The sequence below is a fragment of the Nicotiana sylvestris genome, chromosome 3 (genome assembly GCF_000393655.2).
Source record: "Nicotiana sylvestris chromosome 3, ASM39365v2, whole genome shotgun sequence".
Classification (NCBI taxonomy): domain Eukaryota; kingdom Viridiplantae; phylum Streptophyta; class Magnoliopsida; order Solanales; family Solanaceae; genus Nicotiana; species Nicotiana sylvestris.
This window is the reverse complement of record NC_091059.1, coordinates 161369967-161442055: the sequence shown is the minus strand read 5'-3', so window position 1 is coordinate 161442055 and position 72089 is coordinate 161369967. Positions and strand designations below refer to the sequence as shown.

General features: G+C 39.0%; 1 protein-coding gene across 1 annotated transcript; it reads left to right on the top strand.

Moving 5' to 3' along the window:
- Window positions 1-39559: 39559 nt before the first annotated feature.
- Window positions 39560-44017, top strand: LOC104250053 (dihydropyrimidine dehydrogenase (NADP(+)), chloroplastic). The gene is made up of 7 exons (XM_009806586.2): window positions 39560-40213; window positions 41049-41312; window positions 41426-41596; window positions 42482-42594; window positions 42687-42873; window positions 43162-43271; window positions 43691-44017. The coding sequence occupies exons 1-7, from the start codon at window positions 39926-39928 to the stop codon at window positions 43845-43847; spliced, it is 1290 nt and encodes a 429-aa protein (XP_009804888.1). The 5' UTR covers window positions 39560-39925; the 3' UTR covers window positions 43848-44017.
- The last annotated feature ends 28072 nt before the right edge of the window (window positions 44018-72089 follow it).

Here is a 72089-nt window from a genome sequence, read left to right as displayed (position 1 = left end):
GCCGCACGTTTTTTTAGCTTGATGTTATTTTAATCAAAGCATGGGGAACATTTGTGGAATCCAAGAAGCCTTGGAAATCCACTATGTCTCCCACGCTTCATTTTTGGGAAAAGCACATGGGGAACATTTGCGGAACCCAAGAAATCTTGAAATTCCTTATGTCCCCCATGCCACATTTTTTTGAAAATATAATAAATAAAATATATATATATATATATATATATATATATATATATATATATATATATATATATATGTGTGTGTGTGTGTGTGTATATATATATATATAAATAAATAAAAACATTGAAAAATTCAAAAAAAAAAGATTTTGTATGTTTTCATCATCATCCACAGGTTAGAAATAGTGGAAAAGAGGAAAAAATACAGTTTATAAATGTGAAAAAAAAAACAAATGTCCAAGTAGTGTAGAAACTCTGCGGAATTTTTGAGAAAATAAGAAAAATATATGTCTTATTAGTTAGTTTTATTAACAACAAAGGAAAAGTAGAAAAAATCATCATTGTTTTGTTTTGTTTTTCAAAAAAAATAGTTTGTCTTGCCATAAAAAAAAAAAGTAAAAAAGGGTCTTGTTTTTAAAAATATGTTTATTTATTTGTTTATGAAAATGCTGAAATTATAATAATCCAAAAATATTTTCCATTATTGATTTCTTTAGAAATTCTTTCTAATTGTTTTAAAAAAACATGTATATATAATAAAAAAAATCCGAAAATATTTTGATTCTTTTTCAAAATTGAAAAGAAAATTCAAAATCCAAAAAAAAACATTTTGAGAAGCATTCCTTTTATTAAAAGCAAAATTCCGAAAAATATTTTCTTCTTCTTTAGAATAAAGAAAAAAAAGAGCAAATGAAAATTCAAAATATATCTTAGAATTGTTTCTTTCAAAAAGAAAATCAATCAAAAAAAATAATAATACTTCCTTTCTTATTTTGAAGTAGTTCTTTCACAAATCTCAATTAAAAAAAAAGAATGTGTTAGTTCATTTACTTATTCATGATCTGGACCGAACTACGCGGGTTTGATTCTCACCGGATGTGAGATACGTAGGCAACCCTCATCGGGTCCAACCCCCACCTTCTCAAAAAGAAGGAATGTTTTATGTTTTTCGTTAATTCGTTTGTTTGTTATAAATGAAAAATAATAGAATAATAGTCTATTTGATTGTTGTGGGAAAAATAATAAAAACAAAAAATATAGAAAATGGAAAAGGGTCCTCTCAAAAATAGTTTATTCGCCCGAACTACGCGGGTTTGATTCTCACCGGATGTGAGATACGTAGGCAACCCTCATCGGGTCCAACCCCACCTTTTGCTAAAAAGCCAAAAACAAACAAATAATGAAAAACAGGTCGAATTTTAAAAGAGTCGTAAATAAGTCAGGTAATGTTGTTTTGTCATAAATAGCCGAATGTTCCCGAAAGGGACGCCGAAAGGCTGACTTTGCATAAACAGCCACCTTTGGGTCATTTTTTAATACTTGGTCCAGTTGACCCCCACAGCCTAAAAATCTTCGTCCCCGAGACGTTGAAGGGCCGTGTTTGCAATATTGACTTTTCTAATTCAAAAAACGATAAAAAGAGTCATAAATAAGTCAGGTGATGTTGTTTTGTCATAAATAGCCGAATGTTCTCGAAAGGGACGCCGGAAAGCTGACTTTGCATAAATAGCCACCTCCGGGTCATTTTGAGTTGACCCACACAGCCTAAAAAAAACTTCGTCCCCGAGACGCTGAAGGGTCGTGTTTTGCAATACCAAGTTTTTATTATAATTTCAAAAAAAAAAAAAAGTCGACGGTCAGGTGAATACCGTTTGAATTTTGTCATAATAAGCCGAGCCAGCTTCGGCCGCGTCTTAAACCGTTCTTGCCGAAATAGCCTTAGAGTATCTGTCAGTTGTCGAAAGGTTATTTTCGTAAAAGAACGGACAAGTTTGTAAAAGTGTCATAAAATAATCCTCCCCGGCCTCAAAATTCATGTGAAATTTGGAAGGGGCCACATTGGCAAAAATAACCATTTGGTTGCATTTGTCGAACAGAGAAAGGGAGTTAGCCTTTTGTTTTTGAGTTTATAAATCTTTGATTAAAATAGGCGGGTTGTTTGATTTTCAAGTTGGTAGGTCATCTTTAAACCTTTGAAACCCAGTTTATTTTAATATGAAAAGTGAAAAGAAAAAAATGTTCATTATTGTTTATCTTTTATTGGCACGAACTACGCAAGGTCTGATTCATGCGGGGTCATGATACGTAGGCAATCTCCATAAGATTCGACCACAACAAAAAAAAATGAAAAAAAATGAAAAAGAGAAAAAAAAAAGAAAAAAGGAAAAACAAAGGTAATAAATATATATATATATATATATATATATATATATATATATATATATATATATATATTGATAATAATAAGGACCGACTGAGTCCATTCTAACATATTTGGTTTTGAATTGTGAAGAAAGTTGAGGTGGTTGGTTTGTGCCTCAAAGAAAAATGACAACTAACGTCGAAGCTGCTACAAGTGCTCCAGAGACTCAGAGTGGGAAGGTTCCTCGTCATGAGTCACAATTTGCGACACAACAAGAGCAGTACCACTCTCCTGAGTATCACTCGTACTCGTTTGATCTTGCTGCAAAAGCTGAGAAGCCTGCCCGAAAGATGGTACAGGAAGAAATGACCCAACGAGTGAAAAGCTTAGAACAATGGTTGGAAAACATGCAAGGGCTAGCAGGCCAAAAGAGTGTTGCCTTCAAAGATCTATGTATGTTCCCCGATGTCCACTTGCCGCCTGGTTTCAAGACCCCCAAATTTGAAAAGTACGATGGACATGGAGATCCCATAGCCCACCTGAAAAGGTATTGCAATCAACTGAGAGGGGCAGGAAGAAATGAAAAATTGTTGATGGCTTATTTTGTGGAAAGCCTTACGGGAGTAGCCTCCGAATGGTTTATGGATCAAGACACGTCTCGCTGGTATGTCTGGGATGACATGGCACAGGCCTTTGTCAGACAGTTCCAATACAACATCGACATTCCCCCAGACCGCATGTCCCTTTCAAACCTGAAGAAGAAACCAAGTGAAAGTTTCAGGGAATATGCCATAAAATGGAGAGAGCAAGCAGCTCGAGTTAAGCCACCCATGGATGACCACGAGCTAATTACTGTCTTCCTTCAAGCGCAAGAGCCAGATTACTTTCAAAACATGGTGTCCGCAGTTGGCAAAACCTTCTCGGAAGCAATCAAAATTGGAGAAATGGTAGAGAATGGTCTTGAGACAGGCAAAATTATAAGTCAAGCTGTTCTTAAGGCCGCAACTCAGGCTGTCCGGGTTGAGTCAGATAATCTTAGCGGCACAAATGAGGAGATTGAAGAAATCATGATGACATCAGGGTCTAGAAGAGGTCCCAGGAGAACATCTCGAGGGTATGAGCAGCCTCCTCAAATTTTCTATGGCTCCCCTGAGCAGTATTATCCACCTCAGGACGCTCAATACTCTGTCGCTCCACCTCAGTATGTTGTCCAGCCACCAAAACACCCCAGGAGGCGAGCACGAGCATCACAAAATCTCCAGAAGTCTCCACAAAATTTTCAGGTGCCCTATAACCCACAGCCAAGCCAGTGGTATAAAGGGGAACAAAGGTTGAAAGATAATTTTACACCAATAGGAGAGTCCTATGAAAGCTTATTTGAGAAATTAAAGAATCATAACATGATTGCACATATTCCTCCAAATCGTGTAGACCCACGTGCAAGAAGCTTTGACCCTTCTAAAAGGTGTGAATACCATTCCGATGCCCAGGGGCACAATGTTGAAAGCTGTCGGGATTTGAAAAGAGAAATAGAAAGAATGATCCAAGAAGGGCGGATTGTGATCAATAACAGGGACATGGAGCACTCGAACCCTATCGAGAACTTTTTGACAGAGGGTGACGATGTTGAAGCGGGTAATGGTCTTGGCAGTATTGATGCAAAGCTCAGTGGCTAAGATGCCATTTTTAGCCACTTCGTTCCTTGGTCGGCAAGAGAGAAGTTTGTGGTGGCTTATTTTGTGGTCATTTCTGTTAGTTCGGATTGTTAGGGTTATAATTCAGATTTTGTCCTGTGTCAAACTTTCTTATCTTTCCATTTTTTTTATAGTGGTTGTTTAAATTTTGTCCAGTTTGTTTCAGGATTTTGTTCTGGTTTATTTTTGTTTGTTTTGTTATTCAAACCATTTCACCAGTCTAATGCAAAATCCGGTCTTATATTATATCCGGTCATCTTTTGTTTAGTCCTTTTGTCATTTTGTTCAGTGCCGATTCTAGTGACATGACATGCGCACACACTTTGGGCTTAGTCTTTAAAGTTAATCACCAAACCCTGGAGAGGTGATCAGAACAGTTAAGAAAAATAAGAACGGTTAAGATCATACAGAGCTCGAGTCATGTGGAACTGGGGCAAGTAAAACACAAAGAAAACCGTTTAAAAGCAAGATTCGCTAAATTGGCATGAGGGTCGTTCATAATAATGAGAATGAGAGTGTCACCCAACGGTGCTTTAGAAGTGAGAAATGAACAAACAGACGTTTAACATAATTGTCAAGTCCAGCACCATCAGAAGGGACTACAAGTTTAAATTGTGTTGTTTGCGCTTGGCATGTTTTGAAGACTGGAATGACGAAGGCATTTTGTTCTGCTACCCAAACACTTTATCCTTCGTTACCCCTTTTGAGCCTTATTTATTTTCTTCCATACCCCTCATTCGGAATCAGTAGCAATGAAAAAAAGAAAAGAGAGAAAAAAAAACGACAAAAGAAAATGAGAAAAGAAAAAGAGAAAAGAAAAATGATAACAAAAAGCAAAAAAGGGAAAGTTAAATGAAAAAGAGGAATTGGGAACTACGTTTGACCTGATTCCTCAAAGAGGATACGTAGGCGCTTCACGGCTCGGTCATAGTTTTGAAAAATGAAAAAAATCAATTAAAATATCCCCAAGCAAGAAACTGGGGCAAAAGTTGCGTTTGATGTAAATAAATCTAATTCCGAAGGTTGTAATTAATAACCCAAAATTAATGCATTTTTGAGCCTTTAATACCCTTTCTTTCTAGCCCTATCCAAAACCCACATTACGGTCCAAAGAAAGACCTTCTGACCAGTCTTCAAAAGATGCCAAGTCAGACAAATAAGATTCTTACCGGCGAACATAACATTCTGTTTCCACAACAGAAAGGACTCTAATCTCCAACAGAAAGAGTCATACCAGCAACACTCCAAATCCCCAGCTGGAGAGAGATATAAAACGAGAGAGTCTTATTGGTGAAAACCTTCACAGGCACCATAAGGCGATGAAAGCTGAGAGAAGAACCCAAAAATGAGAGAGACTTGATAGTGAAAACCCTTCGGGCACTACAAGTCGAATAAGATTGAGAATCAGAGGGGGAATCGCCAATTGAAGATCTTAAAAGATGATTGACGGCAGAGGATAGGCCACATACGCATGTCATGGCCATTAGAGTCGGTATCTGCGTTTGATAGATTTTTATTTATAGTTTCTTTTGTAAAAGAGTCATTCGTTTCCTTTGTCTTTTATTTTGTTTCTTTTATCTTTCTCCTTTCATAAAAAATTTCCCCAATAGAGTCTGTCCGGTCAGAACAAGTATGAAATGACTTCAAAATATGCCATCAGCTTTCCAAGATGAGATCTGACTAGTATATCCAAATGGTATAGTCAGCAAGGAACAAGCGCGAGGCCAGTGTCAAAAAAGATATCCCCAGCAAAGGGAATTGACAGAAGGATTGACAAGCGTCAAGAGGGATACCATTGCCTTAATCAAAAGTTATAAGCCTCAAGGCCAAGGCCCATGAACAAAGCAAGGAAAGCAGTGAGCATGATTGGGCGAAATCCATACTAGACTAAAAGGTTGGGAAAATGCCAGTTTCCGAGCTATGCCACAAAAGAAGAGGGATATCCCCAGCAGGAAGGGATTATCCCCAGCACATAATATCATCCCCAACAAGTTGTTGAACGCAGAGCAAGGAAGGAGAAAGGGAAAGCCATCCCAATAGGAGTATCACAACCAACCACCATGTTTTAAACTAACAATTTTGTTTGATTTGAAACAGGTAAAGGAAATGGCATTGATGCCAGAATTGCATGCCACAAGGGATATTATCAAACTGGGGCAGAAAATTTTCCTTCCATTTAGAAAATTTTCTGGAAGTCAGGTACCCTCAGCTGATAACATTTTACCCCCAACAGGTAAGTAAATAATTCCCCAACAGTATTATCCCTAGCAGTTGCGAGGAGTCCAACACAAGGTTGGAAAGTCGGTATCCTCAGCGGTTCCTTTCGGGGAAAGGCAAAATGACTCTCAAGGGAGGTAGTCTTCGAAGGAAGAAGCTATGAATAGTATTAAAAAAAAAGAATAAAAAATAATAATAATAAAAAATGGGAAAGGAAGAAAAGGAAAAGTTCATCCCAATCCCCAGCAAGTATGCGAGGTAAGACATTTTCAAGTCTTAAAGATATTTTGGGTTCATCCGCCCTCAAATAGGATCTGTCGGGTTCATCCGCCCTCAAATAGGATCTGTCGGGTTCATCCGCCCTCAAATAGGATATGTTGGGTTCATCCGCCCTCAAATAGGATCTGTCGGGTTCATCCGCCCTCAAATAGGATCTGTCGGGTTCATCCGCCCTCAAATAGGATATGTTGGGTTCATCCGCCCTCAAATAGGATCTGTCGGGTTCATCCGCCCTCAAATAGGATATGTTGGGTTCATCCGCCCTCAAATAGGATCTGTCGGGTTCATCCGCCCTCAAATAGGATCTGTCGGGTTCATCCGCCCTCAAATAGGATATGTTGGGTTCATCCGCCCTCAAATAGGATCTGTCGGGTTCATCCGCCCTCAAATAGGATATGTTGGGTTCATCCGCCCTCAAATAGGATATGTCGGGTTCATCCGCCCTCAAATAGGATATGTTGGGTTCATCCGCCCTCAAATAGGATATGTCGGGTTCATCCGCCCTCAAATAGGATATGTTGGGTTCATCCGCCCTCAAATAGGATCTGTCGGGTTCATCCGCCCTCAAATAGGATATGTTGGGTTCATCCGCCCTCAAATAGGATATGTTGGGTTCATCCGCCCTCAAATAGGATCTGTCGGGTTCATCCGCCCTCAAATAGGATATGTTGGGTTCATCCGCCCTCAAATAGGATATGTTGGGTTCATCCGCCCTCAAATAGGATATGTTGGTTTCAGTCTTTACATTTCTTGACAGGCGCCCACCTGAATAACGAGAGGAATACATTTTCTGTCTTTTCATTTCTGTTCAAGGTCACCCACCAGTATAATGCGGGCATATCATTTTTCATGTCTTTACCAGGCGCCCACCTGTATAACGAGAGGAATACTTTTATGTCTTAGTTTAAACAGGCGCCCACCTGAATAACGGGAGGAATACTTTTGTCTGTGCATTTCATATTCTAGGCACCCACTTGTATAACAAGGGAATACATTTTGTGTCTTTACCATTAGGCGCCCACCTGTATAATAAGGGAATACATTCCACGTCTTTACCCATAGGAGATGCATTTCCTCCTAAGTTTGTTTTAGTTTCATCCATAGGAGATGCATTTCCTCCTAAGTTTGTTTGAGTCTTACCCATAGGAGATGCATTTCCTCCTAAGTTTAGTTTTACCCATAGGAGACGCATTTCCTCCTAAGTTTGTTTGAGTCTTACCCATAGGAGATGCATTTCCTCCTAAGTTAGTGTTACCCATAGGAGACGCATTTCCTCCTAAGTTTATGTTTTACCCATAGGAGACGCATTTCCTCCTAATTTCAGTTTCACCCATAGGAGACGCACTTCCTCCTAGGTTTGTTTCAGTTTCACCCATAGGAGATGCATTTCCTCCTAAGTTCAGTTCTACCAATAGGAGACGCACTTCCTAAGTTTATTGCACCCAATAGGAGACGCACTTCCTAAGCAATGCTTTTACCAGTAGGAGACGCACTTCCTAAGAATAGTTCACCAATAGGAGACGCACTTCCTAAAGTTTAGTTTCACCCAGTAGGAGACGCACTTCCTAAAAAACAGTTATCCCCAATAGGAGACGCACTTCCTAAGTTTATTGTACCCACAGGAGACGCACTTCTTCAAAGTTAAGTTTTACCCATAGGAGATGCATTTCCTCCTAAGTTGTTTGAAAAAAAAAATTGACCTAGTCTGATGAACCTTCTCCTAGGGTCAAAATCTTAGTCTGATGAATCTTTCTCCTAAGATACCAAAAACAAAAATGACCTAGTCCGATGAACTTTCTCCTAGGATCAAAATCTTAGTCTGACGAATTTTTCTCCTAAGATAGAGACCTAGTCTGACGAACCTTCTCCTAGGATCAAAATCTTAGTCTGATGAATCTTTCTCCTAAGATACCAAAAACAAAAAATGACCTAGTCCGATGAACTTTCTCCTAGGATCAAAATCTTAGTCTGACGAATTTTTCTCCTAAGATAGAGACCTAGTCTGACGAACCTTCTCCTAGGATCCAAATCTTAGTCTGACGAATTTTTCTCCTAAGATAGAGACCTAGTCTGACAAACCTTCTCCTAGGATCAAAATCTTAGTCTGATGAATCTTTCTCCTAAGATACCAAAAACAAAAAATGACCTAGTCCGATGAACTTTCTCCTAGGATCAAAATCTTAGTCTGACGAATTTTTCTCCTAAGATAGAGACCTAGTCTGACGAACCTTCTCCTAGGATCCAAATCTTAGTCTGACGAATTTTTCTCCTAAGATAGAGACCTAGTCTGACGAACCTTCTCCTAGGATCAAAATCTTAGTCTGACGAATTTTTCTCCTAAGATAGAGACCTAGTCTGACGAACCTTCTCCTAGGATCCAAATCTTAGTCTGACGAATTTTTCTCCTAAGATAGAGACCTAGTCTGACGAACCTTCTCCTAGGATCAAAATCTTAGTCTGATGAATCTTTCTCCTAAGATACCAAAAACAAAAAATGACCTAGTCCGATGAACTTTCTCCTAGGATCAAAATCTTAGTCTGACGAATTTTTCTCCTAAGATAGAGACCTAGTCTGACGAACCTTCTCCTAGGATCCAAATCTTAGTCTGACGAATTTTTCTCCTAAGATAGAGACCTAGTCTGACGAACCTTCTCCTAGGATCAAAATCTTAGTCCGATGAATCTTTCTCCTAAGATGCTAAAAAACATTTTGAAAAAAAGAGTCATTTTCCTAAAACCAGGCGCCCACCTGTATAACGAGAGGAATACATTTCAGTCTTTTTTTTTTTTTTCAAGTGTTGAAGTTGGGAGCCCGCCCAGATAACAGAGGCATACATTCGGTCTTTACGTTTCAAGTATTGAAGTTAGGCGCCCACCTGTATAACAAGGGAATACATCCTAATCTAGTGTTTAATTCACTCCCAGCACTGCATCAGTAGTATCAGTGGGCTACGATTTTGCTAACGACTCACAAACCTCCCCAGTGCAAACTGGGTTAGGAAATTTTGTTTGTTTTGTTTGTTTTGATTGTCAGGGACCCGCCTGTAGAACGTAGTTTGTGGTAAAAGCAGAAGGATTACAACAGAAATCCCCAGCACTCAATCCAAGATAGAAGCAACAAGAAGCTCGCCCCAAGAACGCAAGTCAACAGTCTGGGATGATCAACAGAAGCTGGTCACCAAAAACAAAAAAAACAAGAAGAAAAAAAGAGAAAAAAAAAAGAAAAAAAAAAGAACCCAAATTACGGAAGTGGAGAACAAATGTGGTCTGCTCAAGAACTAGCACCTACAACTAGCAAGTATCAAGGTTCAGATCCAAAGTCTGTATGAAGCACCATTCAAGACTCAAGACCAAGTTTCAGAAGACTTAAGAGATAGGAATCCTTGTAACTAGTAGCTGATAGGCTTAGTTAGTCTTTTTCAGTTTTCATTTTTGTTGTAATGACAGGACCGCGGACCGGAACCTCGACGGAACGGCACCTCGATCGGCTCTCCACCTCGGTACACTTCACTATCTCTCTCATTCCCGAACTACACGTGGCCTGATTCCTGTATAACCAAGGATATGTAGGCAGCTCAGGTACCAGGGCTCGGTCACATTCCCTCCCTTTCCTTAAGTGTAGTCCGTCCAAGTAATGGTCGGGTCAAAAACACGTCCAGTCGTTCTTTGTCGGAAAACTCTTCGTGTTTCCAGTCAAAGAGGGGCATCTGTAAGCACGTGATTTTTGACCCTCCCCGGGAATTTTACGTCCTTAAGCTTAAATATCTAATTTAGGACTAGTATAGCCATTTTAACTGGTTTTGCTTTATTTTTCTCGCAAAAGAAAAATTACAAAAAATATATATATAAATTTTAGTTTATGTATCCCTCATAAACTTGAAAAAAATCAAAAATTGCACTTTATTTTTGTATTTCATATAATTTCAAAAATTACAAAAAATATAGTTCTATTAAGGTTTTATAGTCATTTTTAACTTTGAAAAATACAAAAATATTACCTCATATTTTATCTTAATATTTAAAAACGAAAATTACAAAAATAGTTTTATTAATATTTTGTAGCTATCTTAAATCCTTAAAAATATTTAAAAAAAAAGATATAGTTTTGTTTAAATACTAGTCTTATTTTTGGTAGTTATTTTGCTTACATAGGACTAGTTAAGCAACGTGTTCCTATTTCTCGGGTCCGGGCAAAAGAATAATATTCGGGTTCAAACTACCCGGTTTTAGGCCTAATTTTCGGACCTAGCCCATAATAAACCGTGTCCAGGACACATGGGGAACCCCACCACGCGTGGGGGACATATGCCTCGAACCCCACCACGCGTGGGCTCATTTTTCTGGGCAAAACCCAGTACAAAACACGGACAAAAGCAAAAAGGAACGGACAGACTTTGAGGGATGTTGAAAATTTTGAAGGGCATACTACTGTTCACGCTTCTTCTTCAAGAAGAAGAAGAAGCAAAAACCCTACGGATGAACAAAAAACCTTCAGCTCCCATCACCACCAGTCCCCTTCCCCTCGTCATCACTGTTCATCTTCTTCCTCGTTTGGAAGAAGACCGGAACCCTAGCGGAAACCTACCAAAAAGCCACCACTCCCCCGACGCTAAACCACCGGCGACGATAACCCTCACCCCAAACCACTGTCCAAACAGCCCCAAGCTCCATCAACGACCTCCACTGTCCGAACGCCACCCCACGTCAAAAGGAGCAGTCAATAAAAACCAGTCCACAAAAACCTCCGACCACCCATAATCATCGTCACTCCTCCACCTCCGTCAACAACCAAACAGACCTCCATAGCTGCTCCTCTCATCACCTCCAACGACCCCTTTGTTGCAGCTTCTCGCAACAGTTGTTGCGTCAAAAAATACAGCAGTTGTTGCTGCGTCGCTGCGTTGCTGAGTAGCTCAGCCGTTGCTTAAGTCCGGTGAGGTTGTTTTGTTCGTCGAGGTCCGGTACGTCGAGGCGCTGTCCGAGGTTCCGTCGTTGTTCTTCGTTCAGAAAGGTCCGGCTTAAGTTCCGTCGGAATCGTGTTTGTCGCTCTGAGTTGGTCGAGGTGCTAAGGTTAGTAAACCTCGATGTATTAGATAAATAAACTTACGTTGAATGTTTGAGATGCAATATAAAAATTGGTATGGAAATTTTCTGCCTATGTTTCATTGTCTGCATTTTGGTTCATTCTCATGTTATGTTATTCTTGTTTATTTGATGTCGTTTAATTAAGTTGGACTAGTCGTTCTATGACAAAAGTTTGACGTTAATCTGTTCGTCCTTTCCTTCAGTTAGGTCATTCGAAAAAATAGTATTAGTGCATGCTGTTACTACTACCGAAACACTCATTCACTAAACTCCTTTTATTAAACTTCTAACAAGTCATGGGATTTTAGTTGTAAAGAGGCCGTAAGTTTTAGTATTGTTAAAGACATAAAAATGGCATCCTTTTAAAAAAAATAACAATAAAGAATAAAACAAGACGAGCCTCGCCGAATAAAAGGGACAAATTGCGGGGCCCTCACAAAATATATGTATTAAATACTTAGATTCCGGGATGGGCCGTTTAACGAATTTCACGGCCCTCCCCAAAAATAATAATGCGCTAGTTGCTTTAGGCGCGCCTTTAATAATGTTATCTCCCTAAACTCGGGTGCACATTTATGTGACCCAAATCCAAATCTCAACGGAGTCGAAATATGTCTTTAGTTACGGGCGCATTGATTGTGGCGTGGCCCGAGATGCATTTCCATGACGTTGTAAATTCCTTTTAATAATAAATGAGACGAGCCTCGACAAACAAAAATGTAGAAGCTGCGGGGCCCTCTAAATGCATATATATTAAAAATACTTAGAATTCGGGACATGCCGTTTAGCAAATTTTACGGCCTTCCCCAAAACAACCATACGTTAGTTGCTTTAGGCGCGTCTTAAATAATTTATTTTTCTTAATTCGGGTGCACATTTATGTGACCCAAATCCAAATCTCAACCGAGTCGAGATATATCAATAACCACGGGTGCATTGATGTAACGTGGTTCGAGATATGTTTTCACGACGTTGCAAGTCCTATAAAAATAACAGTGAATGATAAAAGCGGTTAAAAGATAAAATTGGCACATAAGTTCATACTTGTATAAAATCAGATAATCAAGCCGAATATAACAATTGAGCGACCGTGCTAGAACCACGGAACTCGGGAATGCCTAACACCTTCTCCCGGGTTAACAGAATTCCTTATCCGGATTTCTGGTACGCAGACCATAATATAGAGTCATTCTTTTCCTCGATTCGGGGTTAAAATTGGTGACTTGGGACACCCTAAATCTCCCAAGTGGCGACTCTGAAATAAATAAACCAATCCCGTTTCGATTGTCCTTTAATTGGAAAAAACTCCATTGCACACTCGCGGGCACGGAAAAAGGAGGTGTGACAAAGACCATGGGCTACAATGGAACGAAGAATGCGTCAACGCCCTGAGAAAACTGAAAACATATCTATCCTCGCCACCACTACTCGTCAAAGAGGACCCGGGTGAATGTCTACTTGTGTATCTAGTAGTTTTTGAAGTTGCGGTAAGCACAGTCTTAGTCCGTAAAAATAAAGGTACGCAATCTCCGATTTACTATATCAGCAAAACCTTAATCAATGCCGAAACAAGGTACCCTCACCTTGAAAAACTAGCTCTGGCATTGGTCATAGCTTCACGGAAGCTTAGACCGTACTTTCAATGTCACCCTATAAAGGTGGTGACAACCTTCCCCCTAAGAGGTATCCTACACAAGACCAAACTATCGGGTAGGCTAGCCAAGTAAGCTATAGAACTAAGCGAGCACAACATAACGTACCAACCACGAAGTGCCATTAAGTCGCAGGTGCTCGCTGACTTCGTCGCTGATTTCAGCACGGATATATTGCCCAAAGTAGAACAGGAAGCACTCTGCACTTCCACACATACTGACCACTGGGTCCTCTACACCGATGGTGCCTCTACTACCTCGAGATTAGGACTGGTACTCTTCCTCGAAGTCCATACAGGTGAAGTAATTCGCCAGTCCATACAATGCCCCAAGATGACTAACAACGAGGCCGAGTATGAAGCTGTGATTGTAGGTTTGAAGTTAGCCTTCAAATATGGCGCTCGACGGCTCGTCCTCCGTTGTGATTCTCAATTCGTGGTGAACCAAGTCCCAGGGACTTTCCAAATCAAAGAGCAGAAACTACAAAAGTACCAGTCGAAAATCCATAAACTACTGCCAGAATTCGATGAATGTCGCCTCGACCAAATACCCAGGGCGCAGAATATCGAAGCAGATGGCCTCGCCAAACTAGATGCGGCCACCAAAAATATCAAGAAGGAAAACGTGGTCACCCTCCTCCATTCCGCAATAGACCACATCGAGGTACATTATATAAACTTAACTTGGGACTGGCGTAACTGCCTCGTAGCATATTTGCAAGGCGGAACGCTCCCACAAGATAAAAAAGAAGTCAAAAAACTCCAGGTACAAGCAACCCTGATACAGACTCGTAAACGGTGGTCTCTACAAAAGAACATTCGGCGGCCCCCTAGCCAAATGTCTTGGGCCAAATCAAACAAGGTGAGTACTGGAAGAAGTACACGAAGGGCACTGCGGTGCCCATACGGGAAATCGTGCCCTCGTCTGATGCCTCATCCGTGCCGGGTACTATTGGCCCACTATGAAAAAAGAAGCCGCGGGCTATGTCAGGATATGTGAACAATGTCAAAAGTGCACCCCTATGATACATCAAGCAGGGGAACTCCTTCATTTCGTCACTTCGTCATGGCCATTCATAAAGTTGGGAATGGACATAGTTTTCCCCCTCCCAGCAGGACGAGTTGTGAACAGGAGGTCATCGTATTAATATGGAAAAACATAATATGTCGTTTCGGCATCCCCAAAGAAATCAGCTGCGACAACGGACCTCAGTTCATTGGAAAGAGAACGATTGAGTTTTTTGAAAAATGGCACATCAAACGAATACTCTCCACGCTATATCACATTGCCGCCAATGGTCAAGCCGAATCCTTCAATAAAGTAATACTGAATATATTGAAAAAGAAGCTTGAGGATGCTAAAGGGTTATGGCCTGAACTACTACCGGAAGTATTATGGTCATACCGCACTATGCCAAAAACCAGCATAGGAGAAACGCCATATTCACTGGTCCATGCGACTGACGCAGTTATATCTGTCGAGGTCGTAGAACCCAGTTTGAGATACTCCAATGAGAGAGGGCCAAGCAACGACGAAAGTAGGCTACAAGATTTGGATGAAGCCGAAGAACGGAGAGACATGGCCCACATAAGAATGGTATCCTAGAAGCAGCAAGTAGAAAGATACTACAATAAGAGAGCCAAGTTGCGACCGCTCAAAATCGGAGACTACATCCTCAAAGCTAAAACACAAGCATCGAAAGCCCCTAATAAGGGAAAATTGGGAACAAACTGGGACGGACCATACAAAATCATAGTTGCAGCAAACAAAGAAGCATTCTAGTTAGAAACATTGGGGGGAAAACTACTCCAAAACAACTAGAATGTCGCCCATCTCAAATACTTCCACTTCTAAAAGAAGGCATCACCTAAGTCGTACTCTTTTTCCCTCGCTCGGGCTTTGTCCCAATCAGGTTTTCCCAGGGAGGTTTTTAACGAGGCGGCAAGGGAAACGCCTTAAAGATCGAAGTGTTGTTCATTACCTCAACCCGACGATATGATCTCCGGAGCGAAGTAATGAAGGGACTGGATATAGATAATTGAATCTCCATTATATGTGCAGAGTTGACATTTGATTCTCACAGGAATTTAATTGAATCTCCATTGTATGTGCAGAGTCGACATATGATTCTCACAAGAATTTTATCAAACCTCCATTGCATTAACAAAGTCGACATATCTTCCTGCGGGAATACGACCAAACCCCCAATAAGAAATGGCCAAGGTCATCGACGATAATATGCGTTCGACCTCGTTCGAACTACGCCGGGATCCTACTTCGACGACAGTTGGAAGCAACATTCCAATGGACAAGGCCATCGACGATAATATGAGTTCAACCTCGTTCGAACTATGATAGGATCCTACTTCGATGACAGTTTGAAGCAACATCCCAATGACCAAGGCCATCGATGATAACATGCGTTCGACCTCATTTGAACTACGACGGGATTCTACTTTGACGACAGATCGAAGCAACATCTCAATGGCCAAGGACATCGATGATAATATGAGTTTGACCTCGTTCGAACTATGACGGGATCCTACTTCAATGACAGTTTGAAGAAACATCCCAATGGCCAAGGCCATCGACGATAATATGAGTTTGACCTCATTCGAACTACGACTGGATCCTACTTCGACGACAGTTCGAAGCAACATCCCAATGGCCAAGGCAATCGACGATAATATGAGTTCGACCTCGCTTGAACTACGATGGGATCCTACTTTGATGACAGTTCGAAGCAACATCCCAATGGCCAAGGCCATCAACGATAACATGGGTTCGACAAATGCAAGAAAGAACAAATCGACAAAATAAATTTTACATTACATCAAAATATTATTTACATTTGTCCTTACAAACGAGCTCAAGTATGCCCCCCGCAAAAACCCCAAAACAAAAGCAAGTACAAACAAAGATTACACATCATCCCCGGTGGAAGAATAAAGCGAGCGGTGACACTTACGAGTCTCATTCCATCGCTCCGGGAACCTGGCGGAATTAGAAAAGAAATGTTTGGTTTTGACATAGAAGTACTTGTGCCAAAAATTACAGCTTTCCCGGTCATCTGTTTCGACCACCAGCCCTTTCATGCCACGAAGCCTCAAATGCACCATGGTACCCTTGTGGAAGTCGGGCGTTAATAGGTGCAAAAGGTGGTGGACAGAAATGTTCCACTCTGCCAACTCTGCATACTTGGTTAGCAGTAGAAGTACCTTGAGCGTATATAGCGAAAGTTGTGCTGGACAAACTTGGTAGAACCTACAGAATTCTTCCGCTAAGGGGAAGAGAGGAAGCGTATAACCTATCATAAAAGGGTACTCATAGAAAGCGCAGTATCCAGGTCTGTGGACATCCACATAATCTCTCCCCACCGGAACCATTTCCTACATGAGCGGGAATGCCATACTTTACACGAAGAGCATCAATATGAAATTGCTCTGTCTCAGAGAATACGGGGCCCGGAGTAGGATGAGGACCTTTGAGGACGTCACTCCGGGATGAGGGATGCCTCTGTAGTAACTCCTCTACCGTAGGAAGGCTATCACCTTCTTCTACCACCGTATCTTCGCCGCTAGAAAGGGGCACCGTGGACGACGGGGTGGCTTCAGGAACCTCTTCACGAGAACAATGAGACCTCAGCATAATATCATTCAAAGGAATGTTAACACAAAAGGAAGAAGGAAGAAGAAGCTTCAAACGAAGAACGTGAGAAGAAACAAAAGGATATGAGAGCAAATTAGGAAGAGTGAAAGAAGTTATCAAGAGTGAAATGGCCAAAGTTTTTCGGAAAATGAAACCCTTCACCTATTTATAGGGTTGGGTGGCGCCATAATCGAGGCGGCAGGTCACAAAGCAGCGCAAGAATCGAAGAATCTAGCCATCAATTCCTGCCTCGAAAACCTGCATGATGATGATGCATGTGAAGCTGACATCATTTCCTGGTAAAGTGTATCACTCGTTGTCTTGCCGAATACGCTGACCGTCCCTCATTGGCCACACCGTAACGTTTCAACAGATCAAATTTCTCCATAAGAACGCATGAAGTCCGCTCATCAAGGACGTACCCGGTTGTAACCCCGAAAAACGGAGGGACTAACTGTATGAGTCCAAATTTGACCGACCACGACCAACGACGAGTACGACAAACGATGGGGTCTCTTTGAGTCGGCGTCCCAAGGGAGACGACCTTATGGCAAAGAAGAAACTACCCTTGTAATAATGTAAGCCCATTAGGGGACATTAGGAATATTTCGTCGAATATTCCTTGTATTTTGTCTTCTACAACTTAGAAGAGTTTCTCTCTTAGTATAAAAGGGGAACGATAACCTTGTAACAAGGGGGTATTATTATTCTTGAATAAAAAGAAACTTAACGACCATCTTTTCTTTACCTATTATTTTTTCTAGAGATTATTATATTCAGCTAATATTTACCCCTTCATCTTTGATTGAGTTGTTCAAAAAAGTTTTAATATCTTTTGAGTCAGATACTCTCCATCCCATTTTCCAGTAGGGAACTTTTGTCATGACCCAAACTGAAGGGCCATGACTAGCACCCGACCACACTTGCCGAGCACCAACGTACATTTCATCTAACCTTTATTATTATCTTTTAAGGCTAAAGAGATCAATATAAATGGTAGACCTAGATCATGGACAACCAGCAATAAAATATGACGTCATGAACATACATAGCAGGGGATGACCAGACAATCAAGAAACTACATATAAGGTATGAGCTACCATGCTACTATGAAAGACTATACAACAAAAACTAGCCGACAAGGCATACCAAACTATACATGAGCCGACACTTGTCTATGAGCCTCTAAAAGAACATAAGTGTTGCAACATAGCCGGAACAGGGCCCCGACATACCCATAATGTCTATAACAAAAATTGCATACCAAGACCAAGGCAAGTCCGGAGAAGGGATCTCGCCAATCACCGCTGAACTGGACAGTCTACTGTGGTGGGGGAGCTGCACCTGTCTGTCTATCAGGACCTGCAGCACGACATGCAGCGTCCACAAATAAAAGGACGTCAGTACGAATAAAGTACTGAGTATGTAAGGCAAGGAACCATAAATACGATCAGTAATGTAAGCAAGGATAAAGAATATACCACCTGTAACATCTTAGTACCTCTGAGGGCTACTTACATGAAATGCATGATACATATGTATAAATACATAAACCTTTAAAGCATTCGCCTCTGTGGGCATCATCATCATCATATCGTACCCGGCCATAATAGGCTCGGTAGAATCGTACCCGGCCACGTGGAGCTCGGTAAAACCCAACTGATCAGTGGTTGCACAATAGGTGTCGTACCCGGCCAACTATAGTGTGGCTCGGTAGAGTAAAATAGATACATATATATAATGCATGCTCGACTCATGGAATCACATTCTAAACCTTTCGGAGTGACGTAAGGTCGGTATCCTCTGTACACGTTATTAGGACTAACTCTTCACTATGAACCTTATAAGAATCAGGAAGTACCAATAACATTGATAACATAAGAATAAGAGAAGCAACATTAACATCAATCGTTCCATAAGAGGGAAAACAATGTAAGTACTGCTAGCTTCTAAGAGTAGAGTATCTTTGGAAGCTCGTTCATTACATTATGTACAATCGGAGTCGTGCAAAAGAAGGAAAGGGATAGCCTCACATACCTTGTATATACTTTCCCAATCTCAAGCTATGCAATTGTCAAAACTCCTTAGTCTACAATAAGAGAAACGATACTATCGTTATCATTTAAGCGTCATAACTATTATGTATCGACCACAACCTATTTTACGATGAAACGGACAGCACCTCCCCTATATATATGACCTCACACCATTCAAAATAGTCACCAAACAGCCCAAACAACATCAATAATAAACATATTGAGCCTCCCAATATAGTCCACACACAGCCTAATCACTCCATACATACGACGACCACCATAGTCGTGTCAAACAATCTGGAAATGTTACGAATAACTATCAGCCCATAACCCTACATATATATGGTGTTTCCCCACACCCTTCCTCCTCCAAAACTCCACAAGATAGTAGTAAAATACGCAGCCCAACAACAACGCAAAACAGTCCACAAAACAATAACATTACTACCAAACCTTTCGATATATATCTCACAAGTTCTAGCTTCAATGGCTTAGCCGCAACTTGGATAATCTTAAATACATATAGAGTAAGAGGTTCCTTACCTTTATACAGAAAGAACAACTCCAATTTGACCTTAAATTTCCATGAAATATCCCTCCAATGCTGCCACACAACAAAAAAAATGAAACTAGCGATCAATTAGTGTTTTTCGGCACTAGAATCACTTTAGAAGGCTTGAAATCACCTAGGATTGATATTAAGAACATGAGGGAGTATTTACAGAACATAAACCCTTTAAAACAACCTCCCACACGGGCTGGAACGACACAAAAATGAGCAACAACAAGAAGAACAAGAGACTTACTAGCGCCACGGAATTCCCGACACTTGATTTGTGTTGTTTGCCCTTTTTTTGGGTCTTGAATCTTGAGAGAACCTTGAGAGGATGTTCCTAGGGTTCTAAGGTCTGAAAATAGTGAAAAGAAATGACTTAAAACGGGTTGTAGTCATCCTATATAGGTCCAAATATCTTAAACCGACTTAGTGGGCCCCATAGAGAGGTGCTTGGCGCAGTCTCGCGAAAACGCGAATATCTCTCTACTCCGAGATCGTATCGATGAACGGTTTAATGCGTTGGAAACTAGACTCATAGATCTTTAATTTGGTGGGTATATCACCCCGTAATTACTTGTAAATTATTATAAATGATTAGAAATATTTGACCTAATGTTTAAGTAAAATTATGAACCTAAGTTGCGACAACTTTTGTCGACTTTTGTTTCATAACTCGTTTGAATTCAATACTTATGATACGGATATTATATGATTAAAATACCTTAATAAATGACCTCTTGAGTGTATTAAGCACCTCTAGATTACCTGAAAATACGAGTTACAACATCCTTGATTCGTTTAACTTCTAATACTGGTTAATCACCCTTATACACTCTTGTATCACTTAAGACCAATAGGATTGACTTCTTATAATCTCAAAGATAATTCCTTCTTGGATTTATGTTAACTAATATATGGCATGAACTAACACATGTGGATATGGGTTGTAACACCCTCCCCCCCTTAGGAACATTCGTCCTCGAATGTAAGGGTTTATGGGGAGTTTAAATCATCGTGGATTCCAATGGAAATTTCCGATCAATTTTCCCCTATAAAATGGTCACTAGAAAAACTTGCAAGTAATTAAGCCCAACATATGGTTTCACAAGTCTACACAAAGCATTATGCGTATTTACATTATCTACATATCACCATTTTGTATTAAGGAGGAGTATTCTCAAATTATTGCTTACCTCATAGAGCCGTTTCTTCTTCCAATGTATCCTGTCTTCCACCAGCATCCTTGTTATCTTCATTCTGGAATAAGTAAGGGTATTTTGACTTCATCTCCTTTTCTGCTTCCCATGTCATTTCTTCCATATTTTTGTTCCTCCACAATACTTTGACGGAAGCTACATCTTTTGTTCTCAGCTTGCGGACTTGCCGATCTAATATCGCCACTGGCACTTCTTCATATGATAGGTCCTCTGTAACTTGTACATCTTTGATAGGGACGACTCGAGAAGGGTCTCCAATACATTTTCTCAACATAGATACATGGAATACCGGGTGGACAAATTCCAATTCGGATGGCAATTCTAACTCATAAGCAACCTGTCCAATCCGTCGAAGAATTTTATACGGCCCGATATACCTTGGACTCAGCTTACCTTTCTTCCCAAAACGCATAATACCCTTCATTGGTGAGATCCTCAGGAAAACCCAATCACCAACCTCAAACTCTAGATCACGACGTCGGACATCAGAATAAGATTTTTGCCTGCTTTGTGCCGTCCTCAATCGCTCCTGTATCACTTTCACCTTCTCAATAGCTTGGTGAATCAAATCTGGCCCATATAATTCTGTTTCACCGACTTCGAACCATCCAACTGGTGATCTACATCTCCTCCCGTATAGTGCCTCGTATGGGGCCATTTTAATACTGGAATGGTAGCTATTGTTATAGGCGAATTCTATGAGTGGAAGATGATCATCCCAATTCCCCTTAAAATCTAGAACACATGCTCGTAGCATATCTTCCAGTGTCTGAATGGTACGTTCAGCCTGTCCGTCAGTCTGCGGATGAAATGCAGTGCTGAGATTTACCTGTGTGCCTAAACCCTTCTGGAAAGACCTCCAAAAGTTAGCCGTAAATTGAGCTCCTCGGTCTGATATAATAGATATGGGCACACCATGAAGCCTAACAATCTCCTTGATATACAACTTTGCATAATCTTCAGCCGCGTAAGTTGTCTTCACTGGCAGAAAATGGGCACATTTTGTAAGTCGATCAATTATCACCCAGATGGAGTCAAACTTATGATAAGAGCGAGGTAATCCAATAATGAAGTCCATATTAATCACCTCCCACTTCCAGGTCAGAATCTCTATATTTTGAAGCAATCCACCGGGTTTCTGATGTTCTATCTTTACTTGTTGACAATTGGGACACTGGGCTACAAATTCTGCAATAGACTTCTTCATATTATCCCACCAATACTGCTCCTTGACATCATGATACATCTTTGTCGAGCCGGGATGGATGGAATATCGGGATTGATGAATCTCATTCATAATCTTCTCTCGCAACCCTGCCACATTAGGCACACACAATCGGCTCTGGTATCTCAGTGCCCCATCTTTTCCGATCCTAAAAGCCATACTTTTACACTGTTGAATGCTTTCTCTTAATCGTACTAAGATAGGATCTTCATATTGTCGTGCTTTTACCTCGGCTACCAAAGATGATTCTGATGTATTCTGTACAGTAACACCTCCGTCATCAGAGTCTAACAATCTGATTCTCATATTGGCTAGCTGATGAAGCTCTTTAATCAACCCCCATCTACCTGCCTCAATATGTACTAAGCTTCCCATTGATTTACGGCTGAGAGCGTCTGCCACAACATTGGCTTTACCGGGATGATACAATATCTCGACGTCGTAGTCTTTCAATAATTCAAGCCACCTACGCTGCCTCAAATTCAACTCTTTCTGCTTGAAGATGTATTGTAAACTCTTGTGATCTGTGTAGATGTCAACATGGACGCCGTATAAGTAGTGCCGCCATATCTTCAAAGCATATATTACTGCAGCCAATTCCAAATCATGGGTTGGATAATTCTTTTCATGCTTCTTCAATTGTCTTGATGCATAAGCAATCACATTCCCATGCTGCATCAATACGCACCCCAAACCTATACCTGAGGCATCACAATATACCACATAACCTTCTGTTCCTTCAGGAAGAGTGAGCACTGGTGCAGATGTCAATCGATTCTTCAACTCCTGAAAACTACGTTCACAAGTGTCAGACCACTGGAATTTGGTAGCTTTTTGTGTTAACTTAGTCAATGGTGATGATATAGAGGAAAATCCTTCTACAAACCGCCTATAATATCCTGCTAGCCCTAGGAAGCTGCGGACTTCTGATGGTGTTGTAGGTCTCGGCCAATTCTTTACTGCATCGATCTTCTGAGTGTCGACACTAATACCCTCATCAGATATCACATGGCCAAGGAATGCTACTGAGTTCAGCCAGAATTCACATTTGGAGAGCTTAGCATATAACTTACGATCCTGAAGCGTCTGTAATACTATCCGCAAGTGGCCCGCATATTCCACCTCCGAACGAGAATACACTAGAATGTCATCAATGAATACAATCACGAACACATCAAGATAGGACCTGAATATAGTATTCATGAGATCCATAAAAGCTGTTGGGGCATTTGTTAGCCCGAACGACATCACCAAGAACTCAAAGTGCCCATATCTTGTCCGGAAGGCCGTCTTTGGAATATCCTTCTCCCTAACCCTCACCTGATGATACCCTGAACGTAAATCAATCTTAGAGAAATACTTGGCACCCTGGAGTTGGTCAAACAGGTCATCAATTCTTGGAAGTGGATACTTGTTCTTTATAGTAGACTTATTCAACTGTCGATAGTCGATACACATCCGTAACGACCCGTCTTTCTTCCGCACGAATAGGACTGGTGCACCCCAAGGTGAAGTGCTAGGCCTAATAAAGCCCTTATCTAGCAAGTCCTTCAACTGCACCTTCAACTCTCGCAACTCTGCCGGGGCCATTCTGTATGGAGGAATAGAGATCGGTTGAGTGTCAGGCAACACATCAATGCTAAACTCAATCTCCCTTTCAGGAGGAAGGCCCGGGAGTTCATCTGGGAAAACATCTGGGAATTCGTTAACCACAGGGATTGATTGTAAAGTAGGCGGTTTCGCCTCCGCATCCCTAACGCGAACGAGATGATAAATGTAACCTTTTGAGATCATTTTCCTTGCCTTAAGATAGGAAATAAACCTACCTTTCGGTGTAGCAATGTTCCCTTTCCATTCAATGACGGGTTCACCCGGAAATTGGAACCTAACCATCTTCGTACGACAGTCAACATTTGCATAGCATGAGGCCAACCAGTCCATTCCCATTATCACATCAAAATCAACCATTTCTAACTCAAATAAATTTGCCGAGGTTTGACGACTACAAATCATCACAGTGCAACCTCTATATACCCTTCTAGCAATCACAGAATCTCCTATCGGAGTAGATACCGCGAGGGGTTTACTTATCAATTCAGGTTCAATGCCAAACTTATTAGCCACAAAGGGTGTAACATATGATAATGTAGATCCCGGATCAATCAGCGCATATACATCATAAGAAAATACAGATATAATACCTGTAACAACATCTGGAGACGACTCGAGATCCTGTCGACCTACTAGAGCATAGGTTCGATTTTGAGCACCACTCGAACTCGGCACTGCACCTCTACCCCTACCACGACCTGTCGACTGCTGAAAACCCCGTGCTGGAGGTCGAACTGATGAGGAAGAACCAGACACAGATCCAGTCGGCTGAGCCATACCATCACCTCCTCTATTAGGACAATCCCGCATCATATGGCCAGGCTGCCCGCACGAATAGCATGCATCAGAACCTCGACGACACAGTCCAAAGTGGGCCTTGCCGCACTGATCACAATGTGGTGTTGGGGGTCTCATCTGACTAGTATCCCTGGGATGTTGCGAGCCAGATGCCTGCGAACTCTGACCTGGACCAGAATAGGATCGATCATATCGAGGCCTCTGAAACTGTGGAGGAGCACTAGCTACAGGCGGCGCCGAACTCCTCAAAAACTGTGGCCTGATGCGGCCTCTGAAGTCATCAGAGTACCCTGCAAATCTCGCCCTCTTATGCTGGCCTCTATCCTGCTCCCTAACTGCCCTCTACTGGCGCTTACGATCCTCTAGGGTCTGGGCATAAGCTTGAATACGGGAAATATCCATGCCCTCCACCAAGGAGGCTGTCGTACACTCATTTATCAGATGTGGTCCCAACCCATTCACGAACATATGCACCCTATCACTCATCTCGGCCACCATATGGGGAGCATACCTTGCCAAAGAATCAAACTGCATACTGTACTCTCGTACACTCATATTACCTTGTCTAAGGTTCAAGAACTTATCAGCTCTAGCTCGTCGTATCTCAACTGGCAAGTAGTGACGAAGAAAGGCCTCAGAAAATTCCTTCCACACAGCTGGAGGAGGGTTCGGACCCCTGGATCTCTCCCAACTATCATACCAGAGAACCGCTAAATCCCGTAACCGATAAGAAGCCAACTCTACTGCCTCTGTATCACTAACATGCATAACCCGAAGTGTACGATGAACCTGGTCAATAAAAGTCTGTGGGTCCTCCTTGGGGTCTGATCCGGTAAACACTGGAGGGTCTAAATTAATAAAATCACGAACTCTTGTACTAACTGGTTTCTCAGCAGCACCTGTATTCTGCCTCTGAGCCTGAGCAGCTACCAAGCTAGTCAATAACTGCAAAGCACTCCGCATATCCTGGTCTGGAGTGTCAGACGAAGGAACTGGAGGCGCTGGGTGCCTTCTAATATCCTCTGGAGGAGATGGAGTAGATAAGGTATGAGAGGGCATCTCACTTTGAGCCTCACTTTGTCCTGCTCTAACTTGGGGCACCTGACTGGTACCCTCTCCCGCTGCTGTATCAAGCCGTCTACTAATCGTTTGCTTCCTAGTCGAAGGCATCACTGAAAAAAACAAGGTGAATATTAGAGACGAACACTTACGACTCAACTCTACGCACGATCTAGATTCAGGAAGAAGGTAACAACCCTAGATGTCATGTAGCCTCCTGATTATAAATGTGGCGCGCTACACATCCATAATCAAGACTCTACTAGACACGGCTCATAGACAACCCCTAGGACAGACTTGCTCTGATACCAAGTTTGTCACGACCCAAACTGAAGGGCCATGACTAGCACCCGACCACACTTGCCGAGCACCAACGTACATTTCATCTAACCTTCATTATTATCTTTTAAGGCTAAAGAGATCAATATAAATGGTAGACCTAGATCATGGACAACCAGCAATAAAATATGACGGCATGAACATACATAGCAGGGGATGACCAGACAATCAAGAAACTACATATAAGGTATGAGCTACCACGCTACTATGAAAGACTATACAACAAAAACTAGCCGACAAGGCATACCAAACTATACATGAGCCGACACTTGTCTATGAGCCTCTAAAAGAACATAAGTGTTGCAACATAGCCGGAACAGGGCCCCGACATACCCATAATGTCTATAACAAAAATTGCATACCAAGACCAAGGCAAGTCCGGAGAAGGGATCTCGCCAATCACCGCTGAACTGGACAGTCTACTGTGGTGGGGGAGCTGCACCTGTCTGTCTATCAGGACCTGCAGCACGACATGCAGCGTCCACAAATAAAAGGACGTCAGTACGAATAAAGTACTGAGTATGTAAGGCAAGGAACCATAAATACGATCAGTAATGTAAGCAAGGATAAAGAATATACCACCTGTAACATCTTAGTACCTCTGAGGGCTACTTACATGAAATGCATGATACATATGTATAAATACATAAACCTTTAAAGCATTCGCCTCTGTGGGCATCATCATCATCATATCGTACCCGGCCATAATAGGCTCGGTAGAATCGTACCCGGCCACGTGGAGCTCGGTAAAACCCAACTGATCAGTGGTTGCACAATAGGTGCCGTACCCGGCCAACTATAGTGTGGCTCGGTAGAGTAAAATAGATACATATATATAATGCATGCTCGACTCATGGAATCACATTCTAAACCTTTCGGAGTGACGTAAGGTCGGTATCCTCTGTACACGTTATTAGGACTAACTCTTCACTATGAACCTTATAAGAATCAGGAAGTACCAATAACATTGATAACATAAGAATAAGAGAAGCAACATTAACATCAATCGTTCCATAAGAGGGAAAACAATGTAAGTACTGCTAGCTTCTAAGAGTAGAGTATCTTTGGAAGCTCGTTCATTACATTATGTACAATCGGAGTCGTGCAAAAGAAGGAAAGGGATAGCCTCACATACCTTGTATATACTTCCCCAATCTCAAGCTATGCAATTGTCAAAACTCCTTAGTCTACAATAAGAGAAACGATACTATCGTTATCATTTAAGCGTCATAACTATTATGTATCGACCACAACCTATTTTACGATGAAACGGACAGCACCTCCCCTATATATATGACCTCACACCATTCAAAATAGTCACCAAACAGCCCAAACAACATCAATAATAAACATATTGAGCCTCCCAATATAGTCCACACACAGCCTAATCACTCCATACATACGACGACCACCATAGTCGTGTCAAACAATCTGGAAATGTTACGAATAACTATCAGCCCATAACCCTACATATATATGGTGTTTCCCCACACCCTTCCTCCTCCAAAACTCCACAAGATAGTAGTAAAATACGCAGCCCAACAACAACGCAAAACAGTCCACAAAACAATAACATTACTACCAAACCTTTCGATATATATCTCACAAGTTCTAGCTTCAATGGCTTAGCCGCAACTTGGATAATCTTAAATACATATAGAGTAAGAGGTTCCTTACCTTTATACAGAAAGAACAACTCCAATTTGACCTTAAATTTCCATGAAATATCCCTCCAATGCTGCCACACAACAAAAAAAACGAAACTAGCGATCAATTAGTGTTTTTCGGCACTAGAATCACTTTAGAAGGCTTGAAATCACCTAGGATTGATATTAAGAACATGAGGGAGTATTTACAGAACATAAACCCTTTAAAACAACCTCCCACACGGGCTGGAACGACACAAAAATGAGCAACAACAAGAAGAACAAGAGACTTACTAGCGCCACGGAATTCCCGACACTTGATTTGTGTTGTTTGCCCTTTTTTTGGGTCTTGAATCTTGAGAGAACCTTGAGAGGATGTTCCTAGGGTTCTAAGGTCTGAAAATAGTGAAAAGAAATGACTTAAAACGGGTTGTAGTCATCCTATATAGGTCCAAATATCTTAAACCGACTTAGTGGGCCCCATAGAGAGGTGCTTGGCGCAGTCTCGCGAAAACGCGAATATCTCTCTACTCCGAGATCGTATCGATGAACGGTTTAATGCGTTGGAAACTAGACTCATAGATCTTTAATTTTGTTGGTAGATCACCCCGTAATTCCTTGTAAATTATGAGAAAAGATTAGAAACATTTGACCTAATGTTTAAGTAAAATTATGAACCTAAGTTGCGACAACTTTTGTCGACTTTTGTTTCATAACTCGTTTGACTTCAAGACTTATGATACGGATATTATATGATTAAAATACCTTAATAAATGAACTCTTGAGTGTATTAAGCACCGCTAGATTACCTGAAAATACAAGTTACAACATCCTTGATTCGTTTAACTTCTAATACTGGTTAATCACCCTTATACACTCTTGTATCACTTAAGACCAATAGGATTGACTTCTTATAATCTCAAAGATAATTCCTTTTTGGATTTATGTTAACTAATATATGGCATGAACTAACACATGTGGATATGGGTTGTAACAACTTTCTTCATAAATAGCACAAAGAACATATCTAACTGAGAATCTTCTCATGCCTTGCGTATTACAAGTAACAAAAAATGGGTATCCTTCCAATTTCACTTCCCTATATCACTAGATGGTGCTTGTAAGCACGTGATTTTTGCCCTATGAGAGAATTACTCCCAAAAAAAAATTCAAAATAAAACAATTTTGAATTGTGTACAATTTTGAGAATTTTTGTGGCATTTTTCAATAATTATTTGTATTTGTCCATGCATATTTATTTGTTAAATTAATAAAAATACAAAAATATGTCGCATTTGCATTTAGGATTTAATTCTACCATTAAGAGTAATTAAGTTTGTTTTACAAAATAAAAAAAATCACAAAAAAAATGTATTTTGCATTTTTAGCATTTAATGTCCAATTGTATGATTTTATTTTTAATTGGTATTTAATTATGTGTGATAATTGTTATTAGGAGTTAATTAGTATTTTAAGATAATTTTGGTTTTTATAATTTAATCTTAGCATTTTAGCTTTATTAATTAGGAAATTGAATAAATAGAATAGAACAAAAATAGAGAGAAAACCGGACTGGGCCACCTTTCAAATTAAATCAACTAGGCCCCAAAACCCAAACCCCTTTACCCATTTTTGTCTGCCCTGCCCCATGGCCCAAACGACCCCCCCTTTCTTTTACTTTCATTTTTCAATTACATTCACCCTTACACCCAAATAACCAAACCCTAGAGACCCCTAAACACCCACCCCTCTGCTGCGTCATCTTCTTCAAACCACCAAACAGCTGCCACCCTCGAGACTTCCCTCCCCACGAACCAGATGCACCCCCTTCGTCTCCAGCCTCAGTCCGTCGAACCAGACACCTCCAGCCATGAACGATGCACGACCACCTTAGGCAGCAACCAAACGACCTTTCTCCTTCCCCCAACTGCCCAGCGACGCCAAACCTCCATTAACGCCAGCTTCACGCCGGAGACCAGCGTCCGAAACGACCACCAGCCTTCACGTCCCAAATGACCACCAGTACACCAACCAAACGACCCTTCTCCTCTTCTTCACAAGAGCCCGCAAATACCCGCCAACGACCCGTCGTCGTTAACACCCCAGCCACACCGGAAAAACCAGTGCTGCCCTCCTCGTCCGCCATTAACAGCAGCACGTTGCTACTTCTTCTTCTGCTACGTCCAGCCAGCTTCACCTTCCTTCATCTTCGTCGAGCTCCGGCCAGCTCCACAAGTTCATTGACAAGTAGCGTTGCTACTGTCCCTTCTTTTTCTTCGTCAACTGATCTCCATCACCATCGGAAAATGGCGACGGAAGTTTGTTTCATCAATGGAGTTCGAGGAGAGTTCGTTTAAGTTTGTCGACTGACTTTCAAGTTTATCATTCCATTTGGTGTAACGTTCCTGTTGAGTCGATATCCGTTAGGTTTGACAGTCTTGGTTCGAGTTTTTTCATTGCCGTTCGAGTTCGTCATTGTTCATTTCCGGTTAGTTGGTTTAAGTTTCATTTCTATCCGTATTTTTCTTGATATTCTCGGATCCGAAATCAGTGTATGTTTGTTGCTTTCTTGCTCGTGGTTTATCGTTTCTTGATTATTTCTTCAGTTTGTTTTTATTCATTTAAAAGAATTTAGTTTTAATATAGAAGTGTGTTAGTTTGATAACTTGAATCCTTCATTTTGATTGTAATATTGTTAGATTTAGTTTAAGGTTCAATTGATTATTGAGTTTAATGATTTGAATCTGTTTATTTATTCCGTTTAAGTTTAATTTGAATTTGAACTCGGTGATTTGAACATACTTGTCTGTTCAAACTTAAAAAATTATCTAAGAACTAAAATCAGATTACCAGCTATAACCAATTCACCTAATCAATTAACCAAAATATAGCAGCTATAACCAATTCTTAATCAAATTCAATCAAAAATTCAAACTAAATGATGAACAACAAAGAAACAATTGGAATTATTTTGATTGGACAATATTTTTTTAAACAACAAACTTACTTTCACATTCAACAACAATAACAAACAAGTATATTCAAATCACTAAGTTCAAATTCAAATTAAACTTAAACGGAATAAATAAACAGATTCAAATCATTAAACTCAATAATCAATTGAACCTTAAACTAAATCTAACAATATTACAACCAAGATGAAGGATTCAAGTTATCAAACTAACACACTTCTATATTAAAACTAAATTCTTTTAAATGAATAAAAACAAACTGAAGAAATAATCAAGAAACGATAAACCACGAACAAGAAAGAAACAAACATACACTGATTTCGTATCCGAGAATATCAAGCAAAATACGGACAGGAATGAAACTTAAACCAACTAACCGGAAATGAACAACGACGAACTCGAACGGCAATGGAAAAACTCGAACCAAGACTGTCAAACCTAACGGATCTCGACTCAATAGGAACATTACACCAAATGGTATGATAAACTTGAAAGTCAGCCGACAAACTCAAACGAACTCTCCTCGAACTCCATTGATGAAACAAACTTCCGTCGCCATTTTTCGATTGTGATGGAGTTTAGTTGACGAAGAAAAAGAAGGGACAGTAGCAACGCTACTTGTCAATGAACTGGTGGAGCTGGCCGGAGCTCGACGAAGACGAAGGGAGGTGAAGCTGGCTGGACATAGCAGAAGAAGAAGTAGCAACGTGCTACTATTAATGGAGGATGGGGAGGGCAGCACTGGTTTTTCTGGCGTGGCTGGGGTGGTAACGACGACGGGTCGTTGGCGGGTGTTTGCGGGCTCTTGTGAAGAAGAGGAGAAGGGTCGTTTGGTTGGTGTACTGGTGGTTGTTTGGGACGTGAAGGCTGGTGGTCGTTTCGGACGCTAGTCTCCGGCATGGAGCTGGCGTTAATGGAGGTTTGGTGTCGCTGGGCAGTTGGGGGAAGGAGAAAGGTCGTTTGGTTGCTGCCTAAGGTGGTCGTTCGTCGTTCATAGCAGGAGGTGTCTGGTTCGACGGACTGAGGCTGGAGACGAAGGAGGTGTGTCTGGTTCGTGGGGAGGGAAGTTTCGAGGGTGGCAGTTGTTTGGTGGTTTGAAGAAGACGACGCAGCAAGGGGGTGGGTGTTTAGGGGTCTCTAGGGTTTGGTTATTTGGGTGTAAGGGTGAATGTAATTGAAAAATGAAAGTAAAAGAAAGGGGGGTCGTTTGGGCCATGGGGCAGGGCGGACAAAAATGTATAAAGGGGTTTGGGTTTTGGGGCCTAGTTGATTTAATTTGAAAGGTGGCCCAGTCCGGTTTTCTCTCTATTTTTGTTCTATTCTATTTATTCAATTTCCTAATTAATAAAGCTAAAATGCTAAGATTAAATTATAAAAACCAAAATTATCTTAAAATACTAATTAACTCCTAATAACAATTACCACACATAATTAAATACCAATTAAAAATAAAATCATACAATTGGACATTAAATGCTAAAAATGCAAAATACATTATTTTTTGTGATTTTTTTATTTTTTAAAACAAACTTAATTACTCTTAATGGTAGAATTAAATCTTAAATGCAAATGCGACATATTTTTGTATTTTTTTATTAATTTAACAAATAAACATGCATGGACAAATACAAATAATCATTGAAAAATGCCACGAAAATTCTCAAAATTGTACACAATTCATAATTGTTTTATTTTGAATTTTTTTTGGGAGTATTTCTCACATAGGGCAAAAATCACGTGCTTACAGCTGCCCCTCTTTGTCCGAAAACACGAAGAGTTTTTGTGCAAAGATAAAGTGAGCGATTTTTGCCCATCCGAGTACTCCGTGTGAAGCATTTTTTGAAAAAGATTTAACCGAACCTTTGCTTCAAAGGTTTCCTACATATCCCCGGCTAAAAGGGAATCAGGTTAATGTAGTTCGGGAAGTTTTGGTAGCTGGGACTGCCATGGGACTGCGATGTTGCTGTTACTACTGTTGCATGCCGTTACCACTGCTTTTCGATCTCCTTACTACATCGTGCCAAAAAGAAAACAAGAAGTTAGACTAAACTTAGGAATTGCAAAATCTTATCTATCTTCCACTTGCTCTAGTTATGTTGCTTTCTTGTTGACTTGTGTTTCCTCTGGTGCTTTTCTTTCGAAAACTGCTGGGGACGACACTGGCCTTTTGCTTTTCTGAACACAAGTTTTATCATTCCGCTCTGTCTGCTGGGGACACTGCTTCCTACATTAAAGCTTGTTATGCTGGGGATTTTTGTTGTAACCCTCCTCATTACTGACTTCCGATTTGATCTTGAAATGTATTCCTCCATTCTGCAGGCGGGGACGCTCCTGACACCAACTTGACTTTTGAAAGGTGACACAACCTCTATTCTCCAGGCGGGATCCTGACTTCTCCAACCTTTTTAAATGTAACACCTTCATTCTCCAGGCGGGCTCCTGACTCCAATAACAACTTAAAATAACACCTCCATTCTCCAGGCGGGCTCCTGACTTCTTCAATCCTTTTAAATGTAACACCTCCATTTTCCAGGCGGGCTCCTGACTTCTCCAACCTTTTTAAATGTAACACCTCCATTCTCCAGGCGGGCTCCTGACTCCAATAACAACTTAAAATAACACCTCCATTCTCCAGGCGGGATCCTAACTTCTTCAATCCTTTTAAATGTAACACCTCCATTTTCCAGGCGGGCTCCTGACTCCAACTTAAAATTTAACAACCTTCGTTCTACAGGCGGTCTCCTGACTTCTCCAACTTTCTCAAAATAATTCAGCCTCCATTCTCCAAGCGGGCTCCTGATTTCTTCAACTTAAAAATATAACAACCTCCGTTCTACAGGCGGGCTCCTGACTTCAACAACTTCTTAAATTTTAACACCTCCATTCTCCAGGCGGGCTCCTGACTTCAACAACTGCTTAAATTTTAACACCTCCATTCTCTAGGCGGGCTCCTGACTTCTTCAATTCCTTAATAATAACACCTCCATTCTCCAGGCGGGCTCCTGACTTCTTCAACTTCATAAAAATAACACCTCCATTATCCAGGCGGGCTCCTTACTTCTTCAACGTCCTCAAAATAATTCAGCCTCCATTCTCCAGGCGGGCTCCTAACTTCAACAACAACTTAAATGTAACACCTCCATTCTCCAGGCAGGCTCCTGACTTCAGCAACTTTGAAAATATAAAACCTCCATTCTCCAGACGGGCTCCTGACTTCTTCAACTTCTTCCTTCCAAACTGGTGTTTTGTTCCTCTGAAAACTGCTGGGAATAACACCGATATTTTATTTAACAAATATGTCATCTTCCTTCTTCAAAGACTATTTCCTTTAAAGCTTAGTGTTTCCACTTTCCTGAAACCTGTCGGGAATAACACTGCTGGGGAATTATCTTCCTCTTTTTAATAATGGTGGGGATGATATTGATTCAAAGGTCATTGCTTTTACAACTTTGGGTCATCTTGCTTCTTCCAAGATTGCTCTCCTTTTAAAACTTGTATCTCCCTTCTTGTATACTGCTGGGGATTTTATTTTCTTCAAAACTTGTGTTGTCTTCTCTCTTTCCCAAATGGCTATCTGATTTCAAGAAAATTTTCGTAATGAGAGAAAATTTTCTACCCCAGTTTGATAATCTTCTTTGTGACCCTGTCTTCCTGCTGTCAATAATATTTCCTTTCCCTGCTTAAAATCAAAGGAAAATTTGTTAGTTTAAAACGGGGCGAGTGGTCGTGCCACTTTTGCTGGGGATGGTTTTTCCCTTTTCTTTTCCTTGCTTTGCTATAAAACTTGCTGGGGAGGATATTGTTTGTTGAGAATGATACTCCTGCTGGGGATGGTTTTTCTTTTCTCTTTCTTCCCTGCTCTGTGTTGTCCGACCATTGTGAAGCTTGGTCGAGAACCTGTCAGAGTTGTTCCTGTATCTCGCAAATCTGCTGTGGATCCTCTTGGAATTTGATCCATAACTTTTTAACTGTCATTTTTCCGTTTTTCTCCAACTTCCCCTGGAATTTTGGTCCTTTTGGGATCTAGACCCCTTCATTATTTGGTCTTGCGACCAACTTCTTTTCGCTTTGTCGCCTTATCCTTGGCCTGTCCTATTCGCATTTTGCTTTGCACCATTTTGGCAACTGGTAGTAAGCTTTGAAAATCCTTTTCAAAAACAAACTTGGGGAGGTAAAGTCTTTAAACCAAAAAATGAAAAATGATAATTTCAAAAAAAAAATAGAAAAAGAAGTCTTTCTGAACAAATGCTGGGGAAAAAGAAAGAAAAGAACTTATATGAGATATAACTGATCCTAACGATCATGTCGTGCATTCCGGATTAATCAACTCAGTCTATTCATATCAATCAATCTTTCGGACAGCTTCATCTTGCTGGGGATAAGTAAAACACTCAACTCTTTGCCAACCGCGGATCCTTCCCGCCAATCTTGCCGTGTCGCCTCATAGTGCCCTTCGAGGGGTTTTCACTAATAAGACTCTCTTATTTCTCTCAAATCCCATCGCATTTTGGTGCCTGTGAAGGTTTTCAAACCAAATGGCATTACCCGGTAGCAATAAGTTCCCCACGGCGTAATGAAGGTTGTCTTTTCCGCATCTTCCTCATCCATCAGAATCTGATGATACCCAGCATAGCAATCTACAAAAGATCCAATCTCACGTCCGGCGCAATTGTCGATTAAGATATGAATGTTGGGTAAAGGAAAGTTGTCCTTTGGGTTTGCGCTGTTCAGATTGCGGTAATCGACACATACCCTGATTTTTCCATCTTTCTTTGGCACCGGCGCCACATTAGCCAACCAATTAGGATATCGAGTGACACGAATAACCTTTGCTTTCAGCTGCTTGGTTACTTCCTCTTTAATCTTCACACTCATATCCATTTTGAACTTCCTCAATTTCTGCTTGACGGGAGGGTATGCCGGGTCAGTGGGCAATTTATGAACCACTAAATCTGTGTTTAACCCCGGCATGTCATCATATGACCATGCAAAAACATCTTTGAACTCAATAAGTGTTTTGATCAATTCCTCCTTGATATTTGGTGCAATGTGGATGCTTATTTTAGTTTCTCTGATATCGCCGGCATCCCCCAAATTGATGGCTTCTGTGTCATTTAAGTTGGGCTTGGATTTTTCTTCAAGCTGGCTTAACTCCCTATTTATCTCCTTGAATGCTTTATCCTCATCGTATTCTGATTCATTGTCATAATCGATCTCTTGTATAGTTAGTTCGGAATCAGATTGATCTTTTAGACTAGGTTGAAGATCCGTTGTGCATGTCATGTCGTTAGAACCAGTATGAAAAGAACTGTTCAGGAAAAAAGAAAAGAAAGAAACAAGAATTAAAATAAAAATAAAATAATGAATGAAGAAGAAACTTTTCATTTTATTGAATTATAGGATAACAAGGTTTCACACTTTGTTGAACAAAAATAAAAAGGAATCTGGATTACAACCTTGGAATAATCCAGAAAACAGAAAAGGAAAATCAGAGCCAACTACCAGGACTCCCTCCAAGTAGGAATGAGAGTAGCTGTCCAGTTGTTGACATTGGCTCTAGGCCCCACAAATTGTATGTCTGCCTTATTGGAACCCTCTCCAGTTTCTATTGTGTTGACCTCAGCAAACATTCTTTCAAAGTCCTCATTTAAATCTCCATCTAAGAATAATAAACAAGTATTCTTGTTAAGGAGGTGTGACAGTGCTCACTCATGAAACCACATGTATGTTTTTGTTAAATTTTTATTATTCATCTTTTTATTTCATCATTGTATGTTTTTACTGTTTTGTTTTTTCCAATTTTTTAAAATATTTATATCATATATTTAACATAATATCATAAAATAAAAACTATTAGTCTATTATATATATATACACTAAAAGTTGTGTTGGATTTTTGTCTACAATGTATGTATTCCTTTATTATTTTTAATTAATTGAATTTTATAAAATTTTAAACATGTTTTATTTATATCTTAGTTTTTAAGTTTATAAAATACTAAAAAATTAAAGATGAGTCTTACGGGGATTTTTTTTGTTGTTACATATATTAGCTTAAGGAATTTGGCTAATAGGTTATGCATGAATTGCAATTGCATACATATGCAGATTCGTATACTTCTTTACCTACTAACAATTGACTAAGGTTTTGCTTTCCAGGGTTTATTACTACTTGACTCATGCTTAAACGGCTTCAAATATGAAAAATTCTTTATTACCTCAGATATAATTTTACTTCTTATTTTTGTTTTGAAATTCAATTTTGCTATTACATAAAATTTAATATTACTCCTAGAGATAAAATACTAGAATAAGAATTATATTTTAATAACCAATCTTAAGGATGACTTTAAAAGTTTCACTGCATGAGTTATCTCAAGACTATGAGTTTACAAATTATTATTTTTTAATCTCTTTTAGGCTACTTCTTGGATTAGTAAAGACTGATTTCTTATAATAATTCTAACAATTGTTATTTACCCATATTTTTATTCTTTTTTGATGACCGCGCGAAGTGCGGATAGATTTACTAGTAAATTCTATAGTCAATACGCCTTCACGTGTCAATATTTTGAAGACACAAAGATTCTATATGAAAAAAACACAACAGTTTAATATAGACAAAAAATCAATTTTTACTTCGTAGAAAAGGAAAACTAAAGATACAAAAAAAAAAAAAAAAAAAAAAAAAAATGAGGCCGAACTTACTAACCTGATCAAGAACCAAATGATCAGTACTGATGATTTGGTTGAAGGAAACCAACTCTAACTTGCGATAAGAGCACATGTAATAGTTTTATATGTTAGATTTTGACGTAGACTCAATAATAGATCTATCAATTCCCAATACAAAGGCAACATTTATATAAAATTTTATTTTCTGTTAAGGATTTATTGAGCCAAACGGAGAAAAAAAACTTCAAAACATCTAAAAATAAAAGAGTACTAATTATTAGAAAAATAATTAAATATCTAATCTTAAATATTAGGAAAATAATTAAATGCTTACTCCTAAATATTAGAGAAATAAGTAAATGACTATTTTGTCTAATGTGAAATCTATTTTTAATGGGTAAAAAAGCCGAACGACATTTCGCTAAGGGCCTTCGTGCTTTTAATATAGTATATAGATATAGATGATTTTTACATTGGATCGATCTTGTAATTAAATTATGATTTTAATCAAGCAATATCATATAAAGAGAGATTGAGCGTGTAGATCCTAAATGAAATTAAGGAAAGAAAAACTTTAACTGGTCTTTTTTTTTTCCTCAAGGAAGCATTCACAACATGTTGTCTTGGAACAATAAGGTAAGTATTATAGTTTCTTATTTCTATATCAGTTCAGGGACTGGAAAATATGACACAGAACCAACTAGAATAATAAAAAGCAGCAAAATTTTTAGTCGTGGAAAGGTAACTATTCCAAAAAGTAATCAATTTATTTTTTTATTTTGGTCCAAAATAAGTGTCCATTTATATAATCAAGAAAAAATTCAATTTATTTTTTCAAAATTAATCTTATGGACGTATTCCTAAAAAGTCTTTTACTCCTCACATTAAATTATGTTGCAACATTTAATTAAGGATAGTTTAGTCACACTAACTATTTATGTCTAGAATTTAATATTTTCTTAATAGGTATACTCAAGACAAATTGGTCACTTGTTGTGGAGCGAGGGGCATTAGTTTTGTTTGTCTTCTCCTCGATTTAGCGCCAAAAGCCCAAAAGTTTCCTAAGATGATTTGCCTTCATATAATAATCAATGAGCATTCTGTGCATTTTAATACGTCACTTTTACGTTTACTTTTAGCTCATTGAAAATCTCAATATTACCATAGCCCATAAGTAAAATGATGTTATTTCCAACCTTGGATGTTAAGGGGTTAACTAAATACTCATCTCTATTATTGTCTGATTAAGCTGAAATTTTATAATTGGAAGAAAAATAAAATATTCTCATACATGTTACTAGGTTACGTTGATTATTCATTGTACATTGAAAATTTTGCCGCATTGATTTAGGAGCAATGTTTGCTCCAACAACTTAAATAATATGGATCCCATCTAATCTTTCAGCCAGCTATTTTAATATTCTATTATGGTCGCTCATATGATACACAAGTTAATTTGATATATTAAGCTCTTTTCAAGTTAATATCATCACGTAAAATAGAACTATAGAGTATATCTTTACGTCAAAACGCTTTAACTAACTTCTTCAGTTTATCACAAAGGTGTGATAAGAGTGATAAAAACTTCTAAGAGTTCTACTAAAAATAAAGTCCTCTTTGATGAGGAACGCGTAAAGTGACAGTCCTTCATATGTAAAAATTTATTTGCACACGACGTTTACATCAAATTATACTAATTAGCAAGGTTAAGTGATTTGATGAGGTAAAAATATATATGTATACGGTCAAAATTATATGCCTCCGATTTATAGGCTCGAGGGTCCGTCCTAGGCCCGACTTCAGGCAAGGTCGAGTTCGAGACCGATGGACCAGACTCGAGCTCGAAGACAGAGTGCAATGCCCAAAGATAGGAGTACAAGGAATATATCGAGGCCAAGTATGCTTGACCCCGAAATAGTACCGTTATGGATTTGTAACAGAATGAGCTAGATTCCTGCCACGTCCCCAAGATCATGACGCAAATCCCGGAATAGGATTGTACGATTCCGTACTAGGCGGTTAGATAGTTGTACCAAGAATATTCCTTACTGTAAATAGAAATATACATTATTTAGGATTTCTCTATTATATAAAGGGGACCCCAATCATTTTTAACATCATCTAATCATTGAGAAAAGAATATATTCTCTACTTTTTCGCCTACTGTTCATCAGAATTATCATTAGCTCTGATGTTCTTACTTTACTTTTCTTGCCTAATTGTTCTAAACCCACCTCGAGGTCATTAAGCTTGAGGTCACTACTGTTGAATAATATTGATTTGATTCACTTATTTATTTTATTTCTACTTCATATTTCTTGATTATTAATTGGTATCGAACTAAATCACATATCTTTAAAATCACTAATCAAATTTAATTATTACTCGTAGATAAACGGTATATATAAATTAACCTTGATTAACCGTGAAAAGTGTATATGCAAACATGTGATTTATCCTGAAACGGTGTCGTAGAAAGAGAGTAGCCCATGCAAAGGGATAAAATCCCAATATCAGAAGTCAGAACAGCTCATTTCCTTACTACTAGTCCACAAGACCACAACACTCGAGATTTACTTCCGCTACCCATTTTCTTGGCACTTCTTAAAAGTTTTTTTAATCAAAACCCGCAAATAATGAACCATCGACAGGTCATCTCCATGCATTTTCAGTCATCATTTAACTAAAAAACGTAACTCTTTAATCTTCATCTCTGAAAAAACAATTGCCTTTGAGTCTCCTCGTTACAAGGTACAATTCAACAACTACAAGCAACAGCTATTTAAATACAATTTTATTTTCCCAACCCAGATTCCTAAGATATTCATTTTCATCTTTTCCGACTTCCGAGTTGCTACTGAGTCAGAAACCGAGTTCATCAAATTTTTTCAGCTATGGCATCACTTGGGTTGGCTCAACGAATTAGAATTGGACTTGATGGTAACTCGGGTGCTGAATTCCCTATGATGGGTCGGCCCCGTAGGTCCTTGAGCTCGAATTACGGTAGAAACCGAGTTGGGTTCAGAATTATGGCCTCAGCTGTGGAGCCCGATCTCAGCGTCACTGTTAACGGTTTGAAAATGCCCAACCCATTCGTTATCGGGTCGGGTCCTCCTGGGACCAACTATACTGTGATGAAAAGAGCCTTTGATGAAGGCTGGGGTGGTGTTATCGCCAAAACGGTAAATCTTTTCAACCTTACCACTTCTTTATTTTTACTGGTGGATCTAGTTCCAGTTGTTATCTGTTACTTCTACTTTTTGTTATAATTCGGTTAAATACGATGAGTAAATAAAAGAAGAAGCTAAATTGAGTTGTTGTTTGCAACTAACTTGGGATTATCCAAGTGAATCTAATGAATATACAGATCTTCTTTGTTAGTCCGTGTTGCTTCGATCATTCAAACTGGCAGCTGCACCAGTGTCGATCCTCCAAAAATACATTTTGGAGAATCCTATTTTTTGAGGATCCGACAGATGTGCAACACCGTTTTTGGAGGATCCGCTGTTAGGTGTTCTGAGATTGGAGATTATCTATGTAGGATCCTGGATCAAGATGTTTGGATTAATCATTCAGCAACTTGTTGCGTAGTTGTTCTGCATCTGCTAGTTCTACACCAAGTAAACCTTAAAACGATGTTATCACTGGAAAGTGAGATCAGTCAGCACTTTTTACTTTTAAAAAGATGTTTGTTGTCCACTGAAAGTTGAGATCAAAACTTTTTACTTGTAAGAATGAGAAGAGAGTACTATTATTGAAAATTGTTAGTTAACCACATATCAGAGTCTCCTACATAAAAAATTTAAACTATATGGAAGGAATGAAGCTTATTTTCCGAATAAAGTACATAATCGCTAATAAAGTTCTTAATGATTTATTCACTTTCGAGATGGTCCCTCAAATGAGTTGGTGACACAAATGCTGTTGAATATCTTATTAAGAAGCATGCCTTTCTCGTTCTGTTTTATGCCGAAAGCAATTCTTTTCCTCTTTAATCAATTTGTTTTCTTCACTCAGGTGTCTTTGGAAGCCGATAAAGTTAAAAATGTGACCCCAAGATATGCTAAATTAAGAGCAGGATCAAATGGTTCTGCCAAAGGACAAATTATCGGGTGGCAGAATATTGAGCTCATAAGTGATCGACCTCTTGAAACAATGCTGAAAGAGTTTAGGCAATTGAAAGAAGAGTATCCGGATAGGATACTTATTGCTTCTATCATGGAAGAGTACAACAAAGCTGCTTGGGAGGAACTTATTTACAAAGTTGAGGAAACTGGAATTGTAAGCATATGCGAAGACTTAATGAATAAAATTTTGTTCTGCATTATAGTAGTGTTGTCATGCTGATTCTCTTGAGTTGCTGTAACTGTCTCTGTATTGATTCTGTTTTACAGGATGCCATTGAGATCAACTTCTCATGCCCTCATGGTATGCCAGAACGTAGAATGGGTGCTGCTGTTGGTCAAGATTGCGATCTCTTGGAGGAGGTTTGTGGCTGGATTAATGCTGTAGCCACAGTTCCAGTTTGGGCAAAGATGACCCCTAATATCACCGACATTACAAAGGTATTTCGGCATGGCATTTTATAGCAAAGATGATAGATTACTTAAATGTCCAAAACATGATCCAATTTGGTCATAACTTCTCCTCTACATCATGCTGTACTCTTTCTGTATTACTAAAACATTCTCGCAATTAAAGCCAAAAGTAGGGGGGAATTGCATTGTGGGGCTTGTATATGCTGTTAGTTTTGTGGAAGATGGATTCTCCGTCTTTCCTCGCTAGATCAACCTGATGACGTGGCATAATATCTTTTTCCAGTCATTCCATCTTACAAGATTTGTGACCCCTTTACGTGTTTGGAGATTAAGCTCGGTTTGGTTGCAAGGTCCCTCTATTGCAGTTTCCAATCATAGAAAAAGGAATAATGATACGTTCTTTACCAATTTGAATGAAGTTGAGAATGATTGTTAACAGTGGCGTACGCAGGATTTTACATAAACGATGTCATAATATGAAGAAATGGACAAATGAATAAATCACTATAATCATAAGCGGTGTCATTTTCTATACATTACCCCAATATTTTCATTTTTCTTATAAATATCTAGTGAAAATTTTCGATCAAGCGGTGTCTCGTGACACCATATAGTATAAGGCGCATACGCCCTTGACTGTTAAAGGACATGAGAAGTGTGATAATTGTGTGTTCTTAGAGCTATCAGATGATTATTATTTTGGCATGTAAAAGGACCACCTTGGCTTAAAATAGTGTGACTTTTGTCATCATTAGTAATCTCAATGTCTGGAATAAACCATTTCACTAACCTTTCCTACTGTAATTATGTCCTCCCACTAGTTTGTTGTTCGCTCATGATTGACAAGTTATCAGCATTCTGTTGTGTAAGAATTATGTCTTCTGTGTCTAATTTCTGTCCCTTGGATTGTAGCCGGCTAGGGTGTCTCTTAACCAAGGGTGCGAGGGAGTATCTGCCATAAATACAATCATGAGTGTTATGGGAATCAATCTTAACACCTTAAGGCCCGAGCCTTGTGTTGAGGGGTTAGTATCTCTACATTGAGAAATATGCTGAATTCAAATTTTCTGCTTTTAATTATGATCCCTGGCAATTCATTTTCTACTGTTTGCCTCAGATACTCAACTCCTGGAGGCTACTCAGCAAAGGCAGTGCACCCGATTGCTCTTGCAAAAGTAATGAACATTGCACAGATGATGAAGTCAGAATTTGGAGATAAGGACTATTCACTCTCTGCTATTGGGGGAGTCGAGACAGGTGGTGATGCTGCTGAGTTTATTCTTCTCGGAGCAAATACTGTACAGGTCTGTTTGTGACTATACAAATTGGGGCAAAATCTCCTTGGCCTAAACCAAATTAGGACTTTTTCTTGTCCGCTTCCAACTTTTACTAAATAAAAATCTCTTCTGAGTTGTGATCTTAGTGACACTTCAGTAAAATGGGGAAGAGAGTTACTAAACTAGGCATTTCGAGCTAGACTCATGGGCAACTCCTTTTAATTTATTTGTTTGTTCATTTCTCTTTGTTTCTTTCTGTCCTTTCCTGCATGACATTATCTTGGAATGACAAATCTTTATTGGTTTATTATGTAGGTTTGTACCGGTGTCATGATGCATGGATATGGACTTGTGAAAACGTTGTGCTCTGAGCTGAAAGATTTCATGAGAAAGCACAATTTTTCGTCAATAGAAGATTTTAGGGGGTACTCTGCTCCACTCCCTCTCTCTCTCACACACACGCACACAAATACACACACACTGAGAGACACTAGATCCATTCAAAAGAAGAAGAAAGAATTAACGCTCAGCTGGAATATCAAGAACTAGGTTGCGTTATTTATTGTTATTTGTTTGGCCAAGTGGGGTTCATTCTAGTCCAACACGGACTTAAAACAAGTCAAAGAAAAAACTAGAATTTAACCACATTTAGTTCTTAACTCAAAATTAACCAAATCAATCACTCTCATACATTTGACTGGGTTCTGAACTTTTTTCCTATTAAATCCGCTTCTGTGGTTTCCTTAAGTTTGCCCAACACTTGACCTTTTCCATTGCTACTGTATAAAGTTATAACTAGCAAGGGGATTCTTTTGTTTATAATTTGGATATGTATTGCGTGCAGGTCGTCACTTGAGTACTTCACAACCCACACGGATTTGGTTAAAAGGCAACAAGAAGCAATACGCCAAAGGAAAGCCATTAAGAAAGGTTTACAATCAGACAAAGACTGGACAGGAGATGGTTTTGTGCAAGAAACTGAAAGCATGGTTTCCAACTAGACTTGTAATAAAACCTCTCAATGCACCTTTCTTCTCGTATTATAGATGAATAAATCAATCCCTTTCATATATCTGATCGGATTGGTGTATAGTGACTTTGACCTCTTTCTAGTTCTTTGCGTACAGTTCACAACCATTTTCATTTATTTATCGTTTAACTTGATTTAAAATACTTGTGTTGATGATGAAGAATCCCAGAATTCGTTTGGCTACTCTAATCATTCTCGTTTGTTATTGAAAAGGGAAGAGAATTCCGTAATGTTAAATCCAGCCAATAACTTCTTACTACCTGTCTTCATTACTACACCAATTAATTATACTCCTAATGATAAAAGCTCCCGAAACCTTAGCAATTTAATTATGAATTCTAATTACCAATTAGCAGTTCGTCTATGTTACACCAGAAGAGCCATTTTACAATTAGATAATTCCATATAATTATTCTATACAAAATGTATATTTGGATACTTTCTTTTTCCTTTTTTTTTCTCATATAGGAGAAAAGATATGGATCCTTACTGGATTCATGTTAAATAAAAAATACGAAATGCTTTGCGTTTACATGTTTTTAGCCTACACAAGCTATTCTCGTTTAATTAACGTATGCATGATACACTAAACTAGCACCCTCTATATCGTGTTTGATTAATATTCCTCATTGTGGAGGCTAAAAGCATGTGCGGACCCCACCCACATGGAGAGGTGAGGGGTCACTGGCACCTTGAAACCCATGTATATATCATTGTATATATGTCGAGGCCCTATAATAACAAAATGGTGCCCCTAAAAGAACAAAACGCCCGATGGTTGCACTGGTTCAGCCGGTTGTTTAAGTTACATTCTCTCACTGCCAGACCTAGGATTGGGACTGTTACACCCCATTTTTTTGTACGTGAAAGTATGTCGTAAGTATGTAAGCTCGGAAACGAGATCTTCTTTGAAAGTATATAAAGTGATTTAATATTGTTACATCCCGTACTTCAGACGTCACTCTCATTATAGGATTATCTAATGTAAACTCAAAAAGGACGAAATCCTTCTACAAGGATAAGAAAGGTTTACTGAAGTCTTAAGCAAGTTAAGATGAATATGAGGCTTGTTAATCATGATTTAAATGAGTTTAAAGTCAAGATATGACTATATATGACGTTTGGATATGAAATATAAAGTTTGAGAAAAATCGGATTTAAGTTGCGGAAAAACCGACTAAGGATTTGCCTTGTAATGAAGCATTTTGAGCAATATATTTAATGTATTATATGAGGTCGTTTTGGGATATATTATATACCAAAATGAAGCTCTTGGAACCTAGTTTCCAATGGTCCAAACCATTTATTCATACGACATCGGGGTAGAGAAATATGAATTTATATAGTAGGTCGCCAAGTCACGTCGCCGCACATCGGAGAAAATGGCAGTTTTATAGGCCAGTTGCGATGCAGTTTTCTCCCAATCTATTGAGAGTTACATGGAGATATTTATATGGAATTAAAGCCCTATGTGTCTAGTTTCCAACACTGCAAACCATTTGTCAATACGATGTCGGATTAGAGAGATACAAGCATCCCAAGTTGCACCGCTCAAGTTGCCAAGCAGGCAGCTTACCCACCTACTTGGAGAATTGAGGCGGTGGGCTTATAAGTTATCTTCTCCCTTGTATATATCGTCATTATACACAGAAAACTTACACCAAAACACTCTCAATTCTCTAAGAGTTGGTCCAAGATCTCAAGAACCAAACTAAAGGGAAATCATCTCAAATCATCATTAAAGGTGTTAAAGGCTACAAGAGAATGCTTCTATGATGCTGTGGTGTGATTGAGGGAATTGTGAGATAAGTTGAGATAGGGTTTCGAGTTGTACATGTTGTCCAAGGTATGTATAACATCTTCTTGATTGTGCCTAAGGCTAATCTTGTGTTGGTTGTGTTGTTTAAGTGAAAAACCATAAGATAGCACTTGAAAAAACATGAGATATGGTTGTCTCTTTGGTTGGGCTATTTTGTGGCTAAATATATGGTTTGTGGTGGCTAAAAATTGTAAGAAATAATTTGATAATGTTGTGGCTGCTGTTAAGCTTTTCTAGGTGTTAATTAAGTTGATTGAAGAAGAAAAGATGAAAAACAAGTGATTGACGATAAAAATTAAGGTGCTAGACGTATGGGGCTATTTTGGAAGGCATTTTGTGGATGTTTTAAACTAGAAATAATGGTACATATAAGTACGATGTTCTGAAGGTTGTAAACTAATTTATAAAAAAGAGTTGGATTTAATTCATATCTTGTTATGAGTAAAAACGAGCTTGTCACTCAATATGATTGTTAAGATAATCGGCGAAACTCATATTGGATTGCATTGTTGTTGTTGCTATTGTTGGTTATAGTTGTAGTTGTTGGATTTTTGATAACCCTTAGTGGCCTTTGGGATGTATTAAAAATAGGGGAGGTTTTGCCCGATTTTCCTTAAGCCATACGACTAGCCAAATATGATGGTACGACATTATATGTTAACAGCAATAGTATTCCATTTGTTGTAGATGCAAGACATTGTGTCGAGTTTGGTTGAGTAATAAGGAAAATATCATGCAGGTATGTTACGGCTATCCCTTCTTTCTTTTTGGCATGATCTAACTGATACAAACGAAACGAGCAAACGCACATCGTTCATAAATAACTCTATTCATAGAAGTATTAGCGGTGCATATGATCTTGAATTCCCATGTGTCTTATTATTATATCTTCTGTTCATGGGTCTCAGAAAAATACGTAAGTTGAAAAACAGTTTATTTCATGATATTAATCAGAGGTATAATGGTCTTATGACGTTCCGAGAAGTTTTATTAACGTACTTCTCATGCATTGCATTCATTTACATGTGCATTTACGCATAACTCAGACGGCGTTATATACGCGTATATATGTATATGTGTGTGTGTATATATATATATATATATATGTATATAGGATATGGAAAAAAGTTACGGCGTTATATTGATCAGCTGGTATACATTGATAATTGTGCCCACAGAGGCCGAGATGATATGATGGGATGCCCTCAGATGCTTAATGATGATATGTACGCATATACTTATGCATGATATGATATTTATATGTACATGCATGATATTATAAATATTTTATGATTCACAAAGCTACTAAGACTTACAGGTTGTGTACTTACTCCATTTTTCTTTCATGTCTTTTATATACTACTTTTCATTCCTTACATACTCAGTACATTATTTGTACTGACATTCCTTTTGCTAGGGACGCTGCGTTTCATGCCTGCAGGTCCTGAAAGACAGGTTGACAGTTCTCCTAGTAGGATCAGCTCAGCGAATGCACTCAACTTTCTCCGGAGTTGCCTATTTGATCAATATGGTTTTGGACATGTATTGACTGGTATGGCAGGGCTCTGTCCCGACCTTTATGATGTTTATGTACTCTTAGAGGCTTGTAGACAGATGTCAGATATATAGATACTTGTATGGCCTTGTCGGCCTACGTTTTGAGTTTACAAATAATTATGTCAGCCTTATAGGTCCATATGTCACATGTATAAGTTTCTATATCATATGTTGGGTCATCTTATGTCTAGTACTCTCTTATGTTTTATTCTAATTATCTCATGACGGCCCTTTTGGCCCATTTACCAATGATAGTACAATAAGATAAATATGTTATGTTGGTACTTGGTTGAGTAAGGTATCGGATGCCCGTCGTAGCCCTTCAGTTTGGGTCGTAATAGAGACCCAATGTTGGTATTATTTCACCGTTCCCTTTTTAATTGAACGACAGTTTAGTACTCCATATTTAGTAGTCAACTTGGTTTCTTTATTTTTTAATTCAAATATTAATTTAGTACTTGTACATAGATGTCACTTAGTTTAATTTTTTTTCTTTTAAAATCTCTCCATCTAATCTCCAAAACTCAACTTCTCTTCGTGATTAGTTCTTCATATCTTCTACACAAAATAGTCAAAAACTCTATTAGAGATACATCTTTCTATACTAAAAGTTAATAAAGAGACATAAAAATAATGATTAAAGACGGTAAGAAAGGGGATAAAATATTTCTTTAGCTAGTTCCATTAGTCAATAATCTTTATCTCTAACCAACTTGTATTATTATTTCATTTAGAAAAAATAAAGACACAAAACCCTTCTCCCTTCAACGTTTACTTTGACAAAGTAGCAAGTATTCGTTGACTTTGCGACGTCGATTGAGACTTTTTGGACTACTTACAGACCTTTATTAGTTTTAATTTTGTTTAAGTTTTTTATAATTTTGAACATCACGCCAAACTTTATTGCAATAAATATTATTTTCATATTTATATTAAAGGTAATGGTGTCCCTGCAAATTTCGAATCCTGGGTCCGCCTCTGGCTAACCGTATCTTGACGCAGACAATCTGTATATTCCCGTTAGTATACCCACGTTAGTCTACTTCAAATGGTAGTATTTTTTTACCTTAAATTCTAAAAAGGTTGTCACACAAATCAAATTGCTGCATAACATTCCTTGTATGTTAAATTATATTGCATAACATATTATATGATGATAAGTTTTGTAAAGACGGAACTAATTATACCACAATATGGCGTGGAGAGGCGGAGAAGAAGTGGAAGCTCCTGAATTCATAGTGTTGATTATACATAGTTGATGAATTTTTAAATCTTTAGCTTGCCTACAACATAAGCAATGTGCTTACTGCCCGTGAAGTTTTCCTCTTAGCTCACAAATTTCCTCACCAATTTTAGATATGTTATTTTTTTTTTTCCCAATTGATTGCAATTTCTCATGTGATGATTGATCAGAAGGCCTCGAATGAGGCTATTTTTAAAGGCTAATAAGGGGCCAACCAGAAGAAATCAAAGAATAGTATAAAGTGAAGTGATGCTTATTAAATCGGGTGACCACTTAAATGGCATTGTATTTAGAAATCGGTCACTTCTAAAAAATAAGCACTTATGCCTCATTTGTTTGCATTTAATGGAGGTCTAAATCTTAATCATTCAGATCTCAGACATTAAGTGCGTTTATTTTTAAAGTCTGAATCTTAATTATTCAGATCTTAATCATTAAGTTTTTTTTACTTCACAACCACTTAATGGGTCTGAATAGGTCTGTATGATTAAGATCTATAACATAGACTTAATTTCATTGAGATGCTATCACATATTCATTATTAACTGCCACTGCCGCCACCGCCTACCATTATCAACTACCACCATGCCGCCGCCACCCTCATACTCAACCACCACTACCACCACCTTCACCACCACCACGCCACCATCATCCTCAATCATAGCTGCCACCATTATCGACCATCACCACCCACTATCTCCGCCACTCCGACCACCATCATTCTCGTCCACAATCAACACTCATCTACCTCAACTACCACAACTAACCACCCCATCACCATCAACAACCACAGCTGACACTGTCCATCATTATAACTTACAATCATCCACCCACCACCTTCCTCAGTCATAACTACTACCACTACCCACCCACCACCTTCTTAGTCACAACTATTACCACCACCCGCCATTATTAACTATCACCACTCACCGCCACCATCCTCAATCATAATCGCCACCACTACCAATCACTACTAGCTACTAGCATGAACTACCATCATCAACCAAAACTACCACCAACCACCGCATCTAGTCGGCATTCACCCGTTAGCCATCACCACCAACAACTATCATATTTTAAAAAATTATATATTTTATTGATAGAATAATAGATTAGTTAGTATTTCACTTGAATTTTATATTTATTAATTTTCAAATAAAGATAAATTTTATACATTCAAATGTTAAAAACCAAACAGTCTTAATTATTTAGTATTCAGATCTTAATACACATCTTAATATACTCATATGTATATTCAGATTCAGATGTCTTAATCTTAATACACATCTTGATATTCAGATTTAGACGTCTTAATCTTAAAAAACAAATGAGACTTATTAGTTTAAATAGTATTAGTGTATACGACAGAAATCAGGCCTACCCGATTTCATTCTTTGGTCTAGATAGGAATGTCACGTCAAAGAGCTAGGACATCGACTCTATACCGAGGTAGACATTGATTGCAACCAGAAAGAGGCAGACTTCGAGTGACGTTGGAATAGCTTGATAACGAAAAAGGCGAGATATCCACGATTGGTCGAGGATCATGGCGTGAATCTTGGAACGGATCAATCTACATCACTTAATTAGATGTTAATATGGTTTCCTACTATAATTAGAAGTGTACCTTATTTAGGACTCCTTTATTATATAAAGAGGGATCCCATTCATTCGTAAGGACCATCATTGTCCACTGATAAGAATTAATACACTTATTATTTTCTCGTTATTTCACTTATTGTTCATCAGAGTTGCTTTATCATTTACTATTCTTACTATTGTATGGGTCAAATCTGACCACATGAGGATCGGCACAAAAAGGAATGGCGAGGGTCGACTAAGCCGTAGTTGTATCCATAAGGCATAATAATGACGGGTATCTCGGCCACGGCCGAGGTTGAACCATCAGAAAGCTTGTATGGCGAGGTACATGTCATGGCATTTAGGGGGGATGACCTAAAGTACAAGCGGTAGATTAGGATATTCTAGCTAAGGACCGTCGGATAAAGGGGAATACTTACTATATATATATATATATATATATATATATATATATATATATATATACGAGGTAAGAGAACAAGAAAGGGGGATTTTTGGCTTCTTCTAAAGACACAGAAGAATGGGAGAAGGTTTGTGAGGAGAAACAAGAGAAGGGTTAGATCTTGGTTGTTGATCTTTGTAACCATGATTATTGAATCAATAAAGATAGATCTCGTAGTTGTCAATGGCATTCCTTCCCTTTCTTCTTTATTCTTACATTACGGAACAGTACGTCAAGAATGTAAGCCTGTCATTTATATTTAATACCTTTCATAATCTTAAAAAGTTTATGAGCTTAATTATATCCTATTTTCTTACTCACTATTCTTTGATCTAGAGTTAATTATCCTTGGCTAGGATTTATCCTCTATTTTCTTATTTAATTAGTTTACAAAAAGGGTTAATACTTTTTGGTAAAACAATCTGGCGCCGTCTGTGGGGATTTTTTAGCCAAGATCTTAGTTCCCCCTAGATCTAAATTAAGCCAGAGTTTCACTTTCAGGTTGTCGTAGTATCGACCTCTCGACATAAACACCAACTTGAGAAAGTTGTAGGCAAACTTTTGAAGTAACCAAACCAATCAGGGTCAGATCTTTGCATGAAATCAAAACCATGTCCGATATCTATACAAAATCCACGTCTTGTTGTAGCAATGGGTTTGATACGTCATACGAGTTTTCAAAGTGGGATTACGTTCAATACGCACTAAGCATATCCGCAATCCTATTTACTATATTAACGATATATACCGATCTATACTTCCACCTCTTAGAAAGGGAGGATAGCCTACTGTGTGATTCTTTGAAATAACCGGCTTGTCCTGCCTTATTTTGTACCCGTATGAACGGAGTATAACAAAGTGTAATTTATGCCACTTGAGATCCCAATGGGCAAAGTAAGTTTAGCCCATTAGAAGTCAAAATGCGACTAACAGCGAAGCCAAACATGAGGTTACCGAATCTGAAGCCGCCATTCGAGTACGAGATAAAACGAGTTGTCCTGCAGTGCCTCTCTCCCCTCGCCAGCCTATCAGGTCAAGGTAACAGGAAATTTCGTTTGGGTTTAACTTGTTATTTTTCTTTTTTGGATTGGGATAGGAACACGAGCATTCTCCCAGGTGTGCGAATAAGGAACAAATGCCACCGAACACATCGGGAAAACGTTCTGCACCGTGCCACCCCGCAGGCAACGATCGAGCAAAACCCTTCACACTATACCATATTACAAATAATAGACAAACGGCTCAGAATAAGCCGACATTATTAAGAAAATCTCCACGACCTGGGACTAAGCAGTAAGCCCATGGAACGTACAGTCTCTCCGACACAGGCGGAACATGAACTCAAAAAGCTTGCACATATATTTGCCATGACAATCCTATGCCAATTCAGCTAATTAAATATTACAAATCACGTCCAAACTTCGTTTGAATGAATCAAGTCCCAGGGTTCCCAGAAGCCCAAGCAATAAGTTCATCGCTCGTCCCGTCAACGGCCTCTCCAGGCCGAGCAATGAAGGGACTAGATAAATTGTGACTCATCCCGATGCACTCATAAATGATACAACAATGAGTAACATTCTCCAATGCAAGCCAGGTGGCGTGCAACATTCTTACCACTCCACCGAGCCAGCACATCGCCAATCGAAAGTTAAATTCGATTTCATTCGAGTTAACAAGTCAGGGTTCGACCTCGTCGAACTAATAACGGGTCATAATTCGACCTCGCTTGAATTCACACCTTTACGACCCCCGGCTATCGCCAAGCGAAAGTTAAATTCGATTTCATTTGAATTAACAAGTCAAGGTTCGACCTCGTCGAACTCATAACGGGTCATCATTTAACCTCGCTCGAATTCACACCCTTACGACCCCCATCCATCGCCAAGCAAAAGTTAAATTCGATTTTGATCGAATTAACAAGTCAAGGTTCGACCTTGTCGAACTCATAAGGGGTCACAATTCGACCTCGCTCGAATCACACCCTTATGGCCCCTGGACATCGCCAAGCGAAAGTTAAATTCAATTTCGTTTGAATTAACAAGTCAAGGTTCGACCTCGTCGAACTCATAACGGGTCATAATTCGACCTCGCTCGAATTCACACCCTTACGGCCCTCGGCTATCGCCAAGCGAAAATTAAATTCGATTTCGTTCAAATTTACACCCTTATGACCCCCGGCCATTGCCAAACAGAAATAAAATTCGACCTCGCTCTAATTTACAAGTGAAAATTGATTTCGCCCAAGTCGGCAAGTTTGATTTCGACCTCGCTCGAATTTACAAGTCAAAACTAACTTCTGTTGATACTCAATTTTTCCTCATATATATATATATATATATATATATATATATATATATTCAAATTACTTTTGTGATACTTTAGTCATTTTAATTCTTTATTTATGTCAAAATAGTGTGTAAATATTTTTAATGCATTTTTTGTAATTATATTTACATTGTTTAGGCTAAATTGCACATCTTTGCAATAATAGCCCTACTAATGCATAATTACATTATTGATGCATAAAATGGTCTTTTATATTTTTAAAATGTCAAACAACTATTTTAAAAAAAAAATTAGTATACAAAAATATTTTTTGGAAATCATTCATTATTTTTGTAAATTATATAGTTACCAAAAGTGGATATTTAAAATCTGGCCTATTTTTATTTCAATTTCAGCCCTATTTCAACCCAATACCAACCCAATTTTAATTTGAATTTACCCAGCCCAAACCCAACTACCCGATCCGGCCCCAAAACCCTTTTAATCTCGGTCGTTGATCATAAAGATCAACGACCACAAAAAAAACCCTTACCTAAAATAAACCAAACGACCCCCCCCCCCAACCCTTTAATTCTACACCATCTGCCGCCCTGAAATCCGTCTCTTCTCTCAAACGCTATCAAACCTAACCCTAATTCAACCTCACTGACACTTACCTATGGCTATCTATGATGATTTCTCACCACCTCCTAGGCCTTTAATGGCCTCCCTCACGTTGGTATTGTCATCTTCAGGGTCCTCAAGGGACCAAGGTTAGTTGGCTTGCATCTATGGTCCCTTTCTCGTCTGTTTCAGGTTGTTCCAGTGTGATTCCGAGTAAGGTCGTCCTATATTGACTATGATCTATGGGTTTCTAAGCATGTTTTTTCACCTCTGTGTTGTTCTCCTCGAAACTCTAATCTCTTTCTTCAAAACCTCTTAGATCTGTACAGATCTGAGATGATTTGGACTTGTTTCATATGAGTTTTACAACAACCTTGAGATTCTTTACAAGAATCGTATGATTTTCAAGTGATTTTCATCTTTTTCTAAACTAGGGTTTCCGGAAATTTCTTTCTCAAAATGTATGACGATTGTTGAGTGTTTGATCTTCTGCTTCACATGTGTTTTGACTGATTTTGTAAGTTTGCTACAACCTTAACTCGCTTGTACTAAAAACCCCTAATTTTTAACATTTCTTTGTTTGGTTTATGAGTACTGGTGTACTGATTGTGTTCTTGCCTTGGTTCTTGTGATTTCTCGTGGTTTTCTTGCCCTAATATGCCTCTACTGAGATTCTTAATTCAACTTTTCACTGATTCTATATGTTTGTGTTTATCCTGACTATTTATTTCTTACCTTATCTACTAAACTTGCTGACTCTTTCGTGATTTTCTCTCTAACATGACCAGTTTGAGCACGTCCATAGTGGCTCACAAGCTGCCTACTAATCCATGTGTCCGCCAGTGAAGAAAAAACTCAAAAAGTTCAAACCCGACATGAGCCTGAAAATCAAGGAAAAAGTTACCAAGCAGATCAAAGCCAAAGTTCTCGGGGTGGTTGAGTGTTACATCCCGTGAGTTTAATATGGAAGAGCCTTGGTAAATTGTGTAGGAAAATTTAAAGTAAATTCTTTTAAATACTGAATCGGTGAGGTGGAAGTTTTGTTTCTAGCTGGTCTATCCTTGTAGTGTTTAGATTGTCATAATATGCAACCAATTTCACATGGTCAAAGTCTATAGAACAATATAGAATGTCATTTATATTTAGTGTGTCGAATGATATTGATGCCAAAGATAATATTATATCCCTACAAATTGCAAACACCATCACGACGGAAGGACAAACTGTGAGTGGAACTTGCGGAGGTCCTAAGATTGAATTTGTGAAACAAGAATAACGAGCAACCGCGATAGCTGCTGGACCTGTACTGTACAGCTGGGGAATGTTGGTCTTTTTTCTTGGCGTAGTGGAGCCGAACATTTTTATAAAAAAGTTTGAAAAATATAATTTTATATAGTTATTAATATTACTACTTTCGAATATGTTTTAAATTATACACATAATATGAGAAAAATTTATGAGATTTTCTTTATTGTAAAATATAAAAATTATTTTCTCACAAAAAAAGAAGGTTATCTTTTTTATCATATTAAGAATTAAGTGTACGAAAATTTGTACTCTTTATATGAGATTAGGAAAATTATAAGTTTAGAAAATATATGTATTTTTACATGAATATTTTAATAAAATAATAGTTTATGTATTTATTTTATATGATACCACACGACCATAATAGTAAAGTATATTATAGTAAGATATATAAAGTATACTAATATTTAAATGAAATGAGACTTAGAAATTTTTACATGGCTAATTGATTAAATATTAGTAGGCATTAGTTGTCAAAAGGATAGGACTTCCACGCCAATTCATGGCCACGTGGAAGCCAAACTTTAGTGTTCCTTTTGCTTTAATTTTGGAAAGGCTAATTATCTCAATCATACTATATCTTGTGAAAAGGGGGTTGAAAATGATCAGGCAGCTACTTCGCTCATTGGTCTTAAAGGTTTTGGTTTGACAAGTATTGGAGGAAACATATAACTCTCCCCAAGTACAAACCACCACACAACCACAGATGGATTTTTACAGCACAGAATGTGAACGTGGTGAATAATGTGGTAACAAGTGATTCAATTCCAATTTCTAGTTCAAATACATTCATGGATTGGGTTCCACACTCACAAAGAGATCCTCACGTCCAAATTCTGAATTTTCTTGATTCTAATGGGGCCAAAGGAATTTACAAAGGAAGCCATAAGGTGCGGATGTCCTGCAGAACAAGTTCTGTTCTCACGACAGTTTTTGGTACTTCAATTATAGTCACAAGAGGGACGACGACCTCACATACGAGAAATATACATGTAAAAGAGCTATCGAAGATATAGCTCTCCGCAGAGATTGTGGCAATACAAGTCAGTGTGATTGAGTGTACTCCCACAAGTGGGGTATGAGGAGGGTAGTGTACTCCCACAAGGTATAGAGGTTGTTTCCGATAGAGAAACGGTTCAAGTATGTTAAGGTTATCCCTTCTTTCTATTTGACATAATTCATACAGTACAAATGAAAAGAGTAAATGCACAACTTTCATAAATTACTCTATTCATAGAAATGTTAGAGATGTATATATTCTTATTTTCCCATGTATCATATTATTTTATCGTCTATTCATGGGTCTCAGAAAAATACGTAAGTTTTGAATTGATATGCAAATTCCGGTACTAATTCAAAGAAGTTTGTTAGACCATCCACTTTAACCTTATCTTTGCTTAATTACTATGAAACCCATTGCAAAGTTTTCTTAATTGATATTTCGTCGTACTTGAATCTTTTATTAAGCACTGGGTTACGGTGACGGTGTTCTTGAAATTGTAATTCGACTCCTTAAATCTTTCAAGTCGTGTTATATTTGCTTCACAAATAATTTCATATCTGATCTTATTGAACATTTTGTTTATGTTTAGTGCAACTTCTGTTTTCTATTCTTCTTGTAGTAATTGAGTGGAAGATAATTTGTCGGCAAAATAATAAGTTATGACGATTGAGTATACTAACCAGCGTAGATTAAGAAAGTTATCATCAGAATAAGTTGCTCTAGTGGATTATGGCTTAATTCAAATAACTAGCTATTATCAATTGTGAATTGTTTGTATCACTACTACTTGTCTAAACATGCTTCACCAATTGATTAACATATAGTTTAGTAACCCACGTTCAGTAAAATAAATAATTTTTCTTCTTAAATTAATTGGGCTTACTTCCCTTTAAACCTTGATTATTATTTTGAGAAAAGGATGTCTATGTTATTTATTCCTGTAAAATAATATTAATCAGGGGTAGAATGGTCTTTTGACATCCAGAGAAGTTTTATTAACATATTTCTCAGGCATTGCATTCATTTACATGTGCATTTACCAATAGCACCAGATGGCATTATATACGCGTATATATGTAAATATATGTATACGAGATATGGAAAAAAGTTTACGGCGTTATATACGCACCACACCTGATCAGCTGGTATACGTTGACGATTTGCCCGCAGTGGCCGAGATGATATGGTGAGATGCCCTCAGAGGCTTGATGATGTTATGAGCACATGTACCTATGCACGACATGACATTCATATGCATATGCATGACACTATAAGTATTTCATAATTTACAAAGTTATCCAGACTTACAGGTTGATTCTTATATGTCTTTAAATAAATATTAACTTATTGTGTATGTTTCAGTTCTACCTTACATACTCGGTACATTATTCGTACTGACGTCCTTTTCTTGGGGATGCTGCATTCATGCCTACAGGTATAGATAATCAGTTTGACGAACCCTCATAGTAGACGAGATTGACATTCAACGAATGATCGATAAGACTCCACCTCATTCAGAGTACAGCCAAGTCCCTGAGTCATCGTGTTAGAGTTTTGCTACAAACTTATTGGTAGGTCGGTACTATGTCCCATTTAATGTCAAATAATCTTAGAGGCTTTGTAGATGGAGGTTCATTTTATACAGTATGTCAGAGGCCTTGACGGCCCATATGTATTCATGTTTTAAGAAAAATGGTTTAGTGATACAATGTTGTCCACTTACAATTGTACATTACGAGTTGTGGCCATGTTGGCCTATGATAGTTACAAAAGGAATGAATGAGTTTCAAAGTGGTTCGCTCGGGTCAGTGCGGCACCGGGTGCCAGCCACGCCTCCCAAGGTTGGGGCGTGACATTGAGTACCCAACCTGGTTAGCTAACATTGTGCCAATTCCGAAGAAGGATGGGAAAGTTAAAGTATGTGTTGAGTATCGATATTTAAACAAAGCAAGTACCAAAGACGATTTTCCACTGCCAAACATACACATTTTGATCGACAACTGCGCCAAGCATGAACTCCAATCCTTTGTAGAATACTTTGCAGGTTATCACCAGATCTAAATGGATGAAGAAGATGCGGAGAAAACGGCTTTTATCACACCTTGGGGGGTATACTGCTACAAGATGATGTCATTTGGTCTAAAGAATGCTGGGGCTACTTATATGAGAGTCATGACAACCATCTTCCATGATATGATACACAAGGAGATATAGGTGTATGTAGACGACGTCATTATTAAATCCAAGAGGGTCGCAGATCATATAGCGGACTTGAGAAAGTTCTTTGACAGGCTAAGGAGGTACAACTTGAAACTGAACCCCACAAAGTATGCATTCGGGGTTCCCGCAGGAAAGTTACTGGGATTCATTGTCAGTCGTCGATGGATCGAGCTAGACCCATCTAAAGTCAAGGCTATTCAGGAGTTACCACCACCTAGGAGCAAAAAGGACGTGATGAGCTTTCTAAGACGTCTCAACTATATCAGTCGATTCATAGCACAATCCACAGTCATATGTGAACCCATCTTTAAGATGTTGAGGAAAGTTGTCGAAACAAGTTGTACCGAGGATTGTCAGAAAGATTTTGACAAGATCAAGGAGTACATGTCCACACCACCGGTTCTGGTCCCGCTAGAACCAAGACGGCCTTTGTTACTCTACCTATTTGTTTTGGATGGAGCCTTCGAATGTGTTCTGAGGCAATATGACGAGACAGGGAAGAAGGAGCAAGCCATATATTACTTGAGTAAGAAGTTCACACCTTATGAAGCACGGTAATCTCTGTTGGAATGCACTTGCTATGCTTTGACCTAGACACCTCAGAAATTGAGGCATTACTTCTGTGCCTATACTGCATACCTCATATCTAGGATGGACCCTTTGAAGTATATATTTCAGAAGCTCATGCCGACTGGAAAGTTGTCAAAGTGGCATATACTGTTGAACGAGTTTGGTATCGTCTACGTGACTCAAAAGGTGGTCAAAGGACCAGCATTGGCAGATCATCTTGCTAAAAATTCGGTGGGAGGAGAATACGAGCCTTTGAAAACATATTTTCCTAATGAAGAGGTGTTATTCGTAGGAGAGGACATTACCGAAGCATATGACGATTGGAGGATGTTCTTTGACGAAGCTGCAAATTTCAAAGGAGTGGGCACTGGAGCAGTTTTGGTATCAGAAACTGGTCAACATTATCTGGTATTTGCTAAACTCAGATTTCCCTGCATTAACAACATGGCAGAATATGAAGCTTGCATACTAGGACTCAACATGGCGGTTGACATGCATATTCAGGAGCGGCTGGTAATCGGCGATTCAAATTTGCTTATGCACCAGGTACAAGGAGAGTGGACCACCAAGAATTCCAAGATATTGCCATATCTACACCATGTGCAGGAATTGGGAAAGAGGTTCACGAAGATAGAATTCCGACATGTGCCCAGAATTCAAAATGAGTTTGTCGATGTATTGGCCATTTTATCATCCGTAATACAGCATCCAGATAAGAATTTCATTGATCCCATCCCAGTAAGAATCCATAATTAGCTGGCGTATTATGTTCATGTTGAAGAAGAAACAGATGTAAAACCTTGGTTCCATGACATCAAAGAGTATTTGTCAAAGGGAGAATATCTGGAGCATGCAAACCACACTCAGAAATACACGCTCCGGAGATTGTCCAATCACTTCTTCCACAACGGAGGGAACTTGTATAGAAGAACTCTTGATTTGGGATTGCTAAGATGTGTTGACGCAAAAGAAGCTTCTAAGCTACTTGAGGATATACATGCCAGGACCTATAGCCCGCACATGAATGGTTTTGTCTTGGCTAAGAAGATACTTAGGGTTGGTTACTTTTGGATGACCATGGAGACAGACTGCATCCAGTATATCCGCAAATGCTTCCAATGCCAGGTACATGCCAATATGATAAAAGTGTCTCCAAGCGAGCTCAATGCAACAAGCTCACATTGTCCATTCGCCTCCTGGGGAATGGATGTCATCGGTCCGATTGATCCCACCGCTTTAAATGGGCATAGGTTTATTCTAGTAGCCATTGACTACTTCACAAAATGGGTAGAGGTTGTATCTTACAAAGCTGTCACCAAGAAAGTCGTTGTAGATTTTGTCAAAGATCGTATTGTTTGCCGATTTAGAGTTCTCGAGTCCATTATTACCGATAATGCTGCCAATATCAATAGTGATCTGATGAAAGCCATGTGTGAAACTTTCAAAATCAAATACAAGAATTCCACAGCCTATAGACCTCAGATGAATGGAGCCGTAGAAGCCGCCAACAAAAATATCAAGAATATACTAAGGAAGATGGTAGAGAACCACAAACAATGACATGAGAAACTACCTTTTGGTTTGTTGGGATACTACACCACGGTTCGTACATCAACTAGGGCAACTCCCTAAATGTTAGTTTATGGTACTGAGGCAGTCATCCTAGCTGAGGTAGAGATTCATTCTTTAAGAATCATACAGGAAGCTGAACTCGGCGATGCAGAGTGGATAAGGAGTCGCTACGAACAATTGGCCCTTATCGATGGAAAGAGGATGAACGGAGTATGTCACAACCAACTTTATCAGAACATAATGTCGAGAACTTTCAACAAAAGGGTCAAACCAAGGTAATTTGCACCAGGACAGTTGGTGCTGAAGAAGGTCTTCCTACATCAAGATAAAACTAAAGAGAAATTTTTTCCCAACTGGCAAGGTCCTTACATGGTTCATAGGGTCCTAACAGGAGGAGCACTCATACTTGCAGAGATGGATGGAGAAATCTGGCCAAAACCAATCAACTCAGACACAGTCAAAAGATACTATACTTAGACTATTTACATTTCCTCATCTGATGTAATTGAACTACGCTTGACCAGATTCCCGTTAAGAGGGGATTTGTAGGCAGCCTTATAGATTCGGTCATATCATATCATAATTTCCATTTCCCCTCTAAGATCAGAAATTGGGGCAGAATTTTGAGGAGGACCCTCAAAATTTCGGAGCAAGTCCGACCAACGCCAACATATGTCAGACGGTCAAAAATCGGTTAAAAACGGGGGCAGAATTTTGAGAAGGATTCTCAAAATTTCGAAGAAGGTTCAGCAAGGCCTATTATCCGCAAACGGTCAAAAGATCATCTACCAAACTGGGGCAGAATTTTGAGGAGGACCCTCAAAATTCTAACATAAGAGAGCTGCAATGCTTCTGAAATATGTTACAGTCACTAGTTCATCTAAAATCACTTGATATATCAATACGTTTCTAAAATGACTCTATTTTTATCAATAATTGCATATTTTCGAAAACTTTATTTCCTTGACAGTCAGGTGTTACCCAAGGAAACTTGAAAAGGCCTCCAGAGCGGAGCAAAGCAAGGCTAGAGGACGAAAAGCATGAACCAACCTCCCCTCACAAAACTTACAATTTTTCTTTGAACGCAGGTACATCTGACGTAGCAATAGCTTCTGCAAATATACATACACGAAGCAAAATCACTACCAAATGGGCCACCAGACATTCTACTTTTGTTTGCTATTTGCTCTTTGCACGAGGCTAATCCCTGCCTCCATATTTGCATAAGGCTAATCCCTGCCTCCACACTTGCATGAGGCTAATCCCTGCCTCCATGTTTGCATGAAGCTAATCCCTGCCTCCATATTTGCATAAGCCTAATCCCTGCCTCCCTACTTGCATGAGGCTAATCCTTGCCTCCACCTGCATGAGGCTAACCCTTGCCTCCCTATTTGCATGAGGCTAATCCCTGCCTCCATATTTGCATGAGGCTAATCCCTGCTTCCCTATCTAAATGAGGCTAATCCATGCCTCCTTATTTGCATGAGGCTAATCCCTGCCTCTATATCTGCATGAGGCTAATCCTTGCCTCCACATCTACATGAGGCTAATCCCTGCCTCCACACCCGCATGAGGCTAATCCTTGCCTCCACACCCGCATGAGGCTAATCCTTGCCTCCCCAATTGCATGAGGCTAATCCTTGCCTCCACACTTGCACGAGGCTAATCCTTGCCTCCCCACATGCATGAGGCTAATACATGTCTCCATATCTGCATAAGGCTAATCACTACCTACATATTTATATGAGGTTAATCCCTGCCTCCATACCTGCATGAGGCTAATCCCTGCCTCCATATTTACATGAGGCTAATCCGTGCCTCCCTATCTGCATGAGGCTAATCCTTGCCTCTCTATCTTGCATGAGGCTAATCCTTGCCTCCACACCTACATGAGGCTAATATCTGCCTCCACACTTACATGAGGCTAATCCATGCTTTCATATCTGCATGAGGCTAATCATTGCCTCCACACTTACATGAGGCTAATCCCTGCCTCCACACTTACATGAGGTTAATCCATGCCTCCATATCTGTATGAGGCTAATCCTTGCCTCCCCATTTGCATAAGGCTAATCCTTGCCTCTACACTTACATGAGGCTTATCCCTGCCTCCATATCTACATGAGGCTAATCCTTGCCTCCCCATTTGCATAAGGCTAATCCTTGTCTCCTTATTTGCATGAGACTAAGCAATGTCCCTCTTTGCATGAATATTGCTCTATTTCTAGCACTATCTATTTGCTTTTCAATCAGGCTAAGTTCTGCCCTCCACTTCACAAGACTAAGCCTTATCTTTTTAACATCATATTATTGCATATCATGGGCTGAAATATCGCAAATCTATCCAAGGGCGTCATAGTCTAAAAGGCATCATCCTCATAACTGGAAGACACCATGCCACTGCCTGAGGATCCCTCAAATTTGCATATCATTATTCAAAAGCGTCATGGTTCGGAGGCACCATATTCATGGCCTGAGAATACCATTTCATGGCCTACGAATCCCTCACTAAACAATTCATGGCCCAGGACATCATGGTCCGAGGACGTCATCCTTAACTATCCAAAGACAACTTTCATGGTCCAAAGGGAATCCGCATCATGTTTAAATTTCCATACAAATACATGCCGGTAGCATCTTTTCATCTACAGGTGAATAGCAAGCAACCGCTATCCTAGTAGGAGCGACCTCGCTCCAGTTCTTTCAAAATATCTCGAACCTAACCGCTCACTATAATCGTTATTGCATCTCATGCTCGTTATAGTGATGACTTCATCGGTATATTCTGCCAATAAATCCAGAACTACACATGGCCTGATTTTTGTAAAATCAAGGATATGTAGGTAACTCAAGACCAGAGTCCTGCCTCAGTCTTTCAAAACATCCCGACCGATCAAAATTGGCCATCATTTCTTTGCCCGAAAACTCTTTCATCCTTCACTGGTAAAGAGGGGCAGTTGTTAATACCCAATTTTTCCTCATATATATATAGTTATAAGCATGCATAAAAAATTTCATAATTTTAAAAGCTCCAAATCAATTTACTTCTTCTCTTTTATTTATAAAATATTCAATAATTATCCTTCAAATTATTTTTTTGATAATTTGTCATTTGAATTCTTTATTTATGCCAAAATAGTGTTTAAATATTTTTAGTGCATTTTTTGTAATTATATTTATATTTTAGGCTAAATGGCACATCTTTGCAATAATAGCCTTACTAATGCATAATTATATTATTGATGCATAAAATGATATTTTATATTTTTAAAATGTCAAACAACTATTTTAAATCATTTTAGTACAGAAAAATATTTTTTTGGAAATCATTCATTATTTTTATAATTTATATAGTTAGACAGTTTTTTCCCAATACAGATAGTCCCCCCACTTTCCATTTATTTATCAAGTAAATAATTGGGAAGTGGATTTTCATAAAAAGGGAATTTTTGCCGTAATTAATATTATGACAAATTCTGACGCTTCAATTGTCCCTTCCATTTAATGCTTTGCATACGTGTCACCTTATGATTGATTCTGCAATTCTACCCCATTTTTCGAGACTTCTTCATTCACACTATTCACAAAATGATAGTTGCCTTTATTATAGGCTTTCCTTCATTGCACTTCTAAGTTTGACGGCTGTCATTATAAGCATTTTTAACCCTCTTTTGTTTACCTTCTTCTTCATAGATCTTCAACAAGCAATTTCTTACTTCCTTGTATTTTCTCTCCCTTTTAGTACATCTTTCTTCAACAATGTCATCTCCAAACTCTAACCCTAGAAAAGTTTCAATTCTTGATCACTTCCCCAATGCCCCTACAAGACATAGGAGAGGCAGAGGAGGTAGGCTTTGGAGCTTGGGCCTAGGGTCCGCTCGTGATGGTTTATCTGGTCCTGCTTCTTCTTCTCCTCATATCGGGAGTTCTATTACGAAGACCCCTTCTTCTAAAGGTAAAGAAATCCTTGATTCTTCTCAAGAACCTTTAGTCGATGAAATTGTTCCCAGTGATTTGTCGTTTGGGAGTGATAGAACGTCTCTTCAAAGGCAAATTGCAAATTTAGAAAAAGCTGACACTTATCCTTCATTAGTAACCGAGCTTACAATCCCTACCATCAGAAAGGATTGTAACTGGAGCAATAGTCTACGAATGTCAATTCCTTCCCGAAATCAAAGAATTTCTTCCTTTAGAAATGGTTATTCTTTCGTTTATACTTACCCATTTACTTTGGGTTTTAATCCTCCGGTTGACCCAGTTATTATTAACTTTTGTCGTTTCTTTAAAATCTGTTTGGCCCAAGTCGGTCCCCTAGTGTGGAGAGCAGTGGCTTGTCTGAGATACTTATCTGCCAAAGCCAATGTCGACTTCACCCTTTCTCACCTTATTCATTTATACCATCCCAATTTAATGCGCCATGGGGTTTTTACCTTAACTGCAAGAAGCAAAAAGGTTTTGGTAAACCCTGAAGATGACAGGGATCGTGGATGGTACACCCGTTACGTTGTTGTACGTACGGTGGACTTGCTTGGTGAAACAAATATTCCCTTCCCTGAGAAGTGGAATTTTGCACGTAAGTTTCCTTTTATTTACCGCACCTATTTTTGAGAATTCTGATTCTTTTTCTTACCTCGTCTCTTTTTGGTTTTTTGTAGCAACCATGGGAGATGTGGAACTTATTCCTGACTTCCGTGGTTGGGTAGATTCAATTTTGAAGATTGCTCCTAAGGATCAAAGAACTTGGAAATCGATTTCTTCTTTACATGGTTAGAAGGTGAAAACACATGGTATGTCCCCTTTTACACGTTTTTTTTACATGCCAAGCACCTTTTTCTCAACGTTGATTATGTATCCTTCTTTTGATCAGGATTTGGTGTTAGAGGAATGGCAGCTGAAGTAGCTATGGCCATTCGCATGTCTGTTAATGCTGCACTTGATTTGAACAAGGCTCGAGCTTCGCTTCCCAAAAGGAAAGCTATAGGAGAAAGTTCTGAGAATGAGGAAGAGGAAGATACCTCTTTAATTGCCAGGCCAAGAGTTAGGAGACGAGTCATTAATAGTGATGAAATTGAGGATACCCCTGCTCAAACTTCGTCCACCGAGCCTGTTTTGATTCATTCTGACGAGGACACCGTGCCAAAAGATACTAATGAATTAACTCAGCAACTTTTTGATAGTGGTTTTGAGAGTGGCGAGCTCGGCCCTGTTTTTTATGAAGCTCCTCTCTCCTCATTCGTTCCTATTTCCTCCATTCCTTTGCTAGTTTCAATTGCGCCTGCTTTCGTTCCTGTGTCGGTTTCTTTATCTTCTCCTTCCATCCCTTCTTTGACTCATATGGCTCCTGCTGCTATGTTTTCCTTTTCTACTACTCCTCCTTCCATGGCTCCTCCTCCCTTCATTCAGCATACAGAGGCGGGTTCTAGCAGTAGAACCATGGCTATGAGAAGTGTTACTCTTGAAGTTCCTGCCAACCATAGCCTTTTGAGAAAGACCGGTAGAGATGATGTTTGGCTCGAGCCTCTAATCGGTAATATTGAGAAGAAGAAGAAGATGGAGAGCCACAGCTGCCTGACTCTGATGAATGACATAGTTCATTCTACTTTGAAGGTATTTTTCCTTTACCAACAAGTTTTTTGTTTTTGATCTACAAATCCTCATTTCTATGAGTTGTCTCTGTAGGCTAACCTTATTGGTACCGAATTGATGGGAAGAATTTCCCTTCTGGAAAGAAAAACCCGTGAGTCTGAAAAATCCATCCATGAGGCCGAGGAAATAGCCAGGGGAGCCCAGCTTGAAGCAGCTAATTGGAAAGAATAGTTTGAGAATGCTCAGGGGACCATAGAGGAGTTGGAAGAAAGTAGAAATCTCCTGGAGCAGCAAAAGCGTGGTTTGACTTCTGAACTAGCGACTGCCAAGGCTTCTTCAAGCCAATTTAAAAGAGATAAAGAGCTTTTGGAGTGCTCAATGTCAGAACAATTATCAAAGGCTAGTGAAGAAGTCAGGGAGCTTAAGGCACTTTTAGCCAAGAAAGAAGAGTATGCAGGAGAATTAGTGCAAAGCTTGACTCAAGCTCAAGCTGACTTACAGACCTCCTCTGACGAGATTCGAGCTTTGAAGAGTTCTCATGCCTCCCTCGAAGCTTCCCTTGATTCCCATTTAGCTGAACATCAAATATTGAAGAATGATATTGCTATGTGGGAAAGGGAGTATGAACTTCTGGAGGAGAACTTCAACATAGAGGTAAGTTGGGTTTTCCTGAAATCTCGCCGTGATGCTTTGATGGAAGCTGCTCAGGAAAGCTTCGATTTGCAATCTGAATTAGCCAAAGTCTTAGACACTATCGAGAAAAGTCAACAACCTATTGATACTCCTTCTCCTACACTTGAAGCTCCTGGAACGGAAGAGCTTTTAAATGAAGAAGTGGCTACTGCAGCAATTGGAGTTGCAATTCCTGCTCCCGAGGGTAAAACTCCTATGACACAGTCCATAGAAGCTGAAGCTCCTGTGACTCTTGCTTCCCTCGGTGATTTCAACATTCCAAGCCCAATTAAAATTGCTCCTGAAAATGAAATTGCAACTTCTGATGTTCCAACCCCTTCAGTGACTAGCTGAAATGAAATTGTTGTTTTTGTTTTTATTAATTGGTGGTGTTATCCCTTGGCAACTTTAAGGGATCTTTTGACGAAGTCCCCAGTTATCATAATGAGGCATTTGTAAAAACAAATATTTTGCTGACTAAGTTTGTACTTAGTCTTTTATACTAAGAAGTTTTTATTGGTACTTCTGTATATTTTATTCTTGCCCATTTATCTAGGGCTTATAGAATAGCTTAGCATTTTTATCCTTTTAAAATGATTTATGATTCTTCTCATGGATTATCAACATGAGGCTTATAAAAGAGGGCCCTTTTATTTTATCGACACTTAATGAAGAAGACGTCTCAACTTCATAATGGTGTTATAATACGATGAAAGAAATAGGAATACACACGTTTTGTATGAAACAACTTTGGCAAGTTTTTATTCATAAACTTTAACAAGTGTTTGACTATTACATGTATTACAATACATCTACAACTTTCTCGTAACTGTTTTTCTTGTAACAGATTTGTACATAACATAGAATAAACAAGGTTTTTCTTCATAACCTGTTTCAGTACATAGTCATGACCCTATCTTTATATATTAAGAAGGGTTTGAGAGGTGACTTTGTTTATGAGTTTGAGAGATGACTCTGTTGTTCTCATGAATGCTGAAGACTTCGTAACTTTTTCTCAACACTTGCCTCTTTGTGGCCGACTTTTGTTCGATACTCGTATCTGTTTCTCTACACATATCTGTGTATAATATGTAGTCCCCCAAGTGTTTGAGCGGTGAAGTATGAAGCCTCGTGCATTTGTTTATTTCTTTTACTTTGGCCCTTTTCCTGAAATAGAAAGATATACGGGACTCGGAGGTGCGATTATAGATGAAGACTGCCTAACTCGTGTATTTCCATCAGATTAATTGTAACCCTGGGCTAGGAAATTAAGAATACTCCATCTTGCCTTGCAGGTTGTGACTCATCATTTGGCACGAGTTAGGGTGTTTGCCTAGCATCTAAAATCGTTAGTAAAACATTAATAATTCAAGAGAGAAATTTTAACATGGTGATACCTGACCGTGGGTACTTTCTCAGAAGTAATATCTTTTTAAATGGATGGCATTCCAATGTGAGGGTAAAACTTTGTCGTCCATTGTCTCCAACTCGTATGCTCCTTTTCCCGCAATGTCACGAACTTTGTATGGTCCTTCCCACGTTGGACTTAGCTTTCCTGAATTAGCAGCCTTTGCAGATTGGAACACCTTTTTAAGCACGAAGTCCCCAATTTTGAAAAATCTGAGGCGTGCTTTCCTATTGTAATATCGTTCAATTACTTGCTTTTGTGCTGCCATTCTTATCAATGCAGCTTCTCTTCTTCCTTCAAGCAAATCAAGGTTGACCTGCATCTCTTCATCATTAGATTCCTCCGTTGCCCGATCGTACCGTGTGCTTGGCTCTCCTATTTCAACTGGAATTAAGGCTTCCGCACCATAAACCATTGAAAATGGTGTTTCTCCAGTGCTTGTTTTCGTCGTTGTACGATAAGCCCATAATACTCCAGGTAACACCTCAGGTCAATTACCTTTTGAATCTTGTAACCTCTTCTTCAAGTTGTTGATAATGACTTTATTAGTGGATTCCGCTTGTCCATTACCCACTGGATGGTATGGCGTAGACGTTATCCTTTTAATCTACCAACTTCGAAGAAATTCTGTGATTTGAGCTCCAATGAATTGTGGTCCATTGTCATATACGATCTCCTTAGGTGCTCCAAAGCGGCATATTATATTTCGCCATATGAAGTCTTTAACTTCCTTCTCTCGTACCTGTTTAAATGCCCCTGCTTCTACCCATTTAGTGAAATAATCTGTAAGTACAAGTAGAAACTTTACCTGACCTTTTGCTTGTGGAAGTGGACCTACGATATTCATTCCCCATTTCATAAAGGGCCACGGGGCTATAACAGGATGTAATAACTCAGCTGGTCTGTGCATATTATTGTCGTATCTTTGACATTTATCACATTTGGACACGAAACTGGTTGCCTCTTCTTCCATCTTAGGCCAATAATATCCTGCGCGAATTAACGTTCTTACCAGTGATATCCCCCCTGCGTGATTTCCACAATGTCCTTCGTGCACTTCTCTCATCACATATTCTATTGAGAGGGTCCGAGACACCTTGCTAGTGGTCCACCGAATATCTTTTGATAAAGATTTCCTTAATATAAACAATATCGAGCAGCTTTTTTGTGAAGCGCGTGAGCCTTTCCTTTGTCATTAGGCACGGTACCGTGCTGTAAAAAGTCAACAATTTTGTTTCTCTAATCCCATGTTAAATGATTAAAATTTACCTTGTTTTTATCAGGTTCGAGAACAGAATGAAATAAATGTATGACTGAAGCATTTGTATCGTTTGCTACATCTGCTGCAGATGCAAGATTAGCTAAAGCATCTGCCTCTACATTCTCATCTCTTGGTATCTGCACTACTTTCCAAGTTCGGAATTGCTTTATTAACTCCCGTACCTTTGCGAGGTATTCTTGCATTCGTGTCTCCCTGGCTGTATAAGTCCCCAGCATTTGATTGACCACGAGTTGAGAATCACTCTTGATTATAATCTGTGTTATGCCGAGTTCTCGTGCCAATTCTAGACCTGCAATTACAGCCTCATACTCCGCTTCATTGTTAGTTATAGAGTGACATTTTATAGCCTGTCTAATAGTCTCACCCGTAGGTGGTACGAGGACTATCCCTAGGCCTGCCCCTTTTACATTAGATAAACCATCAGTGAATAAAACCCAAGTCCCCGAGTTTGCACCATTAAAAACTAGTAATTCTTTTTCTGCTTCTAAATGCATCCCCTGACTAAAATCAGCCACAAAATCAGCTAGTACTTGAGATTTTATAGCGGTCCTGGGTTGATAAATGATATCGTATTCACTTAGTTCTATAGCCCATTTTGCTAATCTTCCTGAAAGTTCGTATTTATGCAAAATATTTCGAAGCGGAAAAGCAGTAACTACAATAATGAGATGACATTGAAAATAAGGTCTTAATTTTCTAGATGCCATGATCAAAGCTAATGCTAACTTTTCTAGCTGTGGGTATCGTGTCTCAGCATCCAATAAGGACTTACTTACATAATAAATAAGAGATTGTTTACCTTAGTCCTCACGGACTAAAACAGCACTCACCGCGACTTCAGATACAGCCAGATAGATGAGAAGCTTTTCCCCCACCTTTGGTTTTGCCAATAACGGTGGTTTTGACAAATAAGCTTTCAAATTTCTAAGGGCTTGTTGACAATCTTCATTCCATTCAAAATGATCTTGCTTTTTGAGTGCAGAGAAAAACTTAAAACACTTTTCTGAGGATTTGGAAATAAATCTCCCCAAAGCTGCAATTCTTCCCGTTAATCTCTGGACTTCCTTTTTATTAGTAAGGATATCCGGGATTTCTTCTATTGCTTTGATCTGAGAAGGATTCACTTCAATACCACGGTTAGAAACAAGAAAACCCAAAAACTTACCTGATGCAACTCCAAATGCACATTTTTCTGGGTTGAGTTTCATATTAAATTTTCGCAAAATTTCAAATGTAACAGATAGATGAGAAATATGATCATGAGACTGTTGGGTTTTGACGAGCATATCGTCTATATATACCTCCATTATTTTCCCTAAATGTTCTTGGAACATTTTGGTGACCAACCTTTGATAGGTTACCCCAGCATTTTTGAGACCAAAGGGCATTACTTTATAACAGTAAGTCCCCCTGTCTGTGATGAAAGAAGTTTTTTCTTCATTACTAGAATCCATTTTAATTTGATTATATCCCGAATATGCATCTAAAAAACTTAAAAGTTCATGACCTGCAGTTGCATCAATTAGTTGGTCTATATGCGGTAAAGGAAAAGAATCCTTTGGACAGGCTTTGTTTAGATCGGTATAATCCACACAAACGCACCACTTACCATTTTTCTTAGGTACAACCACCGTGTTAGCTAGCCAATTAGGATACTTTACCTCACGGATCGATCCGATTTTTAATAATTTTTGGACCTCATCTTGAATCACCTGGTTCTTGAAAGCACCTTGCTTTCTTTTCTTTTGCTTTATTGGTGTGAAAGAAGGGTCCTCATTAAGTTTGTGAGTCATCACATCTGGTGGTATCCCTGTCATATCAGCGTGGGACCAAGCAAAGCAGTTTATGTTAGCTTTTAAAAATTCAATTATCATACCTCGCATGTTTGAGCTTAAATTGGCTCCGACATAAACTTTCCGTTCAGACCATTGCTCAAATAATATCACTGCCTCGAGCTCTTCAATTGTTATTTTGATGCTTTCATTTTCTTCGGGTTCCTGAATTGTATCAGGCCTCGAGTCCAAATCTGTCTTTTCTTGTTCAGCTGAAGTTTGATTTTTTGCACCTTCAACTGTTTCCTGTAATTGCTATTTTTCTTTATTTACGGTGCTCGTACCTGTTACAGCGTTGACACTTCTAGCCGTCTGCTGATCCCCACGAATTTGGCAAATTCCCCATGGTGATGGGAATTTAATAACTTGATGTAGAGTTGATGGGACAACATCCATATCGTGTATCCATGGTCTCCCCATGATCATATTGTAGGCCATTTCCATATCAACTACCTGAAATTTAGTTTCTTTAACAACACCCATAGCAAAAGTTGTTAGAATTACCTCTCCTTTTGTTACCACACTTGAATTGTCGAAGCCTGACAAGGTGTGCGCCTTGGGTATCACTTTGTCTTCAGCTTGCATTTCACGTAATACCCTTAGTAGTATAATATTTATGGAACTCCCTGGATCAATCAAAACTCGTTTTACATTAGTACCGTGTACAAGTAAAGATATTACCAGAGCGTCATTATGTGGAGTTATCACTCCTTCGGTATCTGCGTCATCGAACGAAATATTTTCATTTTCTAGGACCTGCCGCACCCGTTTCCCGTGTGTAATTGTTACCTTAGAAACCTTGTTGGAGGCTGTGTAGGTTATGCCGTGAATATCTTCTCCCCCACTTATCACATTCACTGTCCTCTTTGGTGAAGGAGGCTTTGGAGGCTCTTGCCTATTTTTCATATAGGCTTTTTTTCCTTTTTCACTAAATAACTCAGTGAGGTACCCTTGCTTCAATAGATGATCCACTTCACTCTGTAAGAATCTACATTCTGAAGTTTTGTGCCCGTGATCGTTGTGAAATTCGCACCAATGATCCGGATTGCGTCTATTTGGATTCGACCACATCTCTTTTGGCCACCGTACCTTATCTCCCATGCTTCTTAAAACAACCACGAGCTCGGAGGTAGAGACATTAAAATTATATCCACCGAATCGTGCCTTTAAACTTCTGTCATCATCTCGTGATTCTTGTCTATTCCAAT

What these genes read in the sequence shown, in the direction of transcription:
- LOC104250053 (XM_009806586.2), top strand. Translation starts at nt 39,926, where the DNA reads ATGGCATCACTTGGGTTGGCTCAACGAATTAGAATTGGACTTGATGGT. An exon ending in AAGTTGAGGAAACTGGAATT is followed by an intron (nt 41,313 to 41,425) that starts GTAAGCATATGC and finishes TCTGTTTTACAG; the next exon opens with GATGCCATTGAGATCAACTT. An exon ending in TCGGAGCAAATACTGTACAG is followed by an intron (nt 42,874 to 43,161) that starts GTCTGTTTGTGA and finishes TTTATTATGTAG; the next exon opens with GTTTGTACCGGTGTCATGAT.